At 38.1% G+C, this 64,297-nt stretch overlaps 4 protein-coding genes across 7 annotated transcripts; 1 reads left to right on the top strand and 3 right to left on the bottom strand.

The window, feature by feature from the left end:
* Positions 1–6,569: 6,569 nt before the first annotated feature.
* Positions 6,570–17,322, top strand: RB195_009223 (uncharacterized protein; the record flags this gene model as incomplete). 2 transcript variants are annotated; one of them, XM_064196106.1, is made up of 5 exons in its annotated part: positions 6,570–6,620; positions 16,530–16,633; positions 16,696–16,815; positions 16,898–17,074; positions 17,235–17,322. In XM_064196106.1, the coding sequence occupies 5 exons, from the start codon at positions 6,570–6,572 to the stop codon at positions 17,320–17,322; spliced, it is 540 nt and encodes a 179-aa protein (XP_064047250.1). The 2 variants fall into 2 exon arrangements, with proteins under 2 accessions (XP_064047250.1, XP_064047251.1); XM_064196105.1 differs by lacking the exon at positions 17,235–17,322 and having other exon boundaries at positions 16,898–17,105.
* A 1,422-nt stretch (positions 17,323–18,744) lies between these two features.
* On the bottom strand, positions 18,745–27,978 carry RB195_009222 (uncharacterized protein; the record flags this gene model as incomplete). Of its 2 annotated transcripts, XM_064196103.1 has the most annotated exons (16): positions 18,745–18,883; positions 18,937–19,031; positions 19,619–19,735; positions 21,828–22,030; positions 22,143–22,208; positions 23,647–23,741; positions 24,081–24,166; positions 24,311–24,400; positions 24,471–24,638; positions 26,069–26,204; positions 26,265–26,374; positions 27,194–27,238; positions 27,325–27,387; positions 27,456–27,622; positions 27,685–27,800; positions 27,911–27,978. In XM_064196103.1, 16 exons carry the CDS (start codon positions 27,976–27,978, stop codon positions 18,745–18,747), a joined length of 1,764 nt encoding a protein of 587 aa, XP_064047248.1. The 2 variants fall into 2 exon arrangements, with proteins under 2 accessions (XP_064047248.1, XP_064047249.1); XM_064196104.1 differs by lacking the exon at positions 24,311–24,400.
* An 8,796-nt stretch (positions 27,979–36,774) lies between these two features.
* On the bottom strand, positions 36,775–46,205 carry RB195_009221 (uncharacterized protein; the record flags this gene model as incomplete). 2 transcript variants are annotated; one of them, XM_064196101.1, is made up of 18 exons in its annotated part: positions 36,775–36,894; positions 36,963–37,075; positions 37,135–37,214; positions 37,316–37,482; positions 37,640–37,785; positions 37,845–37,966; positions 38,270–38,365; positions 38,501–38,620; positions 38,674–38,754; positions 39,267–39,359; positions 39,456–39,536; positions 40,636–40,749; positions 40,842–40,919; positions 41,620–41,712; positions 41,914–41,997; positions 42,117–42,188; positions 42,256–42,360; positions 46,177–46,205. In XM_064196101.1, the coding sequence occupies 18 exons, from the start codon at positions 46,203–46,205 to the stop codon at positions 36,775–36,777; spliced, it is 1,794 nt and encodes a 597-aa protein (XP_064047246.1). The 2 variants fall into 2 exon arrangements, with proteins under 2 accessions (XP_064047246.1, XP_064047247.1); XM_064196102.1 differs by lacking the exon at positions 46,177–46,205 and having other exon boundaries at positions 42,256–42,359.
* A 314-nt stretch (positions 46,206–46,519) lies between these two features.
* RB195_009220 (uncharacterized protein) lies at positions 46,520–53,476 on the bottom strand (the record flags this gene model as incomplete). The annotated part of the gene is made up of 20 exons (XM_064196100.1): positions 46,520–46,606; positions 46,685–46,775; positions 46,840–47,015; positions 47,079–47,207; positions 47,922–47,975; positions 48,049–48,108; positions 48,175–48,246; positions 48,307–48,455; positions 48,512–48,557; positions 48,619–48,732; positions 48,817–48,876; positions 48,935–48,994; positions 49,562–49,666; positions 49,732–50,004; positions 50,110–50,196; positions 50,575–50,664; positions 50,955–51,086; positions 51,669–51,779; positions 52,270–52,458; positions 53,387–53,476. 20 exons carry the CDS (start codon positions 53,474–53,476, stop codon positions 46,520–46,522), a joined length of 2,175 nt encoding a protein of 724 aa, XP_064047245.1.
* Positions 53,477–64,297: the final 10,821 nt, after the last annotated feature.

The following is a 64,297-nucleotide window of genomic DNA, read 5'->3' as shown; positions in this document are numbered from 1 at the left end:
AGCCGACCGGAGAAGTCTGGTGAAATTAAGAGTTGAAAAACAACCAAACGGTATAATCACAATCTATCATAATCGATCACTTTTCCAGAGTTTATTGAATAGAAATGCAATGAAGAAGAGATCACAGAAACAATCTACAGTCGATTCGAAACAATCTGAGTAGCGATGCAATTGCGTGAGCGACCGTGTTCGAAGTGAAGGGATGGGACCCTCACACCCAGCTTTGCGGCTCGATGAGAGCTGACGAGGGTCCCATCGCGAGCGTGGCCGAATACCCAAATTCATCGCATGTCAGTACTTTTTTGAATCAACGATGCTTTTGTCGTTCCTTCTTCTGGATTTCACCTGGAAGGCTTTGCGATTTGTTCTACAATGTGTCCTGGGATGAAATTACGTTAGATTCATGATTCTGTTATGCTCTCGTGCGGATTTCATCATAGCTGTTTACGTGCACTCTGAGTTCAGCACATACACGCAAGGGCTATCGTTCATTTTCATTTGCTGCGCTCTTTCATCCGAATGGGCTCAGCATCCTTCTATTTAAGACTTATAAATGATAAAAAATTTAAAGTTTGTAAATAATAACATTTCTATTCCGTCCTATTCCACTAGGCAAAACCACAGTAGCAAATAAATGATTGACAAACAATTAATTAATTTTCAATATCAAAGATGTTAATGTTAGAGTTATATAATTACGAATTTATCGATGTTAAAAATAAAAATTAGGAGTAAGTTAAGTACTTGAAATTCCAATAAAATACTCGCCGGGTAAAATGAGCATAGTTGTGGGAGGAGGAGGAGGAGGAGAGGGGGGGGGGGACACTCGATTGCGGTCTTATTTCTCTAAAATAAATAATCAAATCAATCGGGGCCCTAAGGTTTAGGGCATTGGTCTTAGAGGATCTATGACATAAATTTAAAAAAGTTAAATTATTAAATTAAAGTTAGCATGAGAAAAAAGTGAGTTAGAGCGTCGGGCCTCCACCCTCCCTCCTCCAACTACATTTTTTCCCTATTTGCCCCGCATATTCGCAACATTTCACGTATCACATCCTGAAGTCGATGTTGAACAGTTCGTTTTTTTTGTACATTATGCAAAAATTCTGGTTCCTCAGTAATGTTTACACGAGAGTTCTTTTAAACTACCTCGCTCATCTTCAAGTTCTGTTGATTTTCAACGCAGCGCTCTGCGATGAGCACTTCAACGTCCCAGTATCAGCGTCATTTTCATTCAATATTCTCCGAAATCGTTAATTTCCACGTATTTCTTCTCATTTTCTTTCTTTTCTAAGTCAAAGATGATTTAGCTACACTAACACGTTGCTGTGAACACTTGATTGCTCACAAAATCCTAAAAGACTGAAAATGTAGCCATATTCAACTACTACGCCTATAGATAGATAAAGATTTTCTAACAGGTAGTAAAAATTAAGAAGGTGGTGCTGCTGAAGAGGCATTTTTCCGTATTATTTCCCCTTTTTTTGTCTTGGTGCACTCTATCCGGCAAAGACTTCCTTTAGCATATTTAGTTTAGTTTTAGTTTATGTGAACTATGGATTGACTTTTTCCAACAAGAAACTAACTGGCAGTTCAACCCATTTAATTATTTATCCAAGTCCGTCCCGGAAAAACATTGGCGAAGGATCATATCTGATTTCTGAAAATGGTTAATTGACTTGATACGGTTGTCAAAATTTAGTTTTTATTCAAGTTTTGAAAATTAAATTATAAATTCTTCCGAGACAGACGTCTAATTAAGTTTTATTTCAATTAGAATAATTAGTTCTATTTAAATTAGAACCTATTTAGTCGTCTGTCCTGGAAAAATATTGCCGAAGGTCCGCATCATTTGTCCAAGTGGACAACCGCGCTCTGGCGGTTATTGGGACCGTAATAAAAATTCGTACGCGGATAAATGCATTACGCAGAGGGAATGCATACCTACAATTTTGAAAATGAAGTTATTGCAATGAGTTTGCGTGAGGAAATCAGCTAAATAATACTGGATAGCAAATTTGGAAAATGAAGGTGCTGATGATTCCATTTCCATCGTATTTATCCTCTCAAGGACAAAATATACTTGATGCGGACTCAGGTCAACTTGCGTCTTGGTTCCCTACCATCATCGGACTCAGTTTTTCCGAATCATTAAGCAATCCGCTCTGAGTCATCTATGAAACTACGGTTTTCTTTACATATGGAAAAACTTGTCGAAACACCGCATTCTTTCGCGATAGATAAGAGATGTACATACAGATATGACATCAGAACAGACATCTGACGGCTAATTTCGAACGTTCCACACATCGTCGTCTATTATAATCTACATAATCTTCAAGGAACTTTCACAAATTAGCTAGTGCTTAAATGTGCCCGTGTGCGCCTTAAACTCTCTCAACAGTTTTCATTTCTCCATTGAGAAAAGCGCCAGCAGCCAAATATTTACGGCAATTTTCCCCTCTCAGAATAGATTGGAAGATTTCGGGTAAACGCTAGCTTATTCCCAACAATCCGGAGAAGAAATCCCTAAGCGATGACGTCACTACGTGATGTCCACTTGTAGTTCTGGTTTGTGTTAGCCGAACGATCATATTCCTGCGTCCGATCAGCTCGTAGCCAGATTACTGATGTGATTGATCAACAGCAGCTTTTACGCATCAATTTCCTTTACCTTCTTTACATCACTTCAATTTTTTTCTTGATCCTTTCCTGAAGAACTCATAATTGTTGTTTTGGTGACGTCCGCTGTTGTTTCAACATTCAGTCTGTCCTTTCTTTCAGAAATGTTTTATTGAAGAGAAGTGCAATTTCACTAACTTTGTTTTTAAAAGTTGATAAAATACTCAAGCACCATAACAATATCATTCAATCTCTATTTTTGTGTATCTTCATCTATGTATCGGTCTCTGGCTTAAATGCTTCCCGAAATTTGTTATTAATGTATTTTCGAAAAAGGAATTTACAATTAATTGGATGTTCACACGTAAACTGCGGAAAGTTTTCTTTTTCTTTTGAAAGATCCTGATCTGATCCGACTCCTCGCCACTGTTGACAATTCTGAATATTTTTGTTTTCATTGTTCATGTTGTCACATTCCAGCGAAACGATGCGTTTATCAAATATTTCAAGACTTTGTAATACAAACTTGCTTTAAAAGTAGATATATTATAAAAGTATCTGAGAAACATTTGAGGAAAAATTTGAAGTTTACTCTGTTCCTTCTTTTTTCTCTTTTAACATTATGTAGACAAGTATAGTGTAGAGGTCAGAGGTTACACCCCGTCTCGCTGGTCAGTTAAAGGCATCACTCTACGAATCTGAGGTGGTACGGATTTCAGGTGGAGTATTCGTATACGGGATGGGAAACTATGGAGAGGAGGGTGATTCCGTCCATTTCTTCCTAATTGCCGTAAAAACGGCCCGGAATATACGGCTTCGGGCTTTCTGGCACTTTTCGACAAGGAGTTCGACTGGAGCGCGCCAGCCTTGTGCATGCGCCGCATCTTCCGGGCCGTTTTTTACGGCAATTAGGAAGAAATGGACGGAATCACCCCCTCTCCATAATCTACGATCTCGTGTACGAATACTCAAACTGAAATCCGTACCACCTCAGATTCGTGGGGTGATGACTTTAAGATTAGGTACATAGTGACGATGGTTGGACACTGTTCAGGCGAGACAGGCGAGACTTTCACCCTTCTAGAATGGTAAACTGGTGCCAAATCGGATTTTTTTTTTCAATTTTTTCTTTTAAATTTGAATTTTCAAAGAGTGTAGTTTTCAATGACTGTTCTATGTATTCATCCTACGTTGTGTACATCCTTATGAACTGTAGAAGACGGACAAAACAATTTTCTACCGCAGTACAATCTAAGTGAAAAAGAAGAAGGAAAGAGAAAAAAAACTTGGAATACAAGTCTAGAAATATGACTAGTGGATCTGAATGAGCCAAGCAGTATGGACTGTTTGGCTCATTCAAATCTTCATTAGAACAGAATTCAGTCGTGAAAATTCAACAATAAGAGATTTTACTTTTTCTAGTTCTAGATTCTTCTTTTTTCACTCTCGTTTTCCTTCCCGTCATACCTTTTTCTTAGATTGACAAACCGAGAACTTGAGATATGAGACCCCATTTGTCCTCCTTTTTGTTTTTCTCTGATAGAATGCACGGAAAATTGCCCCACTTCAAAGCAGAAAATTGAAAATGAATAAATTATGTTATTCTGACATTAATTTGAAGAAGAAAATGAAATAGTAGAATAATAGAAAATTAAAAATATAGAGAATTATTTTTAACATATAGAAACAATTTTGTTTAAAGGCATCACCCCACGAATCTGAAGTGGTACGGATTTCAGGTGTAGTATTCGTATACGAGATCGTAGATTATTGAGAGAAGGATGATTCCCTCCATTTCTTCCTAATTGCCGTCGAAACGGTCCAGAACATGCGGCTTCGAGCGTTCCGGCGCACTATTTTCTACGAGCTCGATTGGAGCGCCTTGTGCGGCGTTTTTTACGGCAATTAGGAAGAAATGGACGGAATCATCCCCTCTCCATAATCTACTATCCCGTATACGAATACTCCACCTGAAATCCGTACCACCTCAGATTCGTGGAGTGATGACTTTAAGGAGTATTTAGCTGTTTTCTTTGCATTTCAGTTACTCTTACTTATCAGATCACACCTCTCCTGGTCTTTTACTATTTTCCATATAGCTATCTTTTCTGCTTCATTACAAATGTTTTGATTTATTTCAAAGTTTTAGTTCACCGAATAGCCGAAATGTTCAACCACAACATATTTCGAATTAAAATCCGATTTTGCTCACTCTCTTTTCAGGATTATATTTCACAATCACAAATTCTACTTTATTTTTGAAGAAAAACTTATAGATTTTCGATTGTTACATTCCCAATCATAATTCTATATTGTACATAGTGTTCTCAGTGGTTGCTACATATTTCTAGCCATTTCGCCGACATTTTTCCCCGTCAACGAGTGTGTCCTTCAAGTTGCTCCTTGAAAATAAAATAATTGCTCTAGCAGGAATACTAGAGGTGTTACACATCTCACTTATTCCTATATAACCATACGTATCCAAACAATTATGTTGTTGTGCGCTATGGTGGGAACACTTTCCTTCATCTGAAGGGGTTCGAGCGTGTAGTGTTGTAGTGTATGTGTATAGTTTTTACATGTACTCCGACTTATTCTTCAAACCTTAATGGTATTCATTGTGATATGCTAATTCTTTGGGAATGAATTCTTGACTTTATTTTAGGGAAAAACTTATCGAAATAATTTCAAAAATTCTATCAAAAGAAATCTCAAAATATCTTCTATTAAAAAATTTATCAAAATATTTCTACAATCAAAAAAAAAATCGTTCGAAATAAATTTTGAAATATCTTCTAAGTTATGTTCTCAAGGATAATTGCGCGCCATCTGAATCTAGCTTTTTCTATTGAACTTTATATAAAATATGGTGAGGGCAATAAAAATGGAATTTTTCTTCTTGTCTCCCATAGAACTTTGCTTAATTGCATCTGAAAGGAGTATAAACGGAACTTTCCTATGATGCTTCATCAAATAAAAGCATTTCTCACGTCAAGGCTGGCCCCACTCTTTCCTGCCATCCCTCGCGTCCCAATTTTCAAACCCTGCATCTTTTCATCGCTCAGAATAGTCGCCTAAGCAAAGATCATCATGGAAAGAAATGAATCAGTGGAAATTTGTGAATTAAAAAGGTTCCATGGTCCCTCATAGGTCTGTAAGAAATTTTCCAAAAATGAAACGACACGGTGTTGATGATACCGTCGTTAGTGAACATACAATTACAACGTCTAATGGAATTTTCTCTCAGCATCTTATCTCTTTGATTGAAAAAATGACAGATGATTCATTCGGAATGACACGTTGTGTTTTTTTTTATTCTGATTTTCTAATCTTATTATACATAGTTCTCTCTACCAGTGTCATACAGAAGTCGAAGTTTTAGTATAGGTCGTAGAAGTTGCTTGAAGACTTTCATTTTACTCTTCATTACCGTATTCCAGTTGAGAGAAAACAAACCAAATCAAAATTGATGTGTTAGCACTAGTTTCAAGGTTTGCTCAGATGTGTGTCCTCATTTCTAGAGGACGTATTCTTTGCACTCATCATTCCATTCGCTTTTTTCACGTCATTCGAATATTCATTTCAACTATTTATTCATTTATTTGTTCACATACACCAACGATACACTAAACAATGAATAAAGAAAGAGGAAAACATGTTTTCTCTGACTCAGAATAAAAAAAAACTATGTAGAAGTTTCGCCAAAAAAAAGAGTTCAAATGTTTGCAGAAACGCTAATTTCTGTATATAATGAAATAAAATAATGCTCGGAGGGTCTTTGAAATAAACAGTAGATGTTGGAGGTGAAAAAGTATCCACAAATAAAGTTCTATCACATGTACATAAAAATTACGAAGTTGAAGGTTAACGAATCCGTTTGCGACGCGCAAACGCGACCAATTCCGAATCGTTTGAGGTTCCATACCCGGATATGTGAGGCTCACGCGATGAGTTGTGAGGGGAGTCGATGCGCCACGTTAGTGTCCCTACCCACCCAAGTGAGTTTTACACCACTTTCTCGTCTTGTCGAAAGAAGAAAGATTTTGATGCCTTTGGGCGGCGTCGAACCATTGACTGTTTATACGTAGTTGAGACTTCTTACCACTAAACTACACGTCGGTGTACGGCCGCTCTTCACATCTTTTATTACTTAATAATGTAACTTGTTCACGATTATTTTTCGTCGAATTCCAATAATTTATTTGATGCTGTTAAAGGACGTTGTGTAAAAAAAAATAAATAAACCGGATAAGAAAACATTTTCAAAGCTTGACTATTTCACAAAAAAAAATAGATTTAAGTAAACTCTGGAACCTTTAGTTGAACTTTCATCGTTTCTTGCGATTCTTTCGCGTACTCAATCCCTACCCAAACGATCCAGTTTCACAATTCGCTCCAATTTCGCTCGTGAAAAATGTCATAATCGAATGAAACGAAATCTATCAGATTTTTTCCATCAAATCAAACGAGAACGCCAGAATAGCAACAACGATGGCTGCAGTTTCCGGGAAATTCCATGCATGGTAGCGTGTCATGTCGCTCGCCGAATTAACCCTCTCTGTAACAGCGCAATGAACCATTCATCGAAAAGATGTCCGATGCGCTGACGACGGCTGATTCATTCGTCATTTCTCACATTTCTGTGTCGCGATATCAGCGCAGCGCGGCGCCATTTCGTTTGATAGCGAGGTCGCGAGGTCAATCCCCCTAATTTCGGAAGGAAGAAAAAAGCGTTTAATGTGCGTTTACTTCACTGCATCATTCTGTGTCAGTCGAGTTACAAAGTAGTAGCTGCATTAATTCGAGGAGTAAGTTCGTTTCTTGTAAAACTACTACTGCCCAAAATCTAGCGCTATCCTGCACTTTGTCATGGGATTCGATTTCCTGGCCAAAACTTCATTTGCCACATGACTACGAGAATCAGCGCAACCCTTCGCTTTCAGAATTTCCCCTTCATTCACTTCGTGCTAATTAGGGGTGGGGGAGGGGGGGATTTTATGCTTATTTTTCGAGTATCCTAAAAAGATTTTGAGGCACTATTTTTTATTTACGAAGTTATCCTCAAAGTTAACTCGTTTGTAAAGTTTGCCAGAATTTGTTTAACGAGTTTTGCACAAATACATAGAAGTGTAAATATCTCTTCGTGTTCTTTAAAGAAGAGCAGTTTTTAGGGCTTTAGAATCTTTAAGGAAGGAAGTTTATGGAAGGAAGGAATTAAGTTTAAGTTTAAGGAAGCTTTCTTTAGGGACACCACTTTGTTTGTTTTTCTTTGCTTTTTTAATTCGTTAATGAATAACTGGAATGAAGCATGTTTGGTGATAATAGCAAAAAATGATGTTATGTACGAATGACGAATAGGAAAAATAGGGATCCATTTAATGACTTTTTAGTTACACCTTAAAAAAGCACTTTTCACGGCTTCCTTAATTTTGAGTTTCGTATTTTAAAATATTATTTATTGGATCAAGCCTCAGATAGTGCTGTATTCCTGTATTTCCTTCATTTTCGGAATTAAGATGTAAGGAACATTTTAAATCTATACTTTGAATATTTTTCATTTCAACTTCAAACACTTACTTTCCTCCTTCCCCATTTTTTTTCATTTTTCTGATAGTTTTTCAATGGAACTCCACCCAATATCACCTGTCAGTGATAAAAAAATTCTTTTCAAATATCAACTCGCGCCAGCCACAACGTTAATTATTTGATGGACCAGTGGTGTAAGGAATATCCGCAGTTTGAATACAAATTAACAAAATTCTCGATGTCTCGTTCTTCTTTTCCTTTATATTTCGTTATTCAATGACATCAAGAACGGAATGTTAACGTTGAATCTTTTTTTTCTGTTTTCTCTCCATTTACTGTGTAAAGTGCTTGATTGGATGAAGATGCTTCGTCTTTTCTAAAGTTAACAACAAATTTGTTTTGTTTACCGTAACCACATCAGAATATATCAGCAACGGAAAGTGAAAAGGTAGGATTAGAAAATTCATTTTAAAGGCATCACCCCTCCACGAATCTCTAAGTGGTACGGATTTCAGGTGGAGTATTCGTATACGGGATCGTAGATTATGGAGAGGTGGGGTGACTCCGTCCATTTCTTCTCAATTGCCGTAAAAAACGGCCCGGAAGATAAGGCTTCGAGCGTTCTGGCGCGCTATTTTCTACAATGAGTTCGATTGGAGCGCACCAGCCGTGTACATCTTTTGGGCGGTTTTTTACGGCTGTTAGGAAGAATTGGATAGGGTCACCTTTCTCTCCATAATCTACTATCCTGTACGCGAGTACTCCACTTGAAATCCGTATCACCTCAGATTTGTGGAGTGATGCCTTCAAAGTTTCCATATCGCACCCTTTTAGCATACTGGCTACATCTGTGCATTCTTTTTCTTCCATTTTTCCAATGAATTTATGGCTGAAGTGGAACGGTCTTCTATCTGCTCATTTTATTTCTGGTTTTGGAAGAGTGGCGAATTTCACGTTTATTTTCGAAAATTGTGTGATAAGTTATGGAACTTTGAAGTGAATGTAAAGTGATGATGAACCATGAGCACCATCACATCAACTTAAATGTGTTAAAGATTAGGATAGGAGTCTCGAGTGGAGGATTCAATGGCTCATTTCAGCACACCTATAAAATAGCAATAGTGAAAGATGGTCTCATATAAAACCACCTGTGAGACCTCTGCTTCCTGACGAGGCGATTCCGGTCAGTAAGACAGATCTTGTTATCAAAACCCGTCCAACCTTAAACGAATTTATGTGGTGATGGTGGACTGACAATCACCGCTGTTAGTCACTAACAGGATACAGTAAACTCGCGCACCTCGTCACGAACGACTAAACTCGTCCGATTTTTTTCTTCCCAGAGTGGACACCGGGAAGAATCCTTTTAGGTAAGCCAAGATGGCTACTGGACTCTTAAATATTCTACTGAATGGTCACTAGGTACGAGAGAAGATTCTGTTTTGTGTTCCAGAGTTTTTTCTTACAGTCAAAATAAAATAACCAAAAATGTGTTCCCTGAAAGGTCAGATATCGGAGAAATAGGGAAAAATAGCTCCAATATAGCAAGTTACAACAAAAGATAGGGTTTTGAAGTTTTACAAAATACAATTATCAAGCACTTTTTTTCAAAAATATCATTTGGAAAAAAATCACTGAAATATATGTTTGAAAATGCTAACTAAATCACAAAGACGAATTTGTGTTTAATGGTAATCGAGAGCTTGTAGTGAATATAAAATTGTTAATTGGAAGTGAATTTGATTCAATCTTTTGATTTTTTTCTAGATTTTGTTTTTTCTACTTTCTATCCAAGGCTTTCCTTAAAAAATGAAAGAAAAAAAATCTTGTTCCTTCCGCCTAGGACGAGTTTTTAGAATCAGATCAAACCATCACCACAGTTCCATTCTTACTGTGTCCCGTAACTGAAATGTTTTCCACGGCGGTGTCATATTTATAAGATCATTACCGACAACTTTCTGGAACATGCATGGCATCTCCTATAAAATCCTCACCATGAACTTCTGAACACCATTCGAGCTTGAGATCCAAATTTCGAGAAAAAAATTATTTAGATATATTATATATTGTATTATATTTATATATATTATATTAATTATATTTTATTTTTCCTCTTATTTTTCTTCCTTTTTCCTCTTTCTTCTTTCTCTTTCCTCTCTTCCTTTTCGTTTTTCTTTCTTTTCTTCTTTTATTTATCCTGACAAAATTCTCCGAGTGCTTAATTTTTTCTGTTGTTATTCTCCACATAAGAGTAGGTTTTTTTTTTGAAATCATAAAGTTCTTAAAGTTAAAAAAGAAGAGATTTGAAGTTCTTGTCGAGAAAATTCAACAAAACTTGGGAATTCATGGTCAATAGTGTTTCATTTCATGTTTTCAGTGTGTTTATCGTTCTGCTCATGAAGCGACGGGCGGAAACGCGGGCCCTCATTTGCGATAAGCTGTTTTCTCATTGCTTACCGCACGTTTCACAACCGCGGACCCTTATCAGATTCGTTTCGTTTTTTTTTCATCTTCTCCTCTACTTCCTCGTGTTCCTACCTCTTTCCTCATTCGTTTCTTTGTGCAAAAATGCTTACGATAAGGCGTGCGTGTTGCAGATGAAACAAAAAAATCCTTCCCGGACTTCTTTTTCAATTTTTTTATCATTACATTTCAATTTCCAGCTGTTTTTCCAGAACTTTCTTCACTCAAACCGTTCACATTTTATAGTTTAATGTTAAACTTTTCTAATGTTTTAAATTATTTCGTTATAAATTCGTCACACGATCAATACTATAGAAAGAATCGAAATGTTCTTGTTGTTGAAATTGTCGGAATGAAACGATGAAAACGGAATCTCTTTCATTCATAATTTGTTATCACTTATTATTTATTTGTGGCTAGATTATTTTGATAGAAATTTCTTGCTTTATGCATGGATTTCTCTCCAGAAACAATTTTCTCCGATAACTTTGACTTATTCTTTCTTTACAGTAACCATTGAACAGTCTTTTCTCCTCCTAGACATTTTTCTCTGCACAGATAAGTTGCTGGGAAGTTTTCTTGCGGTAACGATCATCACAGCAAGTTTACTTCCATTATTAAACCATATTTATTGTCATTTTATTTGATAGATGTCCATCTGCTAAGGACATTGCCTTTTTGTTTGACGATGTGCAGTTTCCAGAATGATTCAGCCTAACTTTTTAGAAATAGTTGCCCCAGAAATATAATGAAATATAATAGTAATATAATGATGAATGTAATACAAATATAATGAAATTGCTAAGAATTGTCTTCAGATTGAAGGAAAATTGATTTTTTGCTCTTAGAAATGTATTCTTATTGCGTTATGTTTCATATTACGTAAAATATTACATAAAATCTTCCTAAAATCTGCATCACCAATCAAATTTCATTAGCTAAACAATAGAAATGAGTACAATCATGTAGCCTTTTACTTATCACACACTACACATTTCAAAGAGGGAAAAAAATTTGACGCCCAATCCCTTACGATCCTCGAAATTTCGAATAAAATGCTCCCCGTTCACCTAATTCCACACTATTTCAACCCATTACAGTCATTGTTTTCCGCACGCGATACGAAGGAATGAAGGTGAAAAGAAGTAGACGACCGGCGACTCTGCGCGATGATTCACATTGGATGCAGAAATTGCTGTGAAAACTCATAGAAAGAGAAAAACTTCTTGATATTTATCTATTTTCCATTTTGGACCCATAAAACACTGATACCGCCTATTAATACTGCTTTCCATCCTGTCAATTTTCGTTAACGTTCATTTCCATAACACTGCTTTTTCCATTTTTTTTCATTTGTTCCTTATAGATCATCAAAAAGAAGTAAATAACTCGCGAATAAGACTAGATTCTCTACTCAAGATAAACAATGCAAACGCACTGTAAGTTCAATATATTCGTAATCACATATACTCTCTCGTGAGCAAGAGAAATGTACTCAAAACATGAACATATCATATAAATGGAGCGGGTGTAGCGCAGTCGGTAAGAGAATCCACTGCCTGCATGACCGATCGGAGGTTCGAATCCGCCCCAGTGCTCATCAAGCATATCATGCTTCAGGGACGAATAAATTGGTACCAAACTTGTCCGGGAGGATAAAATCACTGACTTGATCATCGCTGGCCACCGTAATTCATTGTATAGGCCAGTTCGTGAACCTCAAACTCAAGATTCTGAATTGAGGTGGTGGCGCATCTCAAGCGGATTGATTAACGACAGATACTTTATCCTTTACACTTTTATCATATAAAAATAACAGCTTTAGAATGTGTTCAACAGACCGAACAGAACCCGTCTTCGACGTGACGCACAAGACGCGTCGCGGTCACTTGGTGGAATACATTCGGCAGTTCTCTCACAATCCTAATGAAACTCTTATTTATGTCTCATTCTGAAAACGAGAATAACTAAGTACCCGCTTATTTAAAATGAAGCCTATTTATAGTTTATAATCCTGTTACCTAAAGTTCAGTATTCTGCTTAAATTGACAGTTTTGTCGTCGTATTATACATACAAGCGACTTAATGTAATTAATGGATGAAATGACCGCGTAATTAATCAGATAAGTGCACATTAGTTTGGAAACCTCTGGGAAAAACACCGATTCAAAAGTCATTTGTGGATTTCCATAAATTGTCACTGAACCATAATGGCACTATTTGAATCTATTTTGCTTTCAGAACAATTTAAATCCGGGTGTGTTTTTTTTTAATCTTTTCCATTCCTAACGTCTTTATTGTTGCGAAATTTCTTGCGAATCTTCCTGATTTAGTTGAAAAATGCTGTTTCGCTTATTCTCAATTTATTTCCTCGTTGCTCAATTTTTACTTTTACTATTACTATTATTATTCAATTCCACTCCTACTTTTTTATCCACACTCCATGGAGAATAAGCTCGCTTCGGCGCATACTTCTTCCAAAAAATAAGGACTCTAATAAAGACTTCTGGACTTCTAGCCTGATTTTTTTAAAACTCGTTGTTCATTTGGTTCCTATCAAACCATAAAATTTTATGTGATTCTTTGAATGTGAAACCACATTTTTTAAATGGCTAATGGGACAAACTTTGAACAAAACGTATCTGATTTACGACTCATAAATTTATTGAATTTCACCAAAATCAACACGTGTATAATTTATAGATTTTCCGTTCGACTGTTTCTTTCATGTGTTTGTGTAAAAGGATTGAAATACTCTCTTAACTTAAGTGGAGTACTTTAAAATATTCAGGAGATTACTAAACTCTCCTCTTTCCTGTTGAGATGTTTTTCAGGTCATTTTGGCAAGTTTTTTTTTAAATAAAAAGAATTGATTGCCATATTTGTGCGGATCACAGCATTCGCGATAAATGTACTCAACAAGTTGTAGGCAATACAACTTCGATTTTGCCAGGATCAGGAGAAAGGCGATGCATGTAATAGAGATAGAGAGGACTTCTCGGCAAACTCGTCGAGATTACATATTCTGTTAAAGGCATCACCCCACGAGGCATCACTCTGAGGTGGTGCAGATTTCAGGTTGAGTATTCTTATAAAGGATAGTAGATTATGGATTCCGTCCATTTCTTCCTAATTGCCGTAAAAAAAACGGCCCGTAAGATGCGGCGTGTGCACACGGCTAGCGTGCTCCAATCGAATTTGTTGTAGAAAATAGCGCGCCGGAACGCCCGAAGCCGTATCTTCCGGACCGTTTTTTTACGGCAATTAGGAAGAAATGCATGGAATCACCCTTCTTTCCATAATCTACGACTCCGTATAGGCATAACCCACCTGAAATCCGTACCATCCTAGATTTGTGGGGTGATGCCTTCAAGCATACCCGGCTCAACCACCACTATGATGCTTTCCTGTTGAAGTCGCTTCGTTTGACGAGCGTCACTAAAGAATTGTGAATATTGCACGTTATAGTTGAACGATCCCCACGATAATCCATGGCGAAAATCATTTTTTGAGATCTAAGGACCTATAGCGTATCTACTTTTTTTTTCGGATTCTCCAAAATTTTTAACCTAGTTGATTCTTTGTAAAATTAATATGAGGTTTTGTTTGTTTCTTCTTAGATTCTTCAGCATTAAACTCACATAACTCAGATTTTTGTTTCAGACAGATACTTATACGTTGCAGGGAAGATTTTCTCAAAAAAAAAAAATCCTTAGAGTCATAGAGTTCAGTCATACAGCATAATTTAACGATTTTCACAATGTCCAATTGTTTTTTTTTAGCTTTTTCGGGTTTTCAAATAAATAACTAAGAATATCCTGCCTTGAGGAAATAAACCTCAGGCAATTGCTGTTATGGGTTAAAGGCATTACTCCACGAATCTGAGGTGGTACAGATTTCAGGTGGAGTATTCGTATGCGGCATTGTAGATTATAGGGAGGAGAGTGATTCCGTCCATTTCTTCCTAATTGCCGTAGAAAACGGCAAGGAAGATACGGCTTCGGGCGTTCTGGCGCACTTTTTTCTACAAGGAGCGCGCCAGCCTTGTGCACGCGCCGCATCTTCCGGGCCGTTTTTTACGGCAATTAGAAAGAAATGGACGGAATCACCCCCTCTCCGTAGTCTTCCATCCCGTACACGAATACTCCAGCTGAAATCCGTACCACCTCAGATTCGTGGGGTGAAGCCTTTAAACAAAAAACTAGCCAAACTTCGTGTAATGACTATCCTTTGCATGTTTTTTTTTTAAATCACAAATTGTACCGCGCTCGATCTCATTCCAGCGTTCGCATCCATTAAGTCGTTTCCGCGCCTTTTTTTCCCAAATGCGGCGCGGTGCGAGGAATCACAAGCAACGACTTAACATGACGCGTTTGATTTGCCGCGCGACAAAAAGTCGCTTCTAGCCTTTGTTTGCTACCTGGAGCTCGTGCGTACCGCTTCTCTGTCCTCGATCATTTGGCGAGTGACGAGCGGTGTTTCAAAGCGATGGGGACGTCTTCGAATGTTACCGCACAGCATCAGAACTCATTCATTTTCATTCTGCCTATTTCTCCTCATTTCTCCCAAAATGTCCTCAAGCATGCATTTCAAGGTGGACCATGTATGAATTGTGAAGGAAGAAATCGAATATTATACGAGAATATTCCTAATTATTGATCTTCCTTCCGAAATTATACATCTTTTTCACAGTATTCACACAATTGTAATTTTCAGCTCTAACGTCATGATGTTTAGACAAACCTCAATATTTTTTCAACGACATCAAAAGAAAGAAAATTTCTAGGTTTATTTCTAGAAACAACTACATAGTATAACTTACATATTCAAAATATTTATCAATAAAGTATGGTTATTTCCATGTATTGTATGAGTGTTTTTTTTTATTTTTTAATGTAGCATAAAAATAAGTTTAAATTATTAATTCATTTATTTGATTTATTAATTTTAATTTAATTCTAAAATTTAATAATTATTATTTTATTATTATTATAATATTATGATAAAAATATTGTTATTATTTATTATTAACATTATTTATTATTATAATACTATTTCTTTAGTTTTATTATCTTCCATTTAGCATTTCTTTTCAATGCGTCCTTTATCAGCGTAGTAGCTTTTCGAATGAATATCTTCGAAACGAGTAATTCGAAGTTTTTTCTGCGTCATTTTCGAGTGATGTCATTGAATTGACAGTTCTTTTCAATCAAATCACTGAGAAAGATCAAATGATTGACCGGCGGAATCAGTCTTAGGAAATCAGAGCGAAAAAAATCAGTACAACGCTAGAAATCGTTAGAAATTTACTCAGTTACAAAATTTCATTTCAAAAATGATTAAAGTGGCGATTTCTGAGGATTTCAGGAAGAGGTGATCTTTCATTATCATGATTTCAATTTTTTCAATTTTCGTATGTTTTCGTATAATTGTTGAGTATTTAGAGTATTTAGCTCTTCTGAATAGTATTTGTATTCTATTTATATTCATTTATTTTTACTTAAATAATTAACTTTTTAAGTTTATCCTGGGTAATATTCTAACTATTCTGGATATTTGTAGAATCGATGTAATAGAAATCAAAGAGAAATCCGGAATTCAACGGCTAAATTTTTGCAAAACAATCCCAGGAATGAACAGAAAAACTCCAAAAATCTGCTTATGTATAGCATTTCGGCGTGAATCACATCGGATTCACGTGTTTCATTCGCAGGATTCGATGGAAAGCAAGTCACTTTGGATCCAAACCATGTTATTTTCTCATCGGATTTCCTCTATGATAAAAATTTTGTTCTCACACATGGATGTATTTATTTTTCGCGATGATTTTCTCACCAATCTGTTAGCATTTCACTTGAACCGTGGGATTATCATAGCAGCACCGGATCAGCTCAATCCTAGCTTTTTTTGCATTCCAGATGGATATGAATATGACAATTCCGGCTCCTAAAACTAAAGACAACAAAACCGTCGCCGGTTACGATATTCCACGTGATACGATAAGTAAGGAATTCATTAAAAAGTAAGCGATTGAATTTTTCCTTCTGTTGTTCTTGTTGGTCCTAAATGGAAAATCGAATTCAGCGCAAAGACAGCACGACAGTCTTTGGAGTCGAATAACTCGTGTAACAATGGTCTCAGCGATTATCTTATCCCATGTACATCCACAAAACTCGTCCCAGAATCTCCACGGATAGTCATCACGTGCGACGTTTTACTTTATCACAAAAGAAAAAACTCACCCTATCAAAGATCAGTAATATTGATCGCAATCGATTGTGTTCAGATCGCCAGATGACGATCCGTTGCCGTCACCTTTTCATGGAACATTAAAAACGGAGAAGGAAGTATTCTCACGAATGAACCAAATCCAATCAGATGCGATCGAAACGCCTCGTCCCGCCGATCACAGTTTTCTGCTGGCCGTCGCGATAGCAGTTGGAGTGGTTCTAATAGTTTTTCTGTTGGTATTTCTTTTCTTTCAAATCGATTGATTTGTACATACGGTGGAGTTACGAGGGAAGATATATAATGTAAGTTTAACGAAGAGATCTTATTGAAATTTGGATAAAAATTTTCCGCAGATGACTCGACAACACTTTTTTTTCATTCTATCTATCTAGCCACATTACAGCTAAGAGAGAGGCGAACACAGTCGGCGTCGATCGTGATGAACCTGGTGAACGCGACGCGTGTGCCCACCCATGCTGACGCGACACGTTTGGGGCGAAATAGTACAGTATTGTGGTGAAGGGCTAATCAACGAAAACTCGAGTAGCGAAACTTATCTACTTCCAGTCACAAACATTGCAACCGTCATAAACAAACGGCACCAGCGCGCTCGCTTTTCCTTTGGACGCGTCGCGTTAGCTCAGTTGAACGCGTTTTGCGCTGACTGTAAATGAGCCTTTTATCGTGGAACCAGTAAATAAAGTAACATAAATTTAAAAGGTAAAGTTATAGCTAGTTATATACCTTCAGAAGTTGAAAATCCCACTTTTTTTCCTCTATACCAAATGCCCAAACTATGTGATAATCTCGCCAAGAGAGTTTTAGAAGAAAAAAAACTGTTATTGCTAAATCTTTCCACCTGCTTAAAGGCATCACCCCACGAATATGAGGTAGTACGGATTTCAGGTGGGGTATTCTTATAAGGGATAGTAGATTATGGAAAGGAGAGTGATTCCGTCCATTTCTTCTTAATTGCCGTAAAAAACGGCCCGAAAGATGCGGCGCCGCACAGGGCTGGCGCGCTTTAGTCGAACTCCTTGTAGAAAATGGTGCGCCAGAACGCCCGAAGCCGTATCTTCCGGACCGTTTTCTACGGCAATTAGAAAGAAATGGACAGAATCATCTCTCTCTCCTTAATCTACTATTCCGTAAACGAATGCTCCACCTGAAATCCGTACCACCTCAGATTCGTGGACTGATGCCTTTAATCTTTAAAAATATCGTTAAGAAGATACGATACCCGAGGCTTAGCAATCTATGCTCTCTTCTATATTTTCACAGGAATTTTTTTTTGAAAAAATATTAGAACACCTAGAGTGACTTTACTCAGCGCAGAACGTGTTTCACCGGATAGATCCAGTGTGTTTTTGATTCGAAAAAGGTCAAAATAAGATGAGTGTATTGAGCAGAGAAAATAAGTGTTTGGCGGCGAATGCGTCACGTTCATGCGGTTGAACCCATAGGGATGCCGACCATACACAGTGCGAACATTCGCTCTCAGTTTGTAAAAAAAAGCGCTTGAAAAAAAATTGTTGTACTAATTCGTTGCGGCTGCAAAAATTCAGCAATATTGCGACAATTAACCTATTCTCGAACTGGCCTTCGTAACTAAAGTAAATGAAGTAAGTAAATTTGATTTATTCAAAAAAAAAAGAAACTAAAGAGATATTCCGAGATCAACATCCGGAAAGACTAGTCAGGCACACCACAGTATCCCTCAAAATAGGGATATAAACGAGATCGAAATATTATAGAGGATCCTCATGAGATTCAAAGAAAATGTCAACGATCACAGACAAAAATACAATGTAAAAATAGTCTTAGGAAAAAAAATACAATAATACTCGCCAAATAGTGAGCACAACAATAGAACTTCTGGATATGAGTAGTTATAATAGAATCCTAGCGACGTAACGTGTGAACGCTGAAAATCTGATCGAAGAACACCAACAGTATGAAGAATGTCAAGGTGACAAAGCTGAACAACGTTAGAAGAACGCGATCGATAACGTTGGCCAAATATTCCCATTCCAGAGCACATCTGAACTTTGATGTACGATATCATTTCCCGGAAAATCTTGTGAATCCACCGACCTTCTACCCATTTTATGACGCTTTATACTTCTTGAGTGTTGTGTGGTCGGTTGTTTCATTATAGATGACTGTCTCTCTCGTTCCTTTACTCGGACCTAAAAAATTTTGTTCGATTTTCAAAAAAAGACCTTAGATAGTTGAAATTATAACGTTCCAAGTTTTCTTTTATGATATACCGTTTGGTTTAAAGTAGGGTATCCAATTAAACAATGAAAACTTACAAATGGTAAAAAATAATGGAAACATAGACAGTCAACTTAAAAAGAATAAAAAGATTTGGAAAATAAATGAGTAATAAAAAATAATAATAATAAAATACAGCCGCCTCAAACGATTTCAACCGGACTGCCGCGACGCGTCTGCAGGTGCGGCTGCGGGAACGGCGAGAGTCAGCGAACTGGAACTGCACACGTGAGAGAAACAGAAAGCTAACGACTGCATTCGCCGCGGAAGCATCACGCCATCCTTGTTGAACACATCCAGGGAGACTGTATAAGAATACTTGACTGGGAAATATTCCTGTGTAGTTAGCTACCTATTTCAGAAACATATCTCTGCTTTCAATTAACAGGTGACATCCACTATGAGCTGATTACAGCTGTTGGAGGCTAATGTGCACAGAAGCTAAGCTTGGCTTAGATTAGATTAGATTAAATTAGAAGATCTCGGTGCACGGCCTTACCTGACTCGTGTATTGCCTAGTAAGAGCTGCAAGCCGTGTTGCATACGAGTACGACGACTTGTCGGAGATGTTTGAAGAAATTGAACCGAAAAACGCACGTGGTCGAGGAGGAAGATGCTGAAATCACAGAATATTGGGTTGCTCTTCAGCCAACCATCGAATGAGAGATGGCGCTTGTAAAAACCGAACCGTGAACTTATTGCAGTTTCAGATAGAATGATGATTGGAAATCAATTCAAAAGAGAAGCTAGATTTTAAGATTTTTTAAAATTATCTTTTCTGTTTATTCATTCATCATACTTCATTTTGTAAGCGAGAAGGCATAACTATCTAAAGTTCAGCGCAGTTGCGTAGGCGGAAGCGGTCGAGGTGGCGCGATGGAGCGTAGCAGTTGGAATCGGGGTCGTAACTAGATATGCGCGTTGAAGACCGGAACAACCGACATAGCATCACTGATCGCTGCAGCCTGAGTGAAGAAAGCGATGGTCCCATCCTAACTGCCGCAACGCTTCGACGCAGCCGCTTACGCAACTGCACCGAAATTCTGATCGCTTTGATTCGACTATAAAAGATAAAAAGTTAGAGGATAAAGTTTCTGGCGTTAATCAATCCTCTTAGGATGCGCCCCCACGTTCACTTCAATTCAGAATCGCTTGAGGTTTACGAACGTGTATCTGGCCTATTCAATGACTTGCGGTGGCTAGCCGATGTGTCAAGTCAGTGCTTTTATTCTCCCAGACAAGTCTGGTACCAATTTATCGACTCCTGAGTGATGAAAGGCTTGGTGAGCACTAGGACGGATTCGAACCTCCGATCGATCGTGCAGGAAGCGGAACCTCTAACCGCTACACCACACCCGCCCCTGATTCGACTATAACATAATATATTTTGTTCTTTTATAGGCAAAGAGAAACTAAAAATGCTATCAAATGGAGCTTTAGGTTCAGTATTTGTGCAGTCTTATTATATTGAAACCCAAATATTGGTTTTTTATTTATTTGAATCGATCAAAAAATTACTTATGCCAAGTTTCAAGAATAATCCACCATTGGCAACACTGAAGAAATCTTTTATTGAAGAGATTTTTAATAGAGTTAAGTTTACTTGAGTTATGATTAAGTTTACTTGAGTTATGATAACTTGAAGTTTGTTAAACGAACTGTGAGAGTTGCATGTTGAAGACCGAAACAATCGACATAAAATGAAGTTTCCCAAACTTTTATGTTTAATGCTTATGTTTAGAAAACTTTTTAATTCAATTCGTTCCAGATTTCATATTGAAACAGTGGGTTTTCTTCTTTTGCCAATGATTATTAGTTTACTTTGACTTCTGTAGGACATTCGTAGATCATGCATTCGTAAAAAAATAGATGTTAAATATATCAGAATTAATGAGTTGATGTAAATAGAGGACATGAAAATATAAGCATAAACTAAAAGCGTAGTAATTATATAATATATGCATATATATATATATATATAGACTTTAAAAACTTTATAGACTCCAGATTTTATAGATAGAGACAAAAATTTTGAACACTTTTATTTGTTTACATGAAACTGAAGAATACATTATGTAAAGGTTGTCGTCTCCCAACATTTGCTCATAGAATCGCATCGCAAATTTAGTTCAAACAAATTTAAAATTAACTCTAACATTTTTCTAATTTTTTTATTCTTAACAAATTAAAAATTTTCCGTTTCAGATATTGAATATTAACCCAATTGGGGATATTGTGTTATTCGTGATCATATACGCGTCGAGTGGTGTGGGATTGGGTTCAGCGTAGGGCAAAAATGAGACCGTGGTTGGTCTCCGGCGAGGTGATCGCAGTTTTAGTTCAAAACCTGTGTATCCATTGTAATTTACTCAGCTGGATAGAAGCACTATGGTGGATAAATGAGGTCGAGACGGTCATGCTTCTATCTTACAGAAATTTTTCGGCGGATAAATGCAGCGGGAACACATTTCCAGTCATCCTAGCACTGGAATTGGGTATTGGATAGTTGGACAAGCGATCAGTTCCTGCAACAAAGTGCCATTGCTGCGAGTTTACGCCAAAAAATCAACCATACACAAGTGACACGCTTGAAAAAAGATGGCGCCGGTGTTATCATATAGACGCAAGTTCTGCTGTCATTTTCACCGACCAATCATTCAGTGTTCAGTGTTTGCAAATCTATGAAGGAAAAAAAGAAAGTTTCTTACTGAAATCGGATCAAGCTGTTGGATCAGTAACGGATCGAGTTGTGACATCGATAGTCGTTGTTCCTCAATCACACCGAACTCATGCCATAACTCTAGCAGAGCGACCGGAGGACTGAGCACAAACATGTCCACAAAATTGTTGTGCACCAGTCGACGTACCCATCGTGACAGAGGACGGTTATAGTGCTTTCGACCATGGATCGCTGAAATTTTGGATACATAGACATTATTGAGGATTTTAAAATGCTTTTTTTTTTTCATGATAAATTCATTATTCTTTCATATTCGAGGTTTCGATGAGAAAAAAAAACTAACCAAGAACAATTGTGGCCATCAATGTTCCAATAACGATCAATATGATGATTCCCATATAATACCAACCTGAAATGATGTTGAAAGGAGAAAATTAAAAATTTTTCGCTATCCAATCTCGAGTATTATGCAATTTAGAGTTTTTATGAACTAGCAACTCAAAACTTGTAGCAATTTTACTGAAAGTTTGATTACAACCCTTTGATTTATGGTGCAAAATCGCGTAAGCGATTAGTAATGCAGTACAGAGCGATTTTTTTTTCTGGAGAATACCACGAAAATGGTGATATTGGAATCTCTACAAAAAAAATATGGTTCAAGGATAGACAGATCACGAGCGTGAGCGTATTTACGCTCAGTCTACCGAATCCTATTGAAAAGCGACGTGGGAAACGGTCTCTCTGTACGAATTCCCCTACGAGGCATCTCACAACGCGCCACAATGTACACGCCGCGCCTTTGGCCGAGTGAGGACGATAATCAATGAGCTTTCTTCAGCAGCCTTAGCGTGTGAATCCAATGAATATGGTGCTAAGGGAACCGCTGCGTACACAAAGATGGCGTAATAAGGTGCCTCGCAGTAAAATTCGTGCGGAAAAGCAGTTTACCACGCCGTCTTTCAGCACGGTTAGGAGGAACGTAACATGCACATACTCATACTCATAATCTACACCTATAACCTTATTCACAGGTGAAAAAATCCCAAAATCGCCAACATCATAACATGCTGTTTTTCCGCTCATACATGACTATGTCAGTGTACTATTGTACCGCAACTGGTTACTGAGTTCCAGAGAAGTAAAGGGAAAAAGTTAAATTTAAAAAAAAAGTAAAAATAATTACGAAAAATTCCAGAAAAGCAAAGTCAAGCTGCGTCCTCCAGTGCTCCAGTGATGTATACTGTGGATCCTTTGGAAAAACAAAGGAACACTGCACTGAGCCGCGTAATTTTTGCATCATAGTTATACTACTGTGTTCTAAGGCAAATCACAGTACAAACGATAAATTTGTCCTCACAAATAGTATGATGATCTCCAGAGAAATAAGCGGATTATATGACATGCCGATTACTTCACAGTTTTGTGCCGTGCAGAAAAAAAGTGTATAGACGCTTATTTAAAAGAGAAAAAAAAGGAAATTCTTTCTTTGAAAAAAAAAAGGTCAAAAATGAGCAGAGCAAGTTAATCGAAATTCTGCGATCGGTTCTATTTCAGGATAATGGGAATAATTCAATCCCGGGCTTTGGGAAAACCTATAGAAAGAAGCGGTTGTATGTTCAATCATTCCCAAACTAATATAATGTGAACAGAGTAGATGCATCGTCGGGACAATCACTGCTTATAAAATTAAAGGTTAAGGATATAGTTCAGGGTGGCTATACTTTCTACTTGGAGCAACGTTTTACTACGGAAAATGCCACCAGAGTTAAAGATTATTGACTCACTGTCACAATCTTCGAAAAGTATCTGAAATCAACATGAAATTAGTTGAAACTCGTTCCACTTACTCATTAAAGGTACGTAGGTGGATGTTGATGGCATTTGATTGCATACCATAAGCATCATGATGGACATAGTAAGAAGAGTGTTGATACCCAGATACCTTAAAAATCAATAATGAAGAAAATCATGCGAATGTTAAATGAAATTGAAGGGACTTCAAACAATACAAACTTGCAGTGAAAATCAAAGGTTTGATGTCACATATAGTAGTTATAGCTATACAATTATAGTTACATTTCTAGTTAGTATAGTTAGTTATAGTTATAGTTTATGCATGTAAACTAAATCTGTTCAACCGGGTGAACGCGTCGCGTCTGCCGCAACGCACGCGGTTCCTCCTGCACACACTCCCCCTACTCCTTACTCGATACCAACCAAATCGTCTTTGTGCTCATCTAGTTGACTGACTAAACGTCGACACTAACTTCCAGAAACTTACAATTTCTCGTCACGTTCACTTGATGTTGACGTTGGTGTGAAAAATCCCGTTATAGCCACGATGGTGATAATAGAAGTTGGTATCACCTGTACAAATGCATGTCAGAGAAATTCTTAAGGAGCGAAAAATAATTTTCCAATAATCAATAAGAAGTGGCAATAGTTTAATAATAAATACAATTAATAATAAGTAATAATATTCAAGTAATAGTAGTTTCAAAAATAACTTACAAGATTTACAACATAGTAGAGCGGTTTTCTACGAATCACTAGATGAGCGTAAAGAAGAACCCACGGATTTACGCAACATTTAAAATTTTGCTGAAGGTCGAGAAGGTAAACAAATTAGAATTAAACAAGAGTAACTAAGAATGAAAAAAAAAACGCTCACTTCAACTCGTTCAAATTCGAAGCTAAGCACTTCCCATTCATCGTTACGAGCCATATTTTTCAAATTCACCAACGGATACGTTGCCCAATAGTCAATTGAAGCCTTGTCGTGGGTCCAACTTGATATGATAAACGTGCAATTCTGCGAATCGTACGGGAACCATTTCACCTGAATAAGGGTCTTTTGTTACTATAATGCTATGCGAATATTCGTCTTATAATCAAAAATATAAATAACCCTTTGCTCTCCTTTTTCGCCGTACGCGCGACGAAAAATATGTTATAGAATATTGTTGAATATGTTATTAATATTGAAAATAAGTTCTTTAAACGCATCACCCCACGAATCTGGCGTATTGTGGATTTTTGTTGGGGCATACGTACATCAGTTATGGATACACGGTTGGTTCCGTTCATCTCTCCTTGCATCACTGTAAAAAAACAGCTCCGGAATTCGGTTCCTTACGACGTTTTCTATTCGAACGCGCCACCTTTGCGTCCCGCCCCCTCCTGCGATTCGTCGAAAATCCATTCGGATGCTCTGTTAAGCAATTCATTTCTTTCGAGGAATCGCAGGCGAGGGCGGAACGCAAAGGTGGCGCGTTGCAATAGAGGACGTCGTGGGAAACAGCGTTCCGGAGCCTCCGAAGTCTGTTTACAGTGATGCAGGGAAAGATGAACAGAACCACCCCAATATTCATAATCTACAACCCGATATAGGTAGACTCCAACAAAAATCCACACTACCGCAGATTCGTGGGGTGATGCCTTCAAATCCGCTGTCGCCGGCGACATGCTTCTTTAGCTCATTTCAAGACTTCTGGATAAAAAAAAACCCGTTCGTTTGGTTGCTAGTGTTCCAGGTACCTGACTGAAGACTGGAGTGCAAATCAATAACAATTAAATAAATAAATATAAATACGAAATAAACGATATAAAAATGAGTAATGTAAGCCTACCAAGTAAAATTGTAAAGGTGCTAAGTCCGAAAAATTCCAAAAACGTTCCAACGAGATGGAAGAAAGGGTAAAAGGCTTGCGCTGTGGAAGATATACAGCGACGCTATTGTTTAGATGTTTTACATAGTATATGGATACTTTATTATCTATTATATTATTATTATTTCTCATATCTCATTATTATTTATACTTCATATTTACTTGTTAGCGTATATTTTAATACATATGCAAACATTAAGTATATTTTGCTAAATTTATCTGGTTTCTTCGGGGGGCAAAAAGTACAGAAGACCTGCAGCGATAATTTTAAAAAAGAAAAAAGAACCTACAGAAATCAACGCTTCAGCTAAAATTCTAAAACTGAACATGATTATTCAACAAAGTGATTCATTAATATTTGTTACTACAAATTTTATATGCATCATGGAGTAGGCCCCAAAAATTCTTATAAAGGTGTCTCGACTTCCAAGAAAAAGGTATTGTTGTCATGAAATGTTCGACTCAGTCAAATCTCCGTTCGGAATGCAACGAATATAATTTTTCTAGCAGAAACGCAATAAATTTTTCTACTCTCTGCCGCGGATCACGCCATGGCGTGGTTGATTCTTTCATTTTGAAAAAATAGACACCATATACTTACATTCATGGCGCAAGAAAGTTTGTAGATGGCCGGAAACATAAGCTGAACCCTAGCGCCTTGACTGTCATTCGCCCAAAATCCTGTCTCAACCATAGCGTTCATCATTGATTCCGTTTTCTTTCGTTCCAATGTTTCACTGGAAAATCGTCCGGCACTTAGAATCGATCTATTGTGGATCCAATTTAAGTTTCTATACCTGTTGTAAAGATATGTATCAGGTGTCCATATTTGATGATAAGGCAGGATGGTTTTATTGAGCATACTGTACTCTCGTGGATCCCAGTCCAGAAATTCATCGAACCAATTCTGCAATAAGGCACTATTTATGGGAATCATTCAACGAAGAAGTACATTTACAGGTTGCGCCATAAATATGGGCAATTTTTTTCGCGGGTCATTTTTTTTTCTTCAAGCAAATCTTCTGATCCTTCGTCCATTTCACCATGTGGAAGAAGTTCAGAAGATCAAATTATCGCTGGACTTCTCAACCTTCATTGCCAGTTTTTATGTTTATGGAATTATGTTTATGGAATTAGTAGAAGCTATCCTAGGAAATGAATTTTAGATCCTATATGTACAAGGAAAGTTGACAAAGAAGTATTTTGTCACTATATCAAATATTTATCAAATTGTGCATTGAAACAAATAGAAGATGCATAATTTGCAGGCAACATTCGTGTTCCGATCGTAGCTTTAAAGAGCAATGAACCCTATGGTCCACCATACAGTCCTATCCCCAGCGTCTGATAGGTAGTATTCGTGTCGTGATATTGAATAAAAACTAATTTTTCATATTAATTAGATTATTAGTGGAGAGAAGAGGGCGCACGTGTCAATGAGAGAGGCGAGGTGCGTTGCGTTCGCGTCGCGCACTTCCGGCTGAACCAATTTGCAATCGACAATTGTACAACTGACATGGGAAGTTGCGTGTGTCAGTGAGTTCGGTGCAAAACATTAAATAAAGGAAATGTCTAATTATTCTAGAAATAGAAAAATACAGCTTTGGTGCCACTATTAAAAACCCAAAATCATACTGTTGAAAATTTCCATGTGATACTGTTGTGAAAAAAGGATGCTATTTTGCGCAAAAAAAAACGTTGTTGATGAAAAAAAAACAATTTTTACCTGCACCATCCAAACATTTACAATAATGCTTTGCGAACGTTCATCCTATAATCAGAAACTCATAAATAGAAAGGTAACTGAATAAAGAACGCAGAACAACTGTACCAATATCGTACTCGTACTCCACTTACCACTTCTAAAATCTGATATAGGCTCATGCTCACATTGATTCTAGTCGGCTTCAGATGATCAATCTGCAAAAATTTCTGAATGTCTCACGAAAGTCCTTAATCACAGATTTTCCAACAATAAAAAAGATTACTCGAGGGTGAACATTCTTCTCGTAGTACCCAGGATCCAGTAGATCTTCAACAAGACGTCGTTGTTCGTTTAAAAACGCACCGGCGTTGAGTGTTTCGAGAAATCTTCGTCGCTCCTCTTTCAATTGTGCGAGAAATGTTTCATTTAACATGGTGGAGTTACCATTTTCTGAAGAAAATCTTTGTTTGTTTTTCCTGGAATCTGTTCTTTCGAATAGGAAAAACTTATACCTAGACTTCGCCTTAAATGTATATGGTACTCATCCATGAGTCCTTCGCTCAGTTCAGAGCTATGCATCCGATTTTGGCTATACCATTTCTCGTAATCATAACTTGATGAGGACAAACTGCAATTATTAGGTCTACGTACTGTATCAGGGATTCAGGGGAGTTCGGAATTCGTGGGGAAAAAGTTGGCCGACGAATTATGGCCATAATTCGCTATGCATCAACTCACCTGATTCGTTTACCCACTTTCTCTAAACATTCCACGTATGGCAGTACCAACAGTACGAATATCACCATGAAATAAAAAGATCTGCAAAAATAGAAGAGAAAATTATTTATTCGAGTAAAAATTAGTGAAATTAATAGAGACGCGTTTTGTAAGCTTATAGTAAACCACGATGGTGAAGACAACACAGAAATTCCAAATGATGTATAAATTTACTGAGCAAATAACAAAGGCAAAGATTTATAGTAAGGCTAGGATACTAAACGGAAGCAGTTTTGGAGGATATAATCTCTTTAGAAGGCTCTCGAGCAGAAGAGGACTGGACGGATCCAAAAACTCGCATTCATATCCTCCAAAAGTAACTGAGAGATACACTATAGTAGAGTCAAAGCGACATGAGGCATGGTTAGGATCGAGTGAGAACCTCCGCTAAGACCGTTCATCGTTGCATTTCGCTATGAGCCCACCTCGATCCCAGTCGCTGTCTCCACCGCGCCGCTTCGAGCGCAACCGCTCGCGCAACTACAATTTGCTTATTGTCGTTTTGACCCACCTATATTACAGTTGGCCTCGAATTTTCAGCTTTATGATGGCAACGCGGGTTCGAGGATGGAGGAAACGTGTGGGCGTATCGGAAAAAAAATAATGTGTTACCGCAGACGCGTCGCGTTCACCCGGTTGTAGCTATTCGGCTACAAGTGGGTGAACGGTTTGGTGGGAAATTTACAGTTTTTCAAGAGATTGCGAAAATTCAGCATTTCAAATGATGATTGTAACATTTCCCGGCAGTGTTGTTCCGCATAACTAGAATCAGAAATAACACTTTTTACAGTTTTAAAGGAATTTCTTGTAAGCGCTTCTGTTGAAATCCGTAATTTTCCCCCTCAGCATTGATGACTATGGATCGGACGCTGGGGATTGGCAGCATTCAGTGTCGTATTCGGAAAGTCACGTGTTTACAGTTCCTGATAGGTAAGGTGACGAGGTAAACAGCGAGGTACGGAGGCAAGAAATTATGAATAGGGCGACGTTTCTGTACTAACATGAACTTAACTTACTTTTTGAGCAACCGTCGGTGCTACTAAAGGTCCCACTAGTCGCTTTTCGTGCCAACGATTCGATTCTTAGAACGCACGCACGTTCCGTGTGCTATACCATAGAGGCAATGTTAAACGAGAATTTTCAAGATTTAGCAAGCTTAAGATTTGGTAAGGTAGGGAAGCGATATCTTACCGATTTAACACCGCCATTGTGTGAGATAAAGGTCATAGGAGTTCGATTACTTAGAGTAAGAGAGAAAGTTTTCGTGTCTTCTTCAATTCTATGAGGAGAAAAACGTTCCCCTCATTTATTAAAAGTGCAACACTCATTTTGATTGCATTTATATATTTCATGTATATATATATATATATATATATATGTTGTATTCATTTATTCCCTCATTCTTTATCGATTGATAACTTCAAAGTAATACATGCAATACCGTTCATCAGAAATTACTACAACATTCACACAATATTTTCAAAGTGGTTAAAAAATCCTTTGGGAAAAGGAAGAACCAACATTATCTTCCGCCAACAAAACTAATGTAAAATTTTTAAATCTTTGTTTACTTCTAGACATTTAATGAATGAATGAGTGATCGTCACTAGCAGCAAGTGAAGAGGAAAAGTAAGAACAATTTCAGCGCTTATTCCCCATTTTTGGGTTCTAGCAAAGCATTCAATATTATGAACGGAAGAATGACCTTTTTCACCGATTGGCCTTGCACGAAATAGGATGCACCACCCATGAAATGGCGCAGCTGAAACGTTTCAAAGGAAAAAAAAACTTTACTACAACAGAAATATCACGTTCAAAATCCACGGTTTTGGAGTCGGTCGCCCTCCATAATCAATCCTTTACCTTCAGAAAATTCAACTGGATCAACACCACCAAGAACGTTTCTAAATTTTCAGTTCTTTTCTTCTTTTTCTTTTTTCTTTCTTTTTTCTTTTTTCAGTTTTGCAAATTGAGATTTGGGAAAATTTGTTTCAAAATAACGTTTCGGCACGTTTATCAACCGTTGATGATTATTGTTTCCAAGTAAATAAACGGAGGTATACATTTTTACTCTGAGACAACATATCACGAAATTGAGATTGATGGATTTCTCCTCGAACAGATAGGTTATACGTATAGTTCAGAAACGTGAGCGCTATCACGCTGAATTCCCACTAAATAGCATGGAAAATCGCCGTGAGAAACGGTCACGTCGCACAAGATCCTCCTGCGAGGCACCTCATTACGTCCCTCGCTTGCGAGACTTGGCTTACGCCGCTTCAGCCAAGGAGAGACAATGACAGCAGTCCATTGATTCTCCGCTGGCTCTTACAATTGAAAAAAAATTGCGGGGAAATTTTTTGAAAATAACACACGAAATCCAATTGTTTTATGGAACTCTAGCATAGTTAAATCTTTCACATCACACAAACACTTTGGAACACCACAAAATCACTGCTATATTCAGAAATTTGTATCCTCAAGTTCTCTTGATTACTGAGATCAAGCTCCAAAAAATAATTGGGCACATTAGCAGAAGAAAAGAAATTGATGAAAATGAAATTTTTTTCTCACGAAGTATGTTGTTTAAAAAACTGTTAAACTATTTAAAAAAACTGTTTATTTACTTGGTTATAGTTTTTTTTATTAAATGTATGGTATCAATGATGTAGTATCTACAGATGAAAAAATTCAGAATATTCGTATGAACGAAAGAAGCAGTCCGTTTCTTTTTTCTTAAATAAAATTATTAAAGCGTAAAATTAGTGAAAAAAAAATAAAAATGACTTTTGAATAGTGTTATGTTTAGAGAAAAATTTAGCGGGTAATGATTTCTGACTAGGTATTAATTTCAGAGAAAAATTTCAGAGAAAAATGATCAATGAAAAAAGACTACTTGTTGAATTTCAAAGAAAATTATAAGAGAAAAAAACCAGGAGCACGTCCAGGAATCTCTAGCACCGGTTGCATTGAACTCTAATCTCCCCTCAGCTGCCTATTCACGCTCCTTCGTACACATCCTTTGATGAGTTTGCGGTCATTTGTTTGCTAGAGATAGAAAGTGAAGAAAGTGAGAAGAGATTAAAAAACAGAAAATTATAGGTTGCGCAAGAGAAGAAAACAAAAGCAAATTAAGAATTGTGGCCATTGCGGAGCAGATATAATTGGTTCTGGATATTGACTATTCCTGATGGAGTTGGAATGACAGTTTATCCAAAAGTACATACCCTAAAAAACAGATTTTACAAAGTAAAAGTTGCTAAATGACTTACACGAAGTATTCCTGTCGGCTAATAGCGAACATATGAAGTAATTCCCTGACGGATGAACTGAATCAACGAATGACAGGCGTGGCAACATTTTGACGAGTGAGAGGGAAACGCAGCGCGAGTTCGAACGAGTTCCAAAACGCTGGGAGCAAAGTTTAACTAGTAAAATGCTCGTGAAATGAGTTTCTTCACAAGATAATACACAAGAAGAGACTTTGTTTCGTCCACCCAGTAAATAAGCTGATTCCCCTCAGGGAATAGATGTAATTCTCACTCATGTTTGCGCATAGCTCTTACTAAACGAACCAACACTAATCAAAACATCCATGACCTATTTATTCATTTAAAAATCAACAAAAATCAAGTCAGTATGGAAAAGCAAAAGCACTACCTTGTAGAGGAAGAAATGATCTCTCAAATAACTTGTCACATAACGCTTAACTCTTTTTTTCTGTGCGCGAATTCAAATTTTAGAAAAAAAAACGCTATTATTTCCCGCATCAACCCAATCCATGTCATCATTCACCGCCTCCATACCAGAATTGGTTTACGGCACAGAGTCTTCGCCCGAGGGCGCCACTACGAACATGACAGGATTACTCCCGAAGTTCGACACACCAAAGGACACAAAAGTATAGAAATATGTATTTGCTTTAGGAGAAATTGCAAAAGTATACACGAATATTTTTTTAAATGTTTCTCATTTTGCAAAATTGAGAATATTGGATCAATTCTAAAATTTTCAAAAGAAGCAAAGACACCATTTTTTTCTTGATAATAACATCCCTAAAAATTATGCCGTCCTTCTTTTCACTGCTCTGATTGTTTCAGCTTGTGTGAACTTAACCACAACTCTCGTCTATATAAATAAAATAATATGGCATGCTCGAACTTACAGAATTAAACCTATTCCCCCGTGGACGATTATAGAATTAGAGAAGGGATCTTTGTTTCCAAACAGTTTTTTTTTTACCAGAAACTTTTTTGGCAAGTAAAGCGTATACATCAAAATTTGAATTCAGAACTTGGAATAATATCAACTACATAAGAACGGACAATATACTTAAAAATGTTCCTAGAGAGATTCATGACAAAAAAACCTCGTCTGAACTCCCGCAAAGGAAGAGTATCGAACATCCATTTTCACATTTAAAAAAAAGTTGCAATAAAAGAAACAAGGCAAAAACACTCAAATATTCGGAAAATAACAACATCACTAAATAAAATGTGGCTTTAAGGGTGTCAAATATTGGCGAGGGTGGGCCGGGAGGGCGCCGCAATTCCGCGGTTGAGCAACCAACCAACCAACCAACTCGGCTCATCATTCGAATGCACACAGCAGAATGAGGACGGTCGACTGCACAACGACGATAAGTATGGGTGTGTATGTTGTCGTAGGAACCACATTCGCAAAAGAAAAATACTCGAAATCCACAGCGATTTGCTCCTCGAAGTCATCCGAGGAGAATGGCGATGGAATCGTCGTCGTCGACGACGACGGCGACGTTTCCGTTGTCGTTGTATACGTACGTTGTCGTGCATGCATTAGCTATTCTCTATGAATGGCTGCCTCAAACGTGTTTATGCCCACACCTGGAACACCACTATTTCAATCAGACAAAAAGAATAGCTGTTTTTCGGGTGGCAGCTCGCCGTGATGGCGATGGAAATAGCAAGCGAACGGCAGAGAGTGAATGACTTCGAGGCGATGAACAATGCGACGGCGGCAGCGGAGGCGACCACTCCCCGGAATTTCGTGTCGTCGAGTTCAACGAACCTTTCACGTGTCTAGAACTTTTATGCCAATGTACTTTTGTGAGTGTTACAAATGGCGCTTCTGAAATCCAAAAAAAAAATAACTCCCATCAGGTGCTGCTGCCTGCTTTTGTTAGAGATTACATCAATATCCTTGTACTACGTTCTTTTAGGTGCTAACACTTTTCTCTGAAAGATTTCCTACTAAAAATTAGAGATAAGAATACAGGCTCTACACGACAATCAGGTGTCGGCTTCCTTACGATTCTGATGCTTTACCCCAAATAAATGTTTCCCAAGATGACAGCTAAGAAATTTTGAGGAAAAATAAAAAAAATATAAATAAATAATAAAGAAAATTAAAAAAATTAGGGCTAGGGATTGAATTAGGGCCGAGTAAAAGTTGTACGGAAGTTGATCAAACTTTATTGCAACAAGAGCTGAAATAACGGAAAAACAATAATAGAAATAAAAAAGGAAGGTGGAACGAGGAGTAATCACGCAATAACTTCCTTAAGTAATCCAGATGGGATGGATGCGTAGAGTGGACGCCAAGTGTGTTCAACCGTGCAGGCGCGACGCATCTGTCGCAACGCCCCTGCGCTTCCTACGCTCGATACACACTGCCTCTTTTCTCATCTGTTTCAAATAAAAATGCAAAATAGCAGAATTTTCGAAAAAAAAACAGTCAAAAAAGACGATTGAAATTCTACAAAATGCCAAATAGTTCGTAAACACTTTTCCCTGAATAATTCAAATCTATTGAGAAAAGTTTTAAAACAAAGAAGCTAGAATTATTCTTCCAAAAAGTCGCTAGAAAAAAAAATCAGAGATTTCCAGGAATTTCTAGAAACGAGCGAAACAGATATTTCAACGAAGGATCTTAGTACCTAAATTTAGAGGATTAGTTTAATCTTAGTAATCTGTAATTTTCCATGATTTCTTATGTGCCTTTGCACATATTTTTGACACCATTGAAAAAAGTCGAAAAATTATTTTATTACTACAAATCAGGGATGAACAATATAACCACCAACACTATCAGCATGTACCCATTCAACGGGCGCCAATGCCATTCTTCCAAGAGGAGAGGAGCTGCGACGCTAAAAACAATGCTGGGAACTTTGATCCTTCTTCAGAAGTTCTTTTCTTCGTGCGGATACTGTTTCGAGCCCCGAAACAGGTGAAACCTGGATTCCTCCAGAATTTTCCGCGTCACCTTTGCCGTGTTAGGCCTTCCCGTTGCCATATAGCAGTGTGACATCGACTTCGTTTGGGAGTTTTTGGCGCACTGCATCGGCCTGCTTCTGAAGTTGTTTCATGTGGAGATTTCGGCTTTGATTGTCTGATTATCCTCCAGCAGCTCTCAGAACAGAACACCTTGCGAATTCGGAAGTGCAAAAGTCAAGGTAGGTGGAAAAGAAATTATGTAAACACCGAATACTTCAAATTATTTTCGTCTCTAAAGAGATTATGGCATAAAGAAGTTGAAATTCATTTTTGAGAGTGTGAAGAATGTTATCTGAAGGAATGAGAAGCGATTCGTGGTAGGCGAACACAAGGGAAATCCGCATATTGGATGTGGATGCGGCTGCATTGATGCGCGATGTATGAAACGTCATACAAACAATTAAGCTAGGCACGAATAGCCCTCGCCGGCCACATAATTCGTCGCTGCTGGCTCGATTTTGACGCTAAATTTCCGGTGTTGCTGATGAAACAGCACACTGCACAGGCTTAACGAAGAGGTCCGACGAGAAATTTAAGATCATTCAAAACGAGAAATTTAAGACGAGAAATTTAAGATCAAGATTCAAGTCATTGCTAGAAGGAATTTGACGTTGTTTGTCACTTCTAACATCGAAAACTTTCAAATATCCTCAAAGGATAGCGTTTCGAGTTAGTCAAGTTATGCACCACCGCATTCACTCCATGAACGATTGAGGTTTACGAAATGTCCTATCCTTACAATGACTTGCCGGGATCAGCCGATGTATCAAATCAGTGTTTTTGCCCTCCCAGACAAGTCTGGTACCAACTTATCTACCTGGAGTGATGAAAAGCTTTGTTGCAACAAGAGCAATTTTGAACCATCGATCGATCGTGTAGTCATACGCGAACATCTTACCCACTGCACTACACTCGCACTTAGCTATAGCTCTAAATGGACTATGATAGCCAACGTATCACGAAACTGACGATGCTAAGATCTCTTCACAAAAAGAAAGTGCTAGGAGTGTTGACCACTACTTCACGATCATGAGAGCGACTGCGCCCAATTACCCTTTATCGTCCTGAAAAACAGCGTGGGAAACGGCCCTGGCGATCGAATTTCCCTACGAGGCACCTAACATCATCTCGCGTGTTCGAGCGCAAGGATGCCAATGAGCGGCAGAGACAAGTTCAGCAGCTCTCCATTTTACTCTTGCTCACGGACGCGGTACGTGCACCGTATGCCTGCGCCCGCATGCGTAACACGTGGATAAGTGTCTTGTAGGGGAGTTCGATTGACAACACCGTTCCCACGCACAATTTTGCTAGACATAGTTAAGGAGAATTGATCCACTACTCGTGATCCTAATCCCTTTACAAAGAGATCTCGCCACTATCGTCAAATATGTTATATTAAAATGAGATGGAAACCTATTATTCGTCATTATCTTGAGAAGACGCCTAATCTAACCTTATCTTAATTACAGATGGACCTTATAACAAGAAAAACTGAGTCAAGTAGAACCAACGAAAGAAAGCTCACAATCACAACTCCATAACCGCTATTTTGCAGTGGACAGTAGACAGCTATTCCATGTGTCACTGAAGCAATCCACACATATTCAACGTAAATGTCGAGAAACTCTGATATCGGCGACTTTAACTCTATTTTATAGCTCCCACAAGAATAGTGTCGCAGCTAATAAGCAGAAAGCTTTAGAGAGAAGGCAGAAATAGATCCGAAACCAAACGGAGGTACGACGTATCAACGGTAAGTTTTAGCAATATTGAAAAAAATAAACCATGAAATAGTAATGATGGCAGCTCGTGAATCCTTTTTGGTTCCCTTCAATTCCTTAAATTATTGTCGGCAAAGTTCACCTTAAAGAAAAACAATCAATATGCACACATAGTTCTGACTCTTACTGTGTTCAGCCGTGTAGGCGCAATGCCTCCGCTGCAACTCACAATGTGTCTCTATGTGACACGCACTCCTCACTTGATCATGATCCAATCAAAGCAATATCTTGCCCATCGTGGTGAGTATATTCTACGCCGACTATAGCTTAATCTTTGCATAAGGAATTATTTCCAGTTAAACAAAAACGATCCAGTTTTTTCTCTCTGCTCTCTTAGTGACCTGAAACAGTTGCCCGGCAACTTCTTTTCAAATCAAAGAAAGAGAAAATCCATTGATTGCATTTGTACTTTCACTTTTTTCTTGGAAATGAACTGCTTCCTTCCGATTCTAAAAATGTCTAAACCCATTCTTTCTGCGCTACAGTTAGTTTTCAGCGTTGTATTTTTTAGCAAATACTCGCCTCTAAGAACGTTGCTGAGAAAAACAATTTTGGAGAAATCCTCAGTACAAGCCGAAAGGTCTGTTACTCGCTTCTAAAAAATCATTACGAGTGGTAATAAGCTAAGCGACAGAATCTGAAAAGCGAGTTTAACCTGAGAAGCTAAGAAGAAAAAGTAGAAACTACTGATTCGATCCTACTAACCGTATTTTTTAAAGAAAAGTAGGAAAAAACACTCGAAAAGTAAAAATCTTTACAAAAGTATTTTACAAAACAAGAAAATTTGTGTTTATTCTGCACGTTTCGATGCAATTAAACTACGCATTTGTTCCAACATTGCAGTTTCTTTCTTCTTGCGTTCTTCTTGAGAAAAGCCGGATAAGAGACGTTTTTCTTCAACCGTTAATACCTAAAAAAATTCATAACTTAGACATGCTCTAATCCACAAATTAAATGATCTAGAAGTGTGTACATTACCTGATTCTCTTTGCGCAATCGAGTCGCTTCCATAGCTTTGTGTCTCGTACCACTCATTACATATCCTACTTTCTCAAACTCGCTAATTTCAGCAGATGAAAGACCAATTTCACCTGGAAGAAAGGAAATAAGAGTAAGTTTTATAGCAACAAAATGAATCGGGAGAATTCACCTCTTCTAGGAATACGCTCGCCTCTAGCTGCATAAGCAGCCATAGCTGCAGCTTCGCCCTTCAACATGTCTTTACCATAGCTAAAAACGCAAAATGTAGTGATTTTGCTTAATAAATGAAACGATAAAGAAACGTAGAGATGTAGGAGACTTCAAAATGTGCCTCTGAAAAGAAAACATACTTTGTCTTGATATTGGGCCCGAGCTGATTACGAGCCTGAAGGTGCTCAGGCAATGCTGGTCCAGGCATCTCCTGTTCTTCCCTGGCTTCTCTTGCTGCTTCTTCCAACCTCATGTCATGAGTAACTTCTACCCATTCATCACTGTCCTCATCATCACTATTTCCCTTCTAAAAAATAATTAACTGAGCAGATACTTAAGAACAGTTAGAACCTGACAAAACCTATGTACAGCAACATTGTATAAAAAGAAACTCTCTCAAAAACTCAATAAGTAAAAAAGTTCTCTCGAAGACTGGATGAATGATTCAAATAATTAGAAAGAACCTTTTTCGCCTTCTTTTTCTTTTTGCTCTTTTTGTCCTTCTTGGTTTTCTTTTCTTTCTTGGCCTTTTTCTCCTTTTTCTTCTTCTTTTTCTTCGCTTTTTCGGTGCCGTTATTTTCCGCTTCTGACACATCACATTCAGCTACTTCTACAAAACAAGAATATGTAAACGAACACAACATTATCGACAAAGCTATAAACAAAGACCTCCTTTCATAACATCAGCACGACGTTTCTTCTCTTCCAACTTCTTTTCCAAATTACGCTCTGCTCGCAGCTTCTCAGCCTTTTCTAGTTCTTTGCGTTTCGATTCCTCAAGTTCGTGGTACCTATACGTAGGTGAAACAAGTATAGGTGAAGAAAACGGCAACTGCACTCATTATAACGAGTGTGGAATATGAGCACATACAAATAAAAAACCCAAATAGGTTCCACCTATAAAGAAGATGCGTAATCGTCTGTTGATTGACATCTTTTCGTTATAAATACGTTAAGCAATTTTTTTTTAGCAAGCGGCAAGCGAAAAATTTAGACTTGGCAACGAAAATACTATATAGACACTGTTAAGTATTTGAAGTCATGCGAAAAACAAAACAAGCAATAAAAGGTTTTCACAATTTTCAAGAACTTACGAAGCATAAACGTGTTCGATTTCGCTTTGTGTAGGAGAGAAACCCCAAACTTCATACGCCCCCTCCTCCATAATACGTAATCTTCGCTCACGACGCCTGGAAAGTGGAAAAAGTTTCCAGTGATTTCTAAAGAAAACGTGGAAATAATTCTTTTTAGATATCAAATACGTGCAATTAGCCTATTACTATTACTCATTACTAGAGGTTAATTCGTTTAAAAAGATAACAAACCTCTCGTTGTAAGTATTTCTGATCGCAGTTGGACTTTTAGAGCGTGACCGAGATCTTGAGCGAGACGCTAATCTCCTTCTGATGTTACGTCTTTTCGGAGAACATGAACGAGAACGACTTCTGAAAGAGAGATGTTGAGTTCACCTTTACAACGGCACGTGAATAACACCTACCTGTCACGGCGATAGTCGTCATATGGGCTAGCGCGGGTTTCATGCCTGCGTTGATTCGGTGATCCACTTTCTCTGTTATTTCTGGGGAAAAAAACGAAATGTGTTGAATAGAAAATTCAAAAGAAGAACTAGGACGTTGACTTGACAGTACAAGTTGCATTACTTCTATTCCACATAAGAATTACCAGAAACTTCTCATGCATTTCACTGCTTCTGAGTACTTAAGTAAGTTCTAACGCATTTAATTCAAATAAACGCTAGTTGAGCTTCAAAGCACTAGGTAGGATTATGTATACTGCAAAGCTTTCCCCCGACTATTAGTGTCACCAACAACGAAAGTTGATTGGCGAATCAAAAAGTAATGGACAGAGACGAGTCGTTTAAGCCATAATTGAAGAAATACTAGTTTGCTATCTAAAAACCGCTTTAAAATAGTTTGATGTCATTTGTTTACTTAGGAAGGGAGTTCAAAATACAAAGGAATTGACACGAACGAAGTAGATTGATCCTTCTAGAGAGTCAAAGTCAATTATATGTGACTCAGCACAAAGATAGAATAAAATACGCAGATCTGCCAATTATTTGTATCACACCTGTTCATGTATGATGACCTCCTTGTTTCCAGGGGGCTTCGAGACCGAGATATTGACCTTCGCCTTCCATGATACGGAGAACGTGTTCGACTACTGCTGATGAAAGCCTTTTAAGAACTGCCGGAGATAATACAGATATATTAGTAAATGTTATAAATGTAGAGGCTTGCACAACAATCGGGAACTCACTCTTCACGAGTACGACCATCCCGAGATCTACGTCGTCTCTCGCCGTGGTAAGGTGATCGTGAAACGCTATCTCGGCTTCTTCTGATAATACAATGTTGTAGTACACATGCTTTCGCGAAAGACATATTTTACATACCGTTTTCTAAAAACACGCTTCACTACTGTGACATTTTAGTGGGATTGAAGAGGTAAGACGTTCCTCTATTAAGTAATAAAGGATAAAGGATAAAGTGCCTGGCGTTAGTCAATCCGCTTGGGATGCGCCCCCATTTTCTTTTTCCCTTATTTCATTTCAGGATCGCTTGAGGTTCACGAACGTGCAACTGGTCTATACAATGACCTGCTGGAGCTAGCCGATGCGTAAAGTCAGTGTTTTTGTCCTCCCAGACAAACCTGGTACCAATTTATCGACTCTGGAAGGATGAAAGCTTGGTGAGCACTTCGAACTTCCGATCGATCGTGCAAGCAGCGGAACCTCCAACCGCTACACTACACCCGCCCACAGTAATATGTAATAGTAATAGTATTAAGTAATATTTAAGAAAAACAACCTTCACTCGAAAGAGATAAATGACATGAATGAACAAGGAGAAGGTAGATTTGAATGTGGATATCTGCAGTTGAGTAACGGACGACCACCTAGCAATATTTGGTGAACCCCTACACTTCTTCGCTATACTCCTTCAATCCATTGTTTCCGTTATAATCCGAAAACTTGAGGAGAATGTAGTGACCAATTTCCGATCTTTCACTTTCCCATTTCACTCAAAATCGATTGTCGAATCCACCATGATGTTTCGTGTAGTTTTGAAGAACCAGTCTTCGAGTATGCCATTAAATCGTCGACAATTAACTAGAGTTTTGCCGTGAGAAATCGAGAAGTCCTATATAATATAGGAATTTCAGTTCTGATATCGTAACACACGAAGTCCAATATTCCATTATTGGATCAAAAAACAAGACAGTATTATATATACTATACTATTATAGATGCGATAGTTGGACCTGGGGGTCCGACCCCTTTTACTTTTGAACGCTTGGTGAAGGGATCCTCATCACTCCGGGTGCACCCCACGAGTTAGACATCCTTCACCTTGAGCTTCCCTATTCCACCTATGCGACCTATTGTACACCTTCCCTTCATTCTGGTAGTACGTTTTGTTTGTTTTGAAAGCCTTACCTGTGCTCATGAGAATTCTTCGTTGCCCTGGGACTTCGTGATCTTGAACGTGACCTCGACTGGGAGACAGATCGGATCGGGCGTCTTTTCGGCGATCCAGACCGAGAACGGTCACTAGAATGAAAGTCACGAGTAAATGTTCTAACGCGGTATGTAATTCTACCAAGGAAAAAAAAAACGTTTTTTGAGTATTATGAAAGTGATACCGTTCGCGACGTCTTTCTTCGCGAGGACTACGACGTCGCTCTCTTTTCCGGACCGGTGACGTGCTTCGTTGACGATTTCTGGAGCAAAGAAAGTTATTGAAATACAGAAAAATCATTATGATGAAGAAGAGCGCAGCAGAATGAAGAGAGCTGACGCTTCTGACGAGAAACCAGAAAACTCTGATCTTCGCAGAAAGATGAGGAGAGTTGAGTCAATGAAAAAACGTATAGATCAATGTTAAAGAGTAAAAAGACTGCTCAAGTTTGACAATTTCTTGATAAATCATAGATGAAATGATTATTTCCTAAATCTGACGGCGTCGGTGAGTGATGAAAGGTGGTGTATGATGTTAAACTGAATAAGTCAGTATCGCCACTTCCTAAAAAAACCATAACACGGTTTCTAATGACACATACATTAAAATGAGAAGGAGAAGAAACTAACATGGAAAAAAAGCATCCATTCACTGTTCGAATACCCCCTTCAATCTTTCATGCCGTAAACAAAGAGTTACTTCGTAAATTTTCTCTGGAACCATATAACCCTTACCGAAAAAATCCGTACCCATAAAATTAACAAAAAAGTTAACACCGCAACTTGTTAGCTTACATATCATAGATCCTCTAAGACTAATGTTTGGATCTTAGAGCTTCGATTGATTTAGTTATTTACTTCCAGAAATAAGAGCGACACTGAGTACCTCCCAACAACTACATTTTACCCCCTGCTTGGACTTCTAGTTCAAAATCGTTTTGAATAAAAGCTGCTTTAACTTACCTAGATGAAGATCTTCGCCTTGATGGGGACCGGAAACGTTTTGGTGGCGAATTGCCATTTCTTCTTGGAGACCTGCTCGCGGACGAGTTTGATCTAAAAGAAAGAGACTGAGAGTACTGATAAAGGATAGTTTTTTAAAATTTTTCTTGTATATCTTTTGCTCCTACCGCAGACAGAGACGTTTACCAAAGGGATCAAAAACGACATATTCGTTACAGTGACAACTGAATATGTGGACAATTATCAATGTCAGTAGAAAAAAAAGCTTTCAGGGAAGAGTGAGAGAAAAATTACCTTCTGCGATCACGCTCACTTTTCGTGGTGGTTCGTTTTCCAGATTTAGGAGAGGAACGACGAGAAGTATCAGGCGATTTGGACCTTCAAATGGAACAGAATAGATAAACGAAGATAAGAATAAACTATTGAAATGGTTGGAAAACAACAGCGAACCACTATTTCCTGCTTGCAGAAAGCAAAGAGCTACTGGTCAGCCTTACCTTTTTCTGCCGCGACGCCTATCAGGAGATTTGGAAGCGGATAAAGCAGGAGAATCAGCTTGTGACTCGCCACTAAACGAAATTTGTAGCCATCATAACTGGGAACACAATAAGCGATTTGAAAACAAGCACAACAAACCGCTTGCGGTAGCGAAAAGGAACGCTACTATCGCTGCTTCTGGACTTCGAACGTCCCTCACTATCGTCTGATGAGGAACTTGATTCCGCCACGCTGGATGGCATCCTGACAATGTTTGTAATTAAGATGCAAAATGGAACAAAACCAACTTTTCTGAGCATGTTGTGATACTGGATGAAGTGACAAAAACAGAAAGGAAAGCGGAAAACAACAGAGATCTCCCTTATTTCTGGAATTTAAAAGAAAAAGTATTAAAAGCAAGGACAGAAGCGAAGAAGATAAGTAAGCTGACCTAGCTCACCGAAATGACCAGGAAAACATCCAAATATAGAAATTCAGAAAATTTTCGAAGCAGTTTAAAGGTTCGACTTCATTCCGAATTGGAGCACGAAATGTTCTGCCGTGTCTATGCACACGTAAACAGAAGGGGGTGTTCGAAATCCAGGCTGGATAGATTTTCCTTGGGATTTCTCTGCGATTTCACTTACTACTTCGCACTTTGTTTTTCCTTGGAGGTGTGGTTTCTTGTTTCTCTATGTAGTTCTTTGTGTTATGGTTGTTGGAAAGCCGAAGAAGAATCTCTCTAAAGTAGTTGGTTTGAAATTGGCAGTCGATAATGAATGGTCGCATTTCGGGGATTGTGGGTTTTTCGTCGAAATCATAAAGGTTTGCTCCTTCCATTGTTATCGCTCAGATTGGCTCGTTCTGTTCAACAACACAAAACGCCGGGGTTACGGTTAACGCTTGTTTTATAAAAAGGGTGCATGACCGTTTTGTATCACAAGTACTATGAAAGCATCCTCTCAGATTTTCTTCCGGACGTTTCTCCTGATCAGGGAAGGAGAAAGATAAATGATACAGTAGCTGTGACCTTACTTCAATAGCGAAAGGAACATCGCGGTGGCGCGACGCGTGCTCGCAGAAGATTGATGGGGCGAGCACTTTCCATAGTAAGTGAAAGGCTTCCCGGACCTCTCTCTTCTAATTTTTCTTAGTAGTTTTTCATCGTCCTTTTCGAAAAAATAGCGCATGAGTCGTACTATATGGTCTCAACAAAATTATTTTTCATCGGTTTTACCTTGTTTTGCTCCTAAGGCAGGTCCACGACCTCAGTTTGTGGAGATTCAATTACTGTACTTTTTTTTGTGAAATTGTGCATCAGCAGCATCATTTATTGTCATGGTACTAAGAAACCTTGAATAAAGTGTACTTGGGGATTCAATTGCACTCTTATTTCTGGAAACTCTATATTCCTTTATCTCTTATTAGCTTTAGCCTAGATTTCATGGATCCTCTAAGGCTAATGCTTAGCTTTTAAGGCTCTGACTGACTTGGTTATTTATTCCCAGAAATAAAAACTTCCTCAGTGCTCCCCAACCCAACTACGTTTTACCCGAAGACTCTTTTTCTGCTTGTTTAATAGTTTTTCTTCTCCTGATGCCAGGGCATCTACTTAAGGATTTTCAGTTTGTAGGGATCCGAGTCCTTTCTTTTCGTGTAATTTTGCAAAATCAACGTCTCTCTACAATGAATGTTGAAATTCTACTATGTCCTCAACTAGAAAAACGCTAATTGAGCGGAGCTGCACTAAGAGATGCAAGGGAAATTCAACTCCTGCAAAGTAAAGTCGTAGAGACCCCTAACCAACAATACTAACGACAAAACTAATGAAACACTGTTTTGCTAAGAATTCCCAGTCTTATTTATGGATTACTTTACGAAAGAACGATAAAAAGGAAGAAGAAAAGAGATCCGTATAGCTTGTCGTGCTCTGTGGAAAGGGAGTAGCGCGCGTCTGCACAGAAGACGCGATGCTTCGCCTTAATACAACATGTTTTGCACTATTACGTTAAATGTATCTATAGAAAGGGGAAGGACGAGTTCATTTTATCAAATGTTTTGAAATTCTGCTTCCGGGACCACAAAAAATTCCGGAAATATCCACAGCTTAACTCGTTGATAACGACAAGATTAATTCTTCAGCATGACATCACAGTGTTGCGCTTCTTCTGTTGCTTTTCCGCTGTGGACATGGAGATCCGGTGGGCATCGCAACGAAGGCTAGTCGTCACAAAACAAAGTTCGAATCTAGAAGTGGATATCAAAGAAGTGACAGAAGGTGCTCTCTGGAATCTCTTTGAACCATCATTGAAGGCAAGGACATTTATGCTTATTTACATCCTTACGCTTTTTTTAGAAGAACCATCATTGAGTTCGTGTTTCTCTAACTAGGTATATTATCCAGGCACAGTAGCTGTTCATTAGAAAGTTCGAAAGCAATCAATTAGGTTAAAGGGATTACCCCACGAATCTGAGGTGGTACGGTTTTTATGTGGAGTATTCGTATACGCAGATTATGGAGAGGGGGTAATTCCGTCTATTTCTTTCTAATTGCCGTAAAAACGGCCTGGAAGATGCGGCGCATGCACAAGGCTGGCGCGCTCCAATCGAATTTCTTGTAGAAAGCCTGAAGCCATATTTTCCGGGCCTTTTTTGCGGCAATTAGGAAGAAATGGACGGAGTCACCCCCATCTCCATAATCTACTATCCCGTATACGAATACTCCACCTGAAATTCGTACCACCTCAGATTCGTGGGGCGATGTCTTCAAGGGATAGCCGTGGCTTTTTTCCTGGGAGCGGCGTCCATAAGAGTTATGAGACTGTTGACGTACCAAAACCTCATAGGAGACAATACAGTGCAGTGGTAAGATGTCCTGTCTGCGTCTGCACAGTCGAAACTGGTTGGGAGGAGCATGCGGTGCGGAGGGGTGCACTCAACCGCTTTCTTATTTCTGGGAGCACTATCTCTCTTTTTCTCTTAGTAGCTTAAGCCTAAGGTCCTGCCATAGATCCTTTGAGGCTAATAGTTAGGTTTCAGGGAGCCGCCCTATATTGTTTTTCACTTCTGCAAATAAGTGTGTGGTTCAGTGCTTTTCCCCCAAACTGCACTTTACCCCGGAAGTCCCCTCCGGTCAAAATGATATGAATCGTCGGGCGATTGCGGAAGCGGTCGCAATCGAAATGGCGTAATGGAGATAGTGATTGCGAACTCTCTGCTTGTTCTAGTCCGACTGCAGAATAAGGTCCCACCACGACCGCAACCGCTAGCTCTACCGCACCACTTCGAGCGCAGCCGCTTACGCAATCTCTTTGATCTTCAGGGGTTTTTTTGACCACGCTATACCTGGGTTGGCTCCGACAGATTGTATAGGACGCATACGTATTCGTAAACGTCGCGTTTTGCGTTGTTTATGTTCGTATTATCATTTTCACAGCCATTATGAATATGGCCACATCGGTGGAACTTCATAAGAATTAATGGACACCGATATCATCGTGCTATGTTTTCATTGACGGCAACCGGTGGTATTATTTTGCCTGAGCCTATAATAAAGACTCGCAAAATGATTGTGGCGCTATGTGGACATTGAAAAAGTCGTTCGAAACTGTGTCGAAATGAAAGATTACAGTCATTTCCAGCCAGTTGAAACCGAATCTGATATTTGTTTTTTTTCAAATGTTGGGTCATCGAGATAAATCTCTTGGTCCTCCTTCCTGGAATTTGTTTTGAGTCTGAGAACCAAATGTATGTTGGGGAATAGAAGGAGAATTACAAGCGTAAACTGTAACTGTTGTATAATATTTGAAAATATGAAATAATAAACAGTATTAAACAGCAGCTACAGTTTACGATTATCATAAAATTTTCAATTATGCAAGAAGTTAAAAATATAGGATACATCTTCCTTTCTTTGGTTTTCTTTGAAATTATTTTCTTTGATTCAAGAGCAGCTGAGCGTGGAGTTCAGAGTTTGCTTTAAGAGTTTCATTTTTTCTGAGGTTACCTTACCCAAATGGGATGTTAATTCCCTTGTGAGATTAAATAACTTTTGAAAAAATAACACATCTAAGCTTAAACCTCACAAATTTATCAGCCAACTTAGCCATATTTTGCTTGAAATTACTATTTAGAAGAACAACTGTTTATTTACAACCTGTCAGTGGAACTATACATGATCAACGGGATTTCTCTAATATCACATTAGGCGGCGAGCTGCATAGGCGTAACACTTCGGTAGAACGCAGAAGATTCATTAGATTAACCGATGATAAAGTGAAATCTGGGCTTCATTAAGGCATGACAAGTCTCATTTTAAAACCAGTGTTTGAATCTTTAAATACTGAATTGAAAAGAAACGAAAAGAAAGAAAAAGGAAAAAAACTACGATATTTTGGATAAATACTGTTATTTGATGCATAGTTTAAACAGAAACGAGTCTAGGGACTTGTTGTGGTTGTTGGAATTCTTCGAAGTGTGGTTCAGGTACATCTACTGCTGCTGGCTGATCCTGAAAACATACGTCCATCGAATGATCTCCTCGCTTTGAAGAAAAATTTAGAAAAAAAAACCGATAATCCTAACGAACCTGTTTTACTTCCTCCTTGTGCACTTCGCTATCCACAACAGCCGGCTTAGCTCTAGCCTCGTTGATTTTTTGAGCTTCCTGTTCGAAATATCTGGAAGAGGATATTTCAGAGCTGTATCTTTTTCTCTTCTCCGTCTCCAAGTGCAGATACGGACCTCAGAAAAGCAGCCAATGGGTCATGTTCCATGTCCTCATCGCTTTCTTGCTGTTCTGGGCTAGCTGCTTCGGTCGATGCCTCTGTTGGTACGGTCGTACGATCCTCAATACGAGGGAATCGATCCTCAACGACAACAGGTCCCGATGGTCCCTCATCTTCATCTGGGTCTGGTACCTGAACATTACGTAACATACAGCATAGTACAGTACGCCGTTGTGGAATAGTCGAGGAACGTACGTGAATTTCCTCGGATTTCTCCAGTTCAACTGGATTTATTGGCTTCTGTTCTTCGACGATTTTGAAGATGTTCTCCTCGGGTTTTTGGTTTTCTACAGCTTTGAAGATGTTCTCAGTCGAGGTCTCCACCTAAAGAATTTTAAACCGTGTATGTACTAAGCCGTTAAATTTAATTGTGATTTTGAAATATTTTGAAATAACTTCGAAATGAAGCTTCACTGCCAGCATTGCCCACACAGCATTTATTTTACTAGAAATTTCCAATATGTTTCTAGGTACCCAACTTTCGCATCGTTCCAATATTACTTTTTTGTTATTTTGTATAATTATGTAGAATTTATTACACTTTTTCATTTCTAATTAATCCTCTAAGTAATTTTTTTTGTCACCTGAAAAGATGAAGAAAGAGTGTGACATGTGGAAGTTCTGCTAAGGTGAACTTTATCTCTAGTGTTATCCTTAAGAAAATGCCTAAATGTCAACCTTATAGCCACTTCCTCAGCAAAATTCAAACGAAGTGATAATCAATATCGACCGATAATTGCGGGATCTGAGCACCACTTCTTCATCGATAATTTGATACTGTCGAGTAACGATTTTGCAAAACATTATAGGTTTTAGTGCTTAAAAATCGACATAAGTGCTTCGATTGATTCCCATTACAAGGTCTGCACTAAGCTTCTTTCCTCAACTATTTCCCAGGGTTCCGATTTTTCAAAAAAAATTTCCGGTCTTTTATGATTTATGAGGCGAGATCATTCATTTCTTGAAGGCGGAACAGGATCTGTTAGAAAAGAAGTGATTAATGGTGTTCCAACACTTCATAACACGACAAAAACCAACCTGAGCAGCGTTGTCGACCACATCGCTGACGGGCGTTTTTATCGTCTTTACACCCTAAACCAATGGTGTTTAACCTAATTCCGTTGTATAGTCAGTCATAGACGAAAAAAAAGTATGTAGGTTAAACCTCTGTGACTGCTGTCTTATCGTCGTCGAAAGCTTTGAAGATGTTCTCGGTGGTTGTGGCCTAGAAAATTATGAATTTATCCTGAAAACGTCCAAAAATTCCCCACAACCCCCGAAACGCCCTTACCACAGTATCTTCTTTCTTTTCAGCCTCATCGAATACGGAGAGGATGTCACGGAAGACGTTATCGCTTTCAACCTAAACCAAAATTTATGAATTAAGGAATTTTCCATCGAGGATTTAACCATGTTACCAAACCTGCTTAATCTCGGCAACTTTTTCAGTCGATGGGTTTGGTGGAGCGACGGTAGTGGTCTGTTGTTCTTGGATTTTGCGGAGGTTATCCTGGAAGATGGCGTCATGGTCATAGTTTCCGGGAGTTTCGGGGGTTGGAGTGATAGCAGTCCCTGAATCAAGGTCATGTATAGGAAGGGAATTTTTGAAATTACTAGCATTTGCTTACAAATTGGCCTGTTGGGGGCGTTGAAAACCATTCCCTGTGATTTCTTCTGAAACGTCAGCAATTTTCGAGAGAAAATAATCAATAACATTTGATTCATTTCAATGTACCTGCATCTCCTGGTAGATCTTATCATGCATTCCCATTTCGGGTGCTGGAGGAACTGTTGGTTGCTGCATTGAGAGAATCTGTGCCGGTGAGGCATCATGGGGTCGCATAGGGATCTAAAGGGGCGCATAGGGATTTTGGCGACGCTTGTGCGTAGATCTGGTCCTTCTATTTTGCTGTCTTGTACATAACTGACTTACTTGAGGTTCCTGATGTTCAGCGATGATTCGGGGGAAAGCGATGTTGGCTTGAGGCAATTGCTGAAAATAATTAATTTAACCGCCAATTAACATATTCATTTAGAACAACTAAACGCACTTGCTGCTGCTGTTGTGGTTGTGGTTGAAGTTGTTGTTGGTTATTTACCCACTGTGGCTGCTGAAATTCACGGAAAATTGGCCATGTTAAAATAAAAATTACTTTTGTTCAGTAAAATTATAAGTATTTACCAAAAACAGCTTTTCTTTGAGACTTTAAAATTATTTCGTACGACTTTGATTTCTGCTTCCTATGATTTTGTAAATTTTTTGATTCATGGTGCAATATAGCGCAATGATATGGTAGGTAGTGCGCACAAGTCGAACGATGCCTAGTTTTTTATTTTTTTTTTGTTACCACACATTTATTAAATCGAGTTAAACGTTCTGTTTCTTTGTAGACAACGAGTTAAAGGACCGCTGTGCTTACGCAGACACGCGACAGTGGAATGCGCAGCGGCCACGGCAAGTTTTCGGCTAGACTGCACCCCACTGCTTAAGTAAAAAATGTGACACACTTTCCAAATATTACAAATATATTGTAAAATAAATAAATTTCTCAAATATAGTCAATCAGACAATCGTCATTTCTACACGAAGGGGAACATTTAGAGCAATTTATGTAAGTTAAGCCACAAATCTAGATGATTGCTCAATTTTCGGCGGCTAGTAGCGACCATCCACGAACCTGGTTCTGGTAGTACTGTACGGCTTGCTGTTGTTGCTGTGAATAATATTGCTGCTGAGGGTAGTAGTACCATTGCTGCTGAAATTGTGGTTGCTGGTAGATGAGCTGAAAACGTTCACGGTTAATGTTGGTTGTTGGTAACGCGATCTATCGATTAGTTTGGGTTGTACCTGAGGTTGTTGTTGTTGTTGTTGTTGTTGTTGTTGCTGTTGTTGTAGTTGACGATTACGAATCCACCATGGATGCTGCCAATGCATTTGTGAATGCATTTGTGCCATCTGTGCACGTTCCCACATAGCACGTTGAGCCTGTGCCCACTGGGCTCGCTGCATTTCTGCCTGATATTCTTCGGCGGCCTTTGCGCGTTGTGTCTGCTCCCAACGTGCTTGTGCAATGGAACGTGCAAGCTCATCCTCGATTGCGAGTCGTCGTTGGTGTTCTGCCTGAAAATCAGGGTCAGATACCGTGTTTAATGTAGAAAGTTCTAGTGCTAGTCGAGCTCATTCAACCTTCAGGAGAAACAAAAGTAAAAAATTTCCCCAGCTCACCCATTCCGCTCTCGCCATAGCTTCGCGTAACATCTGTTGCTCGAAAATCGCCTGCTGAAGTCGGCGCAGTCTCCATTGTCGAACAGCCTAAAAAATAAAAAGCATATGTTTACAAATTAAAAAAAAATATGAAAGATTAAAAAAATGGAATATTTACTCATTTGGTCCTACTGGCTTTAACTTCCAAACGAATAAAATTTCAACTCAATCTTTGTGAAGAAAAAAATCCAAGAATTGAGCGAAAGTTCATTTTGTAGTTCATAATTCCAAGCATATCACTGAGGTCTCACGGTTATTGTCCTGCTTTCATAATAAGATTCTAACTTCCTCTAAACCTCTTGCTCTCTTCTTTAACTCTTTTTTCACTCATTCTTTTCTTGCTGTAAGCATGGTAATTAGTTTTTGTCGATATTCTTTGTAACTTTTTAACTTTTCAGATAATTATCTATGTTATTTCTATTTTACCTGAGCATAAGCCATCTGTCTGGCTTGAAGTGCAAGCATCGGTGGTGGGAAGTTCATAACTGGTTGTCTATTGAATGCATCGAATGGTGCCTGCAACAGTTTTTTCATTTATAAAAAAGCACTTTTCGTGATTTTTTGTGATCTATCAATATCCTTTACGTTGTCTTGAACAGTAGTTTTAAAAACTTTTAACCACTAAATAGTTGGTAGTTATAGTTTAAAAAAATTTTATTATAAAAAAGTAATACACTCAATTTTCTGAAGAAGGGAATTCTTTTTTCTCTGACGAGCTGAAGTGGGAAGAAAAAAAAATGATTGGAAATGATTTTTTTGTCGTAGGAGACGAGGAAAAGTAAGTGGGGGTTTTTCAAGGGCTTTACCTCTTGTGCCTCATATGGATGTACTGGTCGGTCATTCGTTTCCTTTTGTGCAGAATCTTTCCCTTCCGCACTACTTCCACCTTCGATGACCATTACTTTGGCAACAGGGACGGAGTTTAGGAAGATTTTTACCTGAAACTCAGGGAACTCCACTCGAAATCTTCTTAATAAATGATGATGGTTGTTATTTTCCAAATATAAAAAAGTGATGGTAACATAATGTTAATTTGAATCTATAATTATAAAAAGAATCCAGTAATATAAAGTTATCACACAATATTTTTTCTCCAATGCATGCAAGTTTTCAAAGGAAGATGTACAGAGTTGGATTCTTTTTTCTGAAAAATCTGATCTGGGGATTCAAACTCCAAATCGTTATCTTTTAAAAATAAGATGCGTCTACTATACGGGAGTAAATTATCCAAACTCAAGTCCGGAAAACGTAAACAGTCAAAGTTTTTTAGAATGTTTTTTTTGACAGCATATCCTCTTTCAAGAAAATTGTGAGGGCCAGTTTTAATGGTTGCATTCAAAAGAAAATAGGATTTGCTTTGCCATAGTTCTAACAACTTTCGAAATGAGATTTTTTGTTTTAGGTCCGGCAGGCTCTTAGAATATATGATAGATGATTATCTATAATTTATTTATGATTACTCATTTGTGTTTTTTTTTTGGTTTGGTTATACCGTCCATTTTCCTGCGACTAATTCTCACCTCATCATCACTACCCATTCCCTTCTCATCACTTTTTTGGCTCATTCGCATAGGATTCACGAGACCGAGTTGTTCTGGAGCTGCGGTTGTCGTTGGTTGATCGACATCGGCCTTAAACATCCATAAATTTCGTTCATATAGGACAGACACATTCGCAAAATTAGTTGCTATTGATGAACATCTGCAAGGTGTTTTTCAACATCTGCAAGGTGTATTTCATTCAACTGGACCTAAATAAATCCCGTCATCTTTTATCCGTCAACGTTTGTCTCTGTGTCTGTCTGTGTGTGGCCTTCTTATGCACCATTGAGGAGACCTTCATTACGTTGGTGTTCGTCGAACAGGTTCTTACGTCACCATTACAAACACAGTAGAAGTGTTTTCTTTCTACGGTGGTTTACGGTAGACCTTCACCACACCACGTCGCACTTCATTGAACATCGTCTCCACAGACGCCGACCGACTGATGATGAGCATGTGTGTTCACGAACGAACGAACGAACGACGTTACTTTTAGAATATTATTTTGAAAGCAATTTTGTGCCGAGTTTCTCAGAAATTAAATAATTTTTCCAAAAAAAAACTCTTTACTCTTGCTTACCCCGAAAATTCCTGTGTAGATAGTATCAACTCCATAGATGAGCACTAAACCAGCGGTGAAACAGGCGACGAACAGCAAAAACAGTAGAAGACCACGAATGAGAATGCTGACTGCGGATCGACGTGGTGGTGACGGTGGTGGTGGTGGAGCTGGGATAGGAATTACCGTGGGTTGAAGGACAGTGAAGACCTGAAGAAGAACTCGTACAGAAGATGGTGATATTGTAAATGTTCTACTTCCTGTATCATAGTCACACTGAAATAGTGGAAAATTACTGCAAAACATCCTTTTTTTTTCTTGAGAATGGCATTTTTCTTGAATAAAGGAAAAATATCGCTCTTGTTTACCTCGAGAACGCTGCAACCGTTCCAGTTTTACTCAAAGTAAATAAAAGAGTTTTTTTTCTTAATGCAGTATAGTGGCGCTCTCTGCAATAAGTGTAAATATCTGCAAAAATGAAAACGGTTGTTTCGTAGGCAAACACGGGGGAAAAATTGCAGTACACTCCTTTCTATTTGGCGTAAAGTGATCTAAACCTCGTATTTCCTCAACATCTATGATTTTTTAAAAGAATTTTATCCTTAGTAATGATTATATATCTGAGCGAGAACTAGTCCCCATAATAAAACAATATGCATTTTAACCAGTTTATCAACAATACAACAAACTTCTGTGCAGCCTCTACTAGTAGAAAATTTACATTCCTTTTCACGTTTTTTTTTGGGGATTTTGGGATGATTTCTCGAAACGCACTAAAATATCCACTTTATTAGGGTAGAAAACAAAAATGACTCCAATACGAATAATATGTCCTTCCACCTAGTCTGAGAAATTTGGCGAAACAGCGAAATCCGAATGAGGTCAATTTAAGGCCGATGAGGTTAGTAATTAGAAGGAGAGAGGTTCACATTTATAGAAGAGCGCGTTTACTTGTACTTTGTCGGATGTTTTTTTCTTAATCCGAAGGTACTTATTCGTTTGAAGATCATTTATTGAGATGTAATTAAGCAACTTCGTCTTAGAATTTAATTACTGCGAGTTACTGTGAGCACCGTAATCGAGCAGTGCGCTAGAAGATATTATCTTATTAATTCGATAATGTGGCAAAAAAACTCACCTTCGGATCGACTTTAACGGTCTCACCAGTCTCACTCTTTTCCTTTTCCTTCTCCTCAGGACCTTCGCCGTGCACTCCTAATTTTGTCATCTGAAAATGATGGATTTTACATTCTGTTACATCCGCGGGAAATTGGAGCAGAACAAAACGCGAAATAGTCGATGATTGTCAAGGTTGAACGTCACAGGTTTTATGGTCATGAGGGAGGCGCTCGGCGACCGGGCAACTTGACAGAAAAACAAACTTGGCGAAGAAGGAGAAGAAGGAGAAGAGATTCGTCGGATGAAATTGCCCAAACAGGTATTATAGGTTGCGCTCATATGGAAGGGACACCTAGATTTATTGGGGGCGGTGATGATGGGTGGAGAAGTCAGCGCAGGTGACGTCTTATGAAGGATCGTCAGAAATCCCGGGGTGTATCGATCCACTTCGTCATCCTATTTGCAGAAATCCTCGGACAAATCGTCGAATATCTGAACAATCGTGTCGCGATCGATGCGCGATCTGGACGAGTTGTCGTTTTTTTGCAACGCTTCAACTAGAGATCTATAGCACGATGCGTGTTGTGCTAGTTCTCTAAACGGAATACGCTTACGAAAAACTTTTACTGTGTGGAAATCTTGAGAATATGCGGAGGTTATCGAGAAAAGCGGCCGAATCGCGCCGTAACACTGCAATTATTCGCTCGTTTCGTAGAGCACTAGACATTTCTAAAAACGTATGACAAGTTTAGGCCAGCTAGGCGAACAACTTCATCGGCTATTGTACGTACGGTTTTTGTAATGTTTGCTAGCTGTAGGTGAGAACCTGTTTTGGAGAGTTTCAAGAGCGTGTAAGAGAGACGACATACGACGCTTTATCATATTTGCTAGATGCTATTGCTGTAAAACACAGTAGGTACTGTAGCTAGTAAACTTGTCACCGTGTGCATTTTTCGGCAAAGTGATGAATGGACAAATTTTGGAAATTTTTCTCCCGAGAAAAAAAAAACATTTCTCAAATTGGATAGTGTTTCTTAAAGGCAGTATAACACGAAATTAACGATGCTGGGGTCTCTGTTAGGAAATACAGAGTTCTGCGTACAGATTATGTGTATGAGTGCGCTCCCCCTCCCAATCCCCCTCCTAGTTGCTCAGAGAAACGGCGTGGGAACCGCTTTAGCCCCTACGATATACATCAGAACGTGCCACCAATGTACACGCTCCGATCCATTCGGCAGTCTAATCACTGATTTTACTTGAGTAGGTTGGTGAAAAGGCCTCATTATTCTTCGACCGCTCGCCTGTGAACGCGACGCGTGCGCAAGAGCGGGACGTTTTCACGTACCTCGTAGGAAAAAAATCGTTTCCCACGACGGTTTTCAGGATCAGGAGAATTGCGTGGAGCCGCGCTCGTTTTCCATAGGCTACGCCCTGAACTCTATATTTTTCACGCTGAAACCCCAACATGGTCAGTTTAGTGGTACGCTGCCTCTGGGCCTTCATGATCTGGCGAGCGTTACCATTCTAAAGAGAAGTCAGACTGTTGCACGAAAAAAATGGTCTCTACTCTATTTTAACAAAATAAGATATGATATAATATAATGCGTTGTGTGATTCGAAAAATTGTTATGATTTTTCAAAAACAAAACAATTTTTAAACATCTTATAGAATTTTTTAAAGGGAATCACATTTCTGAATGAAGAGAGTATTGTAGCATTTTCTTCTCACTTACAATTGGACAAGTTGCTTTGTTCTTTTCCCGTTTATGAAGGAAAATGAGCTAATTCAATGAATGCACCGTATCAAAATGTTTTTTCTGGCTTAGTAGAAAAAACAACGCTTCCTGAACATCGCGCCATTGTTCTAATAAACCGGCTCTATTAATCTATTTTTGTACACTTATATGATGCCATTTTCAAAAGTAAGGGCAGATTTTAAGATAATTTAATGGTCCTATTCGTAGATTTGCTTGGAAACAGCTTTTTCTTGTTTTGCCATATGTTTTCATAATTTCATTCATAAAAGAAAATCGTATACATCATCACACACTTTCTATTTGTAATTCCTAGTAATTCAATGGAAAAGCATGGTTTTTCTTTTGAATCCTTACTTGAATATTCTGTAATTTAAATTCTTTAAGAGTAACATCTAGACATGATAATTATAGATTCGTTGCTTGAAGAATTCGAATAAACCCAATCTCAGACGAATTTTCACGCTAAAACCGACTTTTTCTACGTGCTCATGCATTTTCTTTGGTTCTTTTTTTATCATCTCTGAACTGAAAATTCAACTTTGATCAGATGAAAGATGTTAAGGAAGAAATATTTTGAAAAAGTTCGAACCAAAGTACACAGTAACAGCAATTATTGTCCTTGATATAAGTGTAAATTACACTAAAAGTAGAAATCGTGTGATTGCTACAAGATTTTTGATACAGTGTAATAATTTCTAATTTGTAACTCAGTCTTATCAACCAAACAAACAAAGTTTCTTCGCGATAACGACGAAAAATGAGGTCGTTTTGACTACATGTTCTGTAGATTCGTAAATATTGACTGTAGATTTTTTTGCCTGAGGTGATGTAGCAGAAGATTTCCTGGAAATGAATACCATTCTTCATCGACCGGCGCCGAAAGACTATTTCCAATCTTTGTAATTGTAAAAAAAGGTTCCTTATGTCAATTCCATTACCTTTAAAAAAAACGAATATCAGTAAAGTGAACCAATCCACTGAATTAGGTGAATGCATTTGCTGGATCAATTACAATTACACGAACTCCTGAGTGCCCTTTTATGTCTACTTGAGTATACTAAACAGTTGGTACTCTAAAGGATCCCGCTGTAAAGGAAATGAAGACAGAATAGATGTAGTGATAGGTGTCCATAGGTGAATAGTTCGGACAATGCGGACATTGAGTATGTTTACAGAGCATGTATGGCTCTGTGTTTGTCTCAAGACATCCTTTTTTTCGGATGGGATCAAGGACCCCTATAATTGTGGACGAAATGAAATTAGAAGAAGTAGCATAAGATTTTATTCACATTATTGCAATCATTGTTTATGACTATCTTTCTATCCATATTGCTTATTTTCTACTTTTTTCTTCTTTGTTGATGAAATGAAGGCAAAGCATACTTCTTCTCATGAATGGATACGACTCCATTTTCTGGATCTACCTAGTACATGTCACTTATAAAATCAACGAACCTGGTCTCAGAAAACCAATGGAAATTTGGGAAAAGAACGAATGAAAATGTTTGCAAGGTCTACAGAATCGGTAAATACGGATCGTCGAGGTATCTAAGTAAGTAAGTATATTTCCACCACCAGCTAATCAGCCTTGATAAATTCCTTAGTCTGAACTCAGAGCTCACCTTCTTGTAATGAGTAGTTCATAGTCAACTTGCCATTAACGTAATTTAAGTTCGCTAGCATGGAACTAAGTACAAAAGTATGCTTGAACGAGATTTTTTAACTGAAATTTTTTTCCTGGAAAATACTGAGATCTACAGTAGAAGAAGTTAATATTTGGTCAGAATTTCGAAAATTTTGGCTCTTAGTCAACTGGTTGGATGTTCCAAGAAGGAGTTCAACGCATCCGAGAAAATAAACCTACATCCACAGAGATTAAAAACTCAGTTTTAATCCCTTTAACCGATAAAGGTGGAAAAAACCCTCCATGTTGTCACGAATCAGTATTGTGTAAATAAATGTCCCCGTGGAATTTCCCTTGGATGAAAAAAAAAACCCAAACGAAAACAAGTGAATAACGTAAATTCTTTGCAATTAGCAATACGTGTTTTTCAATAGTAAACAAGTGTTCAAAACACACAAACAAAATGTCTGTTCAAATCAAATCAAATTCATTTGAAAAAAAAAGCAAGTTGCTGGGAATGTAGCGAGAGTAGCGCAGCGGGACGGTGACCAACTAGTTGCATTGTACACATACGGTACACATATGGTCAGATCACGATTCGCTCGGTTATGTTGATTCACTGGATGACCCTTGAGCCCGGTGAAAGCCCCGTCAGCCCCAATTCGTGTGGTGGTTCAAAACTCTTGTCACTTCTTCGTCGGCAACGTTATTCGACTGAACTGTTTGCATCGCATCATCGTTTCAACAACGATTCGGATACGAACGAATGAGTGGGATGAACGCAGAATCGGGGGCAACAAATCGGCGCTGGAGGCAGAGACCCTCGGGGCGGCGATGTACGTCCAGCAATTATGGTCGGATGAGAGATAGGTTGGATTTAAAGGGTCGTCGATAGAGCTGACCGGATGCGGCAGATGTTGGAGGTGACTTGAACCGCTTGAATAAGCGCGAAAGATGCGAACGACAAGAAAGACAGACGGGAGAAAAACCTTGAAAGGAGATGTCCTCGTGACGTGACAGGCAGGCGGACAGACAGACGGAATACAGTGCTGAATCAATACAGTATCTTGTCCATGGTGTCCAAGGTCGAACTGGAGAGGAACGGAGTTGACGACGAACTCGTGCGCGAATCGGAAACATTTTAGAGACTTAGATGACTGTGAAAAGAAAGTGCACATAATCCCCACTAAGAATCCATGGTAAAGAAGAATTTCGACCGCGTAAACAACGACGATTTCCCCTAAAAACCTGTCTTTTTCACTTGTCATCAAAGTTTTAAGAGGAACATTCGAATTGGTCCCAGAGTTTACTATGTCTGGACTAATCCATAAGATTACTACTTCTACAACAAAGAGTAGAGATTTTGTGCAAAAACTCCCTTCTTCGAAAACAACATTTCGCACAAATGTAGGATTATTCCCGGGTGGTAACATATTTGTACTGTAAATATGTTGACGTTAACAGTGAAAAAGTAGAAGGAGAGAAGAAACGATCTGCCAAGGTTGAAACGTACTTGAAAATTGAAGGTCTCCGACACGTATAACGTTTTTTGTTGTGTATTTCAATCAGAAATTTGTTCACGTCAATGTCATCTCCTTTTTTCTTGAAGGTTAAAGTCATTGACATGCGATTTTTGCATTAAAAGAGAGATTTTTCGGTCAATGCTGACTTACAGTAGGAAAAATCTTCAACTATGTCAGGGTTTGCTAGAAGGTAAATGCTTAAAAGTAAGCAAACAAGTAGATTGAAGTAAATAAATGGTAATTTACATTGGTTTAAACATAAAAAATTGATAAAATTTAAAACAGCATCAAGAACCAAAAACATTATTGCGTAGAGAAAGAAATGTTTTTTCAAGTAGTATGCTGAATAGAGGTAAACTCTTTTTTTCTGTGCATGAGTTTAACTTGAAAAAAAGTATTTATCTATGCATTAGCCTGATGGGAAGATGATTATTTACAAATTGGGAGTGGACCACTTCTTTATACATCCATGGAACTACGATGATTGCGGTTTTCATTGAAAATCTCCCCAAACTCCTCAAAAAAATGTGCTTACTCCAACTGGACTTTCCGGTTTTGCTGTAATTTATTATTAAAACACACAGCCATTGATCTGCCCGCCGGAATCGGAATTACCTCAGAAATTACCCGGGGACCTAGAAAAAAGCTTCGATAGAATTCCAGCCATTATTTATACAATGATGAGGAATGAGGCCTCACTGAGGTTCTTCGCTGGTGGTAGATACCCACCCAGGCTCTCCAGTTGTCGGTGACGTGAGCGCTCTCGGAAAAGCTGACTTGTCCATGAAAACAAGGTGGTTTGAAAAATTTTCAAGGGAAAGAAGGGTAAACTAGTGTAGAAATTTTAGATTTTATAGAAAATAATGAATTTTAAGGCAACCCTAATGAGGATATCAAGAAGTTGAAAAGAACGTAAGGAGGCGGAGTCTTGCTCGATATGATATACTCCATATAATTTTGTCTGAAATTTTTTAGTTTGTCTGGAAAAAAATCTCTCCGAAATCAATCTTTTACTGCCCAATGAGGCAGTTTATGTGCATTGTATTTCGATGGTAATTAAAGGATTTGAGTTTTTGAGCGAAAGAAAGAAAAAATAGTTATTTTTCAGTGCTATAAATTTTACCTTCTCCATATATATTGAGATAAATGACACCAACAAAGTGCTTCTTCTAGGATGAAAAAGTTTGAGATTACGGTAAGAAGAGCACTTCGAAGTATTTATAGAACCTGGGGATAGAACGATAACCGCAACACTGTAGCTGACAAGTGAAATTGTTAATATAAAACGGCACACGATGTCTGCATCGTCAAGAGTGCACAGGAGGACGCCTTCAATGAGAATCTCTTCTTTGCTGGCGTCCTCGAAAGGAAAATCCGGTTCTGATGAGAGAGTAGGTGGAACACGGAGACGAGAGCATAATGAAAATCATAAGGCAAGAACAAAAACAAGAATGATGATTGCTTTGCTTTTCTTAACTACGAACCATGGACAAAGAAAAAGTCGTCTTAGGGATTGCCTGTTTTATTTTCTGAAGAACAATATACAACTGCTTTCGTCTCAGTTTGACTACGGTACCATACAATTTACTGCGACCAATCATCAGCTCAGCTTCTAACCGCTTGCACTTAAAAACCGGGTTTTTTATTACGTAACTTGACGGATTCATACGTAGATGATCCTGGTACGTTCGGCGAGCGGCGTAGATGTGAACAAATGCGTAGGCGGGTTGAGCAACTGGTTTGAAGGTGCTTACGGGGAAAAAGCGAGAAAGCGCTGTCGAAAGCTGCACGACCAGACGTTTTCTGAAATTGCTACTCAGTTTCATTTTCTTGTTCTGTCCACGGTTTTTATGGAATCGCAAGATATAGATCAGGATGATGGATTCGGTGATATGCTGGGGTTGAACTTTAAATTTGGGATGGATCCTGAACCTGAAGCGAAGTTAAGAAATTTATATAATTCTCTTCAAATGTGGAGAAGTACCAAGTAAACACTTGTGATCACAGTTCACTTAAAATCATTTTTCATTCTCAAGAAATGGAACCTTAAGTGTCTGATTGGTTTAAGTGAACAACGTTCATTAGTGTAAAAACTCCTTTCATGGTTTTCCAGAACATTCTCCCTTGAACATAAAACATTTTCCAGAAAACACTTAAGTTTGGTTTTTGATCTGATGAATAATCGCTGTCATTTGCAAAAGAATTTGAGTAATTGGTTACCTCTGCATATCTGCAAATTCTCGAAAACGTCACCCAGGTCATAGGGTTTTCTAGAAATTTCCGGCAACTTCTCGTTGGATTCAGAGAGACTAAAAAGAAGAGAAAAATTTCTAAACCTCTAAACAAGTCATGAGAAACTCAGCACAACTCTCCTGACACAGATGTTTCAGATAAGTTGTAAAAGTTCGAAACTCTCTAAACATGATTTTGCAGAAAATCCAAGTCAAGTTTCCAGAACACTTTGCTAGGGACAGAGAAACTGAGGGAAATTAGCAGCAATTCCGATGAATTTCCCGAGAGACAACAGCCTAAAACGATGTTTTGACTGAGATGCACTGCTCGACGACGATGAAAATTTGCTGCAATTTTTTTGCCGGGAATTTCTAGCACTTTCTATACCCGTATGAGCCTATGAATGAAAGAAAGAGTGTATTTCTTTCTTTCTTGGGAGAAATGAAAAATTTCTGTTTAAGATGTGAAATCATTCGTTTCTTTTATTTTTTGGAATAATCTCTTGAAATTCCATATTTCTCTTAAATATCTGGATAATTAGTAATCTAAAAGGATAATGTAAAGTAATAATAATCTATATAGTTGACATTAGACAAACATTTAAAAAGAAGTTAGTTGAAAAAATTTCATATTTTTTGAATTAGCTGGTAAATTTATTCTTTCATTTTATTATGCTTGGTTTATTCAGCAAAAATCATCTTATTTTAGAATTTTTTATATTTGGAACGAACACAATTCAGTAAATAGAGACCTAGATCTTGTACTTGCGAGAGCTCAAGCGACTTACGGCGACACAAAGCGACTCTAAACCACCATTCAAATGTAGCAGACATTCATTGAAGTCCGTTAAGAGATTCATTTCAAAAAAATGTTACGACAGCAATGGAAGAATCGCAGTAGCACTTAGATTACTGTAATGACTACCGGTAGTTCTTCTCGTTTTTTTTTTGCTATCGCCAGAACAGCTTCGAAATTGCTCGTCGAAATCAGTTTTCGACGCGATGTTCTTATGCGCAAACGCGTTTCGTGTCAATCACCAAATTATTGCATTAATGACACTCTCGTTCCAGTTCGTTTTAGCGATTTTTCAACCACGAATATGCTAGTGCGACAAAATATTTTTCTTTTGAAGAGCGAGCAGCTTCCCATATGACATGGGTACTGTAACCGTACAGAAAGTGATGGAACCTGCTCATTTAACAAATTTCCAAAAATGGTTTGGTTTCCGTTGAATTTGATGAATCACCAGGATTTTTATTTGGCAATGACAAGATTTTGATTTGTAATTTTAGGGGGAAGAACATTAAAGGAAGGAAAGTTCCGGAAGACTCAATTCATGAGACGAAGGTCGTGAGAAGAAAACCTGAAGTCAGTGGACGGCATTACACATATTAATGTAGAATACAGTTCATTGTGTTCAAAAAAAGGAAGAAAGATAATGACGACCGGCTGCAGCAACAATAGACAACAAATTGAGGGAGATGATGGAACTTTCCAGAAAATTTCTAATTCCCTAAAGTCGCCTTCGACTGGTTCCTGTTCTTATATTGTCACAGAAGTGGAGCTGTTGACGGAATAGGATTTGATCATACGGACGAGAATTGTTTTGTTGTTTTGCCGAATTCGCCAAACTCGATACAGCCACCGAAATGTCAACGTCGTTATCGTCATTTTAACGTGAATTTTTCTTCCATGGATTCAAAACAACAAAGGGATTCGAGTGCATCTCCATCATATATGAGTAAAAAGCTCTCGCGCTGGGATCGTTTGCAGGAGGTGTAGCACGAAAACAGCCTTGTACACTACGAAAAATTAGAGAGTTTCTGGAATGTAACGCCTTTTTATTTTCGGCTGTCAAAATCCTTTAATATTTTATTATAATATAATGTACATATATGTAATATATACATATATATTATTGCTAATCAGTTTGATTTCGTACGTCTGCGTCGTTCAAGAAAGACGTTTCTTCTTTTTCTCCTCCAAATAAAGGTGATTTCTTCTCTTTTTTTTCTCCTTAATCCATCCATTTATAAATTAACCTTTTTTGTAGCATAGTGCTTTTAAATCTACATTTTTTATTTGCTGCTATTGGTCATCTCCAGATTACTACTCATTATATTTATTATACATATGTTGCATTTATTATATATTATCATATATTATTAGCTAATCTTAACTATTTGTTGTTATTTACATTACATTTTTTTTACAAAACAAATCCTACTTTTCCTGTTTTGTTTTGTGTTCGTGTTCTGTTTTCTGTTAAATAAATACAATAAAAATAAAATAATTAAATATCAATAGTAAAACTGAAGGAAACGAATGTTTAACGCTGTATTTTATTCAGTTCTCTCGGTAATTTTTATTCTTGGGAAGGTTGCGAAAACAACGAAAATTACCGAAAAAAGGACATTTGTGATGTTTATCTGGCGATGTCAGCGAACGATTAGATGTCCGTAAATGCTCTTGGGGTTTCCCAGGTTCGAATCGAAAAATTTTGATTTGCTTTAGGCTGACACAAAGACGCCAGCGCTTTTCGGTATTCCCGACACGAAAGGACGACTTCTCACTTGTTTTTATAGAAAACTGCAACTCCATAGCAAAATTGCAACTCATTTGTGATCTGAATTCTAAATGACATAAAGTAATAATAATAGTAATAGTAGTAATAATAAAGTACCTGACATAACGTAGACCTTGTATGTGTTAGAATAAATAAGTAAATAGAAATAAAATTAAACAGGATCAATGTATTTATCTTCTATATTCTAATGATATTTTTTCCACTTTTGTATTGCAGCGTTCAATATTAGGGGAATAAAGCAGTGTAAGCGACATTTTTTGATAAATATTTTTCATCTAGAAGTACGTAGAGAGAAAAACAGTAACTTACTGTATCTTCGTAGCAGACCCCAACATAAGTCAAATTTTAATAAACTCAAAAACATATAAGCTGATCTGACAGCTCACATCCCTACATTTATGCAAGTCCAGAGGCAGGTGTGACGGTAAGATCAACTTTTTTTTGTTGAAATAAGTAAGTAAACAAATATAAAATCAAATGGGATCGATATATTTATTTTTTTCTATATTTTGATGACATTTTTTGATGCAGAGGCGTTCACTATTTGGCGAATATTATTATTAGGTGAAGCAGTGTAAGCGATATTTTTGAGGAATGTTTTTTTATTTAAAAATAGTTAAAGGGGAAACACAGTAACTTATCGCATAAATCATTGCTGATATCAACATAAATCAAATTTTAAAAACTTAAACTGAATCGTAAACTGATTGGATGGCGTGCATCTGGTTATGTGCAAGACGAGAGGCAAGTGTGACGGTAGGAAAAATTCTTTCCCGTTAAGAACCGGAATATTAAGGAAGAAGACGAGTGAAGCTATTAAATTTACTCTTACTTACCACAAGGGGTCACATCGTCCATTATGGGTAAACTCTCTAGTACATCCTGGTCAAATGTCCCCGTTAAACCTTTACGTCAACAGTTCATGAACTGAGGATTACACCGAGTTTCTAGCAATATAAAGTCAGGATAAAAAAAGGGAGAAAGGAAAAGGGAAGAATAGGGATAGGAAAATCAACGATACTGCGGAGAAATAGGTTCTCCAATGCCCAGTGCCACAATAACTTGTCTAAGACACAAATGGATTTTCCTGGAAAATCCCTACGATCCATTAACTAGGATAGGAGAGCTCACAAGTAAGGAGATTTATATTTTCTGATCTTATAAAATTACTTTTTTTATTTCAGGATATTCTCCCGAATTCATTTAA

The sequence above is a fragment of the Necator americanus genome, chromosome III (genome assembly GCF_031761385.1).
Source record: "Necator americanus strain Aroian chromosome III, whole genome shotgun sequence".
NCBI lineage: Eukaryota > Metazoa > Nematoda > Chromadorea > Rhabditida > Ancylostomatidae > Necator > Necator americanus.
The sequence above is the reverse complement of the archived record's forward strand: the minus strand, read 5'-3'. Positions and strand labels throughout refer to the sequence as shown.